At 39.3% G+C, this 72,089-nt stretch overlaps 1 protein-coding gene across 1 annotated transcript; it reads left to right on the top strand.

The window, feature by feature from the left end:
• The first annotated feature begins 62,593 nt into the window (after positions 1 to 62,593).
• LOC111894648 (uncharacterized) lies at positions 62,594 to 70,597 on the top strand. Its single transcript, XM_023890743.3, has 19 exons — positions 62,594 to 62,955; positions 63,334 to 63,441; positions 63,619 to 64,229; positions 64,326 to 64,976; positions 65,664 to 65,859; positions 65,971 to 66,104; positions 66,206 to 66,380; positions 66,474 to 66,527; positions 66,601 to 66,780; positions 67,530 to 67,642; positions 67,734 to 67,892; positions 68,349 to 68,406; positions 68,501 to 68,602; positions 68,684 to 68,817; positions 68,899 to 69,034; positions 69,251 to 69,328; positions 69,543 to 69,659; positions 69,919 to 69,981; positions 70,305 to 70,597. Exons 1-19 carry the CDS (start codon positions 62,809 to 62,811, stop codon positions 70,389 to 70,391), a joined length of 3,303 nt encoding a protein of 1,100 aa, XP_023746511.1. The 5' UTR covers positions 62,594 to 62,808; the 3' UTR covers positions 70,392 to 70,597.
• Positions 70,598 to 72,089: the final 1,492 nt, after the last annotated feature.

Here is a 72,089-nt window from a genome sequence, read left to right as displayed (position 1 = left end):
ACATGCAATCTAGACCCAAATAAACAGTTACCAACTTGAGGTTGACGTGGAAATAATAATTGAAACAATATTGTCAGTAATTACTATAAAGTTAGAAACGATAATTTGTTGAAACGGATATATATATATATATATATATATATATATATATATATATATATATATATATATATATATATATATTTACAGGTTAAAAATTCTTACCACCCTAAGATTTGAGTTTGGCCAAACATAGCAGGATGATAACTGGAGCAGTTTCGTTTTGATGTTCTGAAATGTAAGTTTTTAGCTTCAATGCAAAACTGTCCCACAAAGCAACTGCAATTTTCCTACCACTAAAAATGCATGGTGGTTATCAATGAATGATAAATATAAAAGTGGGAAAGTTAATAATATATAAACATTTGTATGACTACCTTAGATCATGAGTAACCAGATTCATTAACCTTTTTTTGTCTTCCATTCTCAACAATGACTCGCATGGGATCCGTAGACACGACTTGACCAAGAAAATATACGTGCAAATTTAATCTATTAGTATATGATACAAACATGTGTTACATTAAAAAAATGAGGTATAGAAATATGGGAAACTAATAATAAAACAACATACCAAATGCAACGCGAGTGTCAAAATTATTGGCTAGCAAATCCGGGAAACTGAAAAAGTGATAAGGATCTACCCTATCAACAATCTCATTGGATACATGAACTGTTGTGGTTTTCTAGAAATTGAACTTATGTTTCTAAGGAGCAAGCATGTAATCGCCTTCATTTCTACTGATAGCGAAGTTGCTGATCTCCCTGACAACTCATTCGTCAAATAGGGCTTCAAATATAGGAATAAGATTTTTTTACCGTTGCCTGTATTTTAGTGCCATGTAGTTGACAATGAAAGTTTAGTAAGTGTAAACAAAAAACAGATTGTATAGTAAAATGCATAATTCATACTTGTTGGTCAATTAAAATCATATTTAGGTTCCCGACCATTTTAGGGTTGGTTTTATAGGTCTGCTTCCAAAGCTAGACGACCTAACATGTATGTTCCAAGATTCCTTAGATGCATCGATGTCAGCGAGCTTATCAAATATGAGTTGACATGCATTGTTGTTTGCGATGGAATGCTATTCTCTAAAATCAAATGAGAAATAGTTACAGATAATTATGATATAGCATGAAAAATCGTATACCCTATATTTATAGGGAAGTATAAAATTGGTTAATGTTGATATTGCATAAAAATTTTGGAATGTGATATCATTTACATACTTCAAAATATGTCTTAAGTATGATATGATATCAAAAGTAAAATCTTCACTAAATGTCAAATATAATAACACAAATAACTAAAATCATACCTAATTTAAGCATACAATTATCATATTTTGCATTAAAATAAATCATACTAAAAATAAACTAAGAATGGGATGTGAATTTATATAAAAGATAATTATCTAATAAGAAATGTATAAAAACATCCTTAAATAAACAAAATTAAATATTCAGTTTACAATTGTGCATGGGTATTTTTGTCAGTATGTAAATATGTTGATTAACTTTAACTAATATACCATGTTTGTATCGTTGAAGCATGGAAAGAAATTGGATCAGAATAAAATATAAAAAACATAAAAAATTTGCACAAATACATTAAAATCAGGGATTAAATTGAAATATATATTTGATAGAAGTAATATGTTCAGAAGAATGATCCATAGTACCTTGAAATAAAAAAAAAATTGTAATGTTATTTCAATTTAATTCCTAATTTTCATGTATATATAGGTTCAATTTAAAAGTACAATGTTATTTCACGCATTGACATATTCCAGCAAACGAAAAAAACAACAACAAATAAATGGTTGGCAAAGTGATAAGTTCGTTACGAACAAGAATTTTTTTAATTTAATCTTTTAGTAATACACGAATTGATAGCAATGTAATTTGAAAGTGCATTGCTATAAGTTATAAAATTGTTTTTTAACAAATAACAACAATATTCAAATATGGTTCCTGTTTTTTCAAAAGTAATAAAAGTAAATAGCAATGTACTTTGAAAGTACATTGCTATAAGTTGTAGAGCTGTTTTTTCTTTTTCTTTTTTTTTTTCTTTTTTTTGTAAAATTGTAAAGCTTTTTTCTTAAGTTACATAATTTATAGCAATGTACTTTCAAAGTACATTGCTATATAGTAACCTGGTGTTTTTTTTTTCAAAATTAACAAAATTTGTCCCTATTAACTTATTAAAAGTAAACAACAATGTATATTGATGTCATTTATAAAACTTTTAATAACAACATATTTGAAGTTTTACGATAAGGGTAAAATGGTCATTTAGTGAAGAAAACACATGTCATGAAACAGAAAATTATATGACTAATTTACCCCTTTCACACGTGAAACAGAAGGTGATTGTCGTTATTAGTAAAAAAATTGGAAAAAATGAACTTTAACATCAATTTTTTAGATTTATTTTAAAAAGATAGATGCTTTGAAATATGAAATCCACAGCTAATAAAAAATGACAACTTACAACAGAATCCATTGCTTCGATCTAGATCTTCATCAAGACAATATATTCTTCAACTATGATTCCAAATCAATTCTATAATGATGAAGACCTACAAAAAAAATATGGTGATGAAATAACCAAAAACCCTTATCAAAACCTGCAACTTTTATTAATCACATGCCTATAGTTGTGAAAACCTATAGAAACTCAGCCATAGATAAAAAGAATCGTCTGCCCTTATTTATCTACCGATAAATATACATTGTTTAGGCTATTCATAAGATTTGAAACCTAAATTTGCAAAAAGAGCAATATAATTAAAATATACCCTAAATACTATTTTTTATGCATAAATATATAAACATGGTTTTAAGAAGAAAGGGTGTTACCAATCTTGTAGGTAAGAATTGTATTATCTGAATTGTGGGTATTGCAATGAGCCACCAAAGAACAAATCCATAGATAATGATTGGGTTTCTAAGAGGAACCTAAAGGCAAAATTTAAAGAAAAAGTATTGAGTTCAATTATTAAGAACACGATGTAAAGGCTAAGAACTTGAATGAATCTTCATGAACCAAGGAGTGGATGCCATTCATCTTTGTCCCAATATGTGGGAGTGAATTGACCCATTGTTCGCTTCACCTAAAAATAAAGAATTCAAAAATCAGTAAAATGAAGATTTTTTGGAGCTTAAATATTTAGTAAATATATAAAAAGATGATATACTTTGCCTTATATAACCAGTTGATGCCTTATTCCAGCCCATTCATATGTTTTACCATCAAACTATCGAACAGTATGTATTCCTGCCCATATACCTGCAAATTAAATAATTTGCCATTATCAAATTGTGATTAATTAAAATGTTAGTTATAGGTATAACTCAAAAATTAAAGATAAGATTTTTTTTGGGGGGGGGGGGGGGGGGGGGGTGGTGAGAGGGTGTATCATGTTTCTTACGGTGATGTATCTAACTTTAGCTTTAATGTGTTATTACTTATTATTTTTGTAACAACCCGGATTCCCAAGTATTATTTTATTCTCTATTTTTGGGTGATTGTGAGGAGACTCGGCGAGTTGGAGTCCAAACTCGACGAGTAGGATCGCGGTTTTGTACGCAGGTTCGCGTCTGGACTCGGCGAGTCCAAAAGTGGACTCGGCGAGTCCACGCTGTTTAATGAAACCCTAATTCCCCGGGTTTGGAGCCTATTTAAGGGCACTTATAGCCTCCCATTGCGGCTACCAGTCCCTTGAGAGAACCCTAAGAGAGCTAAACCGTTTTGGGAGAGCGGAAGTCACTTTTGGGCCTTCGTATTCCTTGTTTAGCAAGAAGAAGGTGGCAAGAGCAAGGAGGAGGTGAGATTCCAGTAGATCCAGAGTCCATAGGCTTCATTTTGAGGTAATGGTTCGAACCTCCTTCAGATTTAGGGTGGATCTTTAGAGTTAGGGTTTTCTAACCCCTTTGGAGAGTGATTATGTGAAGCAAATGGTCTCTTATCGAGTTTGTGCCTTGGATCTGGACTCAAAGTGGTCCAGAGACCTTAACCCTTGGAGCTTTTTGGGTTATTATGGAGTTATTGTACCTAGGTTGCCATTTTTGGGACCAAATCTCCTTTTGATGCCTTGTAGGGGTTATACAAGCATCAAGTTTCGAACTTTACGTGACATTCATGCTTGGGAAGGCCAGATCTATGGTTTGGGAAAGCAGATCTGACCTCAGAAGGTCAATAGAGTTTGTGCATGGCATGAACTCGCCGAGTTGTTCTTGAGACTCGGCGAGTAGGGTTGGGGTTTCACGTAAATTGTTCAGCGAGTAGACTCGCCGGGTTGAGGGATGACCCAGTGAGTCAGGGAGAGTCAATAGGGAGCTGAGTCAAACCTGAACTCGCCGAGTTGTTCTTGAGACTCGGCGAGTTGAGTCGTGGTGGCCCCGCGATTCATGCCAGGTGGAACTCGTCGAGTTAGGGAAGTACTCGACGTGTCAAGAGAGGATCCTAGGGAGTCAGTGAGCACGTATAGACTCGCCGAGTCGCTCTAGTGCACTCACCGAGTCCGGTCAAAGTTGACTGTTGACCATTGACTAGAGTTGACCAGTGTTGACTTGATAGGGTTAGTCAACCTTAGTCGTGAAAGTGTTAATTAGAGATATATTGTGTTATAGGAGGATTATAGCTTGGGGGATCGAGCGCGAGTGATTTCCGAGATTTGTGAGTTATCGAGATACGCGAGGTGAGTCTTCTCACCATACTTTACCTTGAGTAGGTAACCAGAGTTATGTGACAGAGTATTTGTATGCTATGTATGTGATGTATTGTACTGCATTATTTCTATGTGATTTATGATATGCATGTTTACAGAGTTAGAACCGGAAGGTTCCCAGAGTTAGAACCGGAAGGTTCACAGAGTTAGAACTAGAGGGTTCATAGAGTAGGGTCCACGGACCCACAGAGTTATAGCCTCGAGTGGCTAATATGTGTTATGTGTGGTATTTTGGGGAACTCACTAAGTTCGTGCTTATAGTGTTTTGTGTTATGTGTCTCAGGTTTCTCTCAGGATCACGGGACGGCACCGGCTCGATTGTACACACCAGAGAAAGAGTCATGTTTTGGAGGATCCTGGTTTATTAAGCAAGTGAAAATGGAGTTATGTTTTTGTAATTCGATTATGACTGGAATTTTGAGAAAAGTGTTTTTAAGAATTAACGATAATTTTTAAATGAAAAATTGTTTTGAAATTTACGGTGTTACAAGTTGGTATCAGAGCCTTGGTTTGAGGGATTCGGATGCACCTTCGGGTAAATCTGGACTCAAACTGAGGATTTAAGAAAAAATTTCAAAAGAAATGTGTTTTTATAAAGAGAATAAGAGATTCAAAGAGAAAGCAAAAAGAGCAGTGTGTACAATCAGCCAGAGCCCGAACGGTGATTTCCTAAAACACCCTTATTTTGTGTTATGAGATATTTGTGATATATTTTATGAGATAGTTTGCATGCTAGAGGCAGGCTAGGCAATTCATATTTTAGGACTAGAGTGGCCTGATTTGTGATGCCTTAGCCTTGGGTTGTTGATATATGTGATGTGCTTTTGAGTATGTGCTGAGCGAGAGTGTCCAACAGGAATCTTTAGGGGATTTGAGCAGGGAAGTAATATGGAAGAGGTATCTATATGAGCATATGAGGAGCTTGCCGAGAGGGTAGCCAGATGCCCACGTGGGGCGGAGTTGTTAGAGTTCAGTGATATCCATCATGAATGAGGAAGGTGAGTGGATAATAACCTAAGGAGGTTTTTCGTACTGAAGGGGACACTTCAATGCCCGAATGCTGCTTGCTTCGTGCTTTGTGGAACTCTTGATGATGGGAGTCAGCTACTAAGTGAATATGACGATATTCAGGAGGTAGATGACTGGCATCATTAGGAGCTCTTTAGCAGCTGATGGCAGAGAAGTGTGGGGATCTAGGCAGAGCCTAGGGAGTAACCTTAGCCAGATGAGTGCGCTGGCAGAGTAGAGAATTTCGCTGGGGAGCGAGCACGCGCGATGGGATTGGTGAAAGAGCAGGTCGAGTAGCTACTTAGGAGCTCTGGGATAGTCCGTGTGGAAAGTATGGGTAGATGTGGCAGGTAGTATGGGCCCGTACTACTGAAAGCAGAGGACCCATACTTGATACAGGGAGTATTCTGGAGGTTCTAAGGAGCGGATTGAGGAGTGATGTTATGGTTCAAGTACCATACATCGGAGCGGATTGAGGAGTGATGTTATGGTTCAAGTACCATACATCGGAACGGATTGAGGAGTGATGTTATGGTTTGGGTACCATACATCGGAGCGGATTGAGGAGTGATGTTATGGTTCGGGTACCATACATCGGAGAGGATTGAAGAGTGATGTTATGGTTCGAGTACCATACATCGGAGCGGATTGAGGAGTGATGTTATGGTTCGAGTACCATACATCGGAGCGGATTGAGGAGTGATGTTATGGTTCGGGTACCATACATCGGAGCGGATTGAGGAGTGATGTTATGGTTCGAGTACCATACATCGGAGCGGATTGAGGAGTGATGTTATGGTTCGAGTACCATACATCAGAGTGGATTGAGGAGTAATGTTATGGTTCGAGTACCATACATCGGAGCGGATTGAGGAGTGATGTTATGGTTCGGGTACCATAGATTGGAGCGGATAGAGGAGTGATGTTATGGTTCGGGTACCATACACCGGAGCATATTGAGAAGAAATGTCCCGGAATGAGTACCATGGTTCGTAGTAAATGATGCTTGTGGTTCCCCGGTTATCCGGTCATGATTGAGTTCGAAGAGGCGTCCCTTGAGAGGGAGATCAAGAGCCTCTCAGAGTATTTTAGTAAGGAGTCAGAGAGAGAGGAGAATTTCGGTCTGAGTTGAGCAATCAGTCGATAGAGGAGATGTCACCTTCTATGATCTAGGTGGTACTAATTATGTTCGTGTGCAAAACATGAGAAGCATGATGTTTAAGTTTTGGGTTTGGGGGTAAACCCTGCAGGTTGTCATTGATGATGATCTTCCACCAGAGTATCAGGTAGAATGTGTGCCGCGAGGCAGTGATTTATCATGAACAGATAGTCAGTTGGGACTGAGATAATCGAGGACCACATTACACCTATTTGAGTATAGTAGGGTGTATTGTAGTGGTATTAGTGGGGAGTTCAGTCGAGTTTTAGCAGTGTAGTGGGTTTTCTATCTATGTTGGGTATTGAATATGGGAGTGGGTCCCTGTTCTTGGGATGATCCATGTGTTGGAACATTGGTTGATGAGTTGAGGTGGGGGAGTACGATGATTTTGTGGTCCAGTCTATGAGTCAGTGATGTTTTTGGATAGTTGATTTGTTTGGTATTGGATTGGTACGAGACTTGGGACGACTAGAGGCAGTCGTGGCGAGAAGTTCTTGAGGATTTCATCTGAGGTTCAGAGTATATGAGGTCGATTGATTTCCTTAAAGGGGATTATCGGGCGTTGTGTAGCACTTTCCAGGGGCAGGTGCGATTTTGCTGGTGAAAATAGTTTATGGGATGGTTGCGTGCCAATTGGTGATGGTTTGAACCCTGGGTGGGGAAGAACCAGGTACCGTATGGAAGAAAGCAGATATTTCTCAAGAGCGGCTATAAGTGGGTATAGAGATCTGCGGTAAGAATTCATGAGACCAGAGATATTGGTGATCGAGGAAAAGGGTCAGAGTGAGTTAATGCAGGAAGTACTTGTTTGAGAAGGATGGGTGTCTCCGCGGCGGGTGGTCAATGGTCAGGAATCTGGTGGTGGTCAGAGTCGTTTCAAGTGGAAGACTCGTAATGATGGTATGGGCAGTTGAGAACTTCTGATTTGAATTATGGGTAGAAGATTTCCGAGTAGCCAACTCCCAGGCTGGGATGTGTATTCTTGCTTGGATTTTGAGCAGTAGTGGAAAGGGCTTCGGAGGATCATCAGTGTGTTCTGAAGAGTTAGCGCCTTCCTTGTATTCCAATTGAGTGTTTGGATGTACCGAAGTTGCGCATTGAGTGAAATAGGAAATTATTATTGGATTCAGAGGAAATGTATTATTGTATCTATATGATGCTTGGGGCAGGAGATCAGTGGTTGTGGTAGGATCTTGTGATGTTCTGTTGGGGTGTTCCGAGGTATCCGGGTATGATATCTTGATTTCGGAGTTATTCGTGAATCTTGAGCTGAGACGACTAGTGATGTATCATGTATCCACGGTTCCAGTGGGAGCCCTTCGTGTATTGTCGTCAAGGGGAATTATTTAAGGACATGGATCTCCGTAGTGGTAGGTTCTATGTTATGGCGGTTGCCGCCAGAGTCTGTAATGCATATCGGGGCAAGTGTGTGTGTAACTATCTATGATAGTCTTTGGTGCTTGAGTTAGTGAACATAGTGGGGCATTGTAATGAGAATGAGAGTATAGGGTGAAGCTACGGGGAGCCGTAGTATTCACCAGTCAGAGGGTGTTGTGATGCTACGGGGAGCTGTAGTACTCACAAGTGAGAGAGAGAGAGAGAGTCGTGATGCTACGGGGAGCCGTAGTATTCGCCAGTCAGAGGGAGGGAGTCATGGTACTACGGGGAGACGTAGTACTCACTAGTTAGTTGGCGTTGTGATGCTACGGGGAGCCGTAGTACTCACTAGTCAGAGGCTGTCGTAATGTTGCGGGAAGCCATAGTACCCACTAGATGGCAAGAGAATGTGATGATGGATTGTTCTCCGATCAATGTATGATGTGGAAGAGTTTTGGGCTTGAGTAGACCTAGTATTGAGTTTTTGGAGCCTGGTTGTCGAACCGGGGGCGAGACGGGGGTCTCCGTCTCTGTCGGAAGATTCGACGAAATGCGCAAGGGATATGCACAGCAGACACCAGAGATCAGAGTTGAGACGATCCTCGGTTGGATTGTAATTTTTTTCGCATAAGGAAAAGAGAATTTCGTGACTTGTGTGTCACTGGGACGGGATAGTGGTCACAGGGAGGAAGTTAGTGGGATATTTGGATCATAATATGGGTGACCTTTGGAGGCTCAGCTGTGGAGTCAAAAGTTGACTTGGTGCTCAATCTCGAAGAGGGATATGAAAAATGAGCTAGAGCTTATCATGGGGATGTCTGAGGACACTTCAGAGCGAGCGAATGATTCAGACGCTCGAAGACATGCTTCGGGCATGTGTATTAGATTTCGGAGGGAGTTGTGGCACGTATTTACCCTTGGTTGAGTTTTCCCATATCGACAGCCATCATTCGAGCATTGGTATGCCACCCTTTGAGTTGTTGTATGGGAGGAGGTATCGGACCCCCATTTGCTGGGGAGAGGTCGGGCAACGTGTTATGGGTAGTACGGAGATTGGGCTGTGGATGACTGTGCAGATTCAACAGGTCAGGCGGAGGTTATTGACTGCTCAGAGTCGTCAGAAGAGTTATGCGGACAGGCGCCGGTCCGAGCTCGCGTTCCAGATTAGCGACCTTGTGCTCCTGAAGGTCTCTCCTTGGAAAGGAGTGATTCGATTCAGGAAGAGGGGCAAGTTGGGGCCCCGATATATTGGTCCATTCAGGGTGGTCGCGAGGGTAGGCAGGGTAGCCTATCGTTTGGATTTGCCAGCAGAGTTGGGTCAGATTCACGACACTTTCCACGTGTCGCAGTTGCGAAAGTGCGTAGCCGAAAAGTCAGCAGTAATGCCACTAGAGGATATTAAGGTGGATGCGAGCCTGAATTATGCTAAGAGGCCAGTGGCGGTCAGAGATCGAAAGATTAAAGTTCAGAGGAATAAAGAGGTGTCACTGGTGCAGACCCAGTGGCAGCATCGACAAGGGTCAGAGTTAACTTGGGAGCCAGAGCGTGAGATGCGTGGGCAGCATCCGGAGTTATTTGCAGAGCGAGACTTCGAGGGCGAAATCTAATTCTAGTAGGGGAGAATTGTAACACCCCGGATTCCCAAGTATTATTTTATTCTCTATTTTTGGGTGATCGAGAGGAGACTCGGCGAGTTGAAGTCCAAACTCGCCGAGTAGGATCGCGGTTTTGTACGCGGGTTCGCGTCTGGACTCGGCGATTCCACGCTGTTTAATGAAACCCTAATTCCCCGGGTTTGGAGCCTATTTAAGGGCACTTATAGCCTCCCATTGCGGCTACCAGTCCCTTGAGAGAACCCTAAGAGAGCTAAACCGTTTTGGGAGAGAGGAAGTCACTTTTGGGCCTTTGTATTCCTTGTTTAGCAAGAAGAAGGTGGCAAGAGCAAGGAGGAGGTGAGATTCCAGCAGATCCAGAGTCTAGAGGCTTCATTTTGAGGTAATGGTTCGAACCTCCTTCAGATTTAGGGTGGATCTTTAGAGTTAGGGTTTTCTAACCCCTTTGGAGAGTGATTATATGAAGCAAATGGTCCCTCTTCGAGTTTGTGCCTTGGATCTGGACTCAAAGTGGTCCAGAGACCTTAACCCTTGGAGCTTTTTGGGTTATTATGGAGTTATTGGACCTAGGTTGCCATTTTTGGGACCAAATATCCTTTTGATGCCTCGTGGGGGTTATACAAGCATCAAGTTTCGAACTTTACGTGACATTCATGCTTGGGAAGGCCATATCTATGGTTTGGGAAAGCAGATCTGACCTCAGAAGGTCAATAGAGTTTGTGCATGGCATGAACTCGCCGAGTTGTTCTTGAGACTCGGCGAGTAGGGTTGGGGTTTCACGTAAATTGTTCAGCGAGTAGACTCGCCGGGTTGAGGGATGACCCAGTGAGTCAGGGAGAGTCAATAGGGAGCTGAGCCAATCCTGAACTCGTCGAGTTGTTCTTGAGACTCGGTGAGTTGAGTCGTGGTGGCCCCACGATTCATGCCAGGTGGAACTCTTCGAGTTAGGGAAGTACTCGACGTGTCAAGAGAGGATCCTAGGGAGTCAGTGAACACGTATAGACTCGCCGAGTCGCTCTAGTGCACTCACCGAGTCCGGTCAAAGTTGACCGTTGACCATTGACTAGAGTTGACCAGTGTTGACTTGATAGGGTTAGTCAACCTTAGTCGTGAAAGTGTTTATTAGAGATATATTGTGTTATAGGAGGATTATAGCTTGGGGGATCGAGCGCGAGTGATTTCCGAGATTTGTGAATTATCGAGATACGCGAGGTGAGTCTTCTCACCATACTTTACCTTGAGTAGGTAACCAGAGTTATGTGACAGAGTATTTGTATGCTATGTATGTGATGTATTGTACTGCATTATTTCTATGTGATTTATGTTGTGCATGTTTACAGAGTTAGAACCGGAAGGTTCCCAGAGTTAGAACCGGAAGGTTCACAGAGTTAGAACTAGAGGGTTCATAGAGTAGGGTCCACGGACCCACAGAGTTATAGCCTCGAGTGGCTAATATGTGTTATGTGTGGTATTTTGGGGAACTCACTAAGCTTCGTGCTTATAGTGTTTTGTGTTATGTGTCTCAGGTTTCTCTCAGGATCACGGGACGACACCGGCTCGATTATACACACCAGAGAAAGAGTCATGTTTTGAAGGATCCTGGTTTATTAAGCAAGTGAAAATGGAGTTATGTTTTTGTAATTCGATTATGACTGGAATTTTGAGAAAAGTGTTTTTTAAGAATTAACGATAATTTTTAAATGAAAAATTGTTTTGAAATTCACGGTGTTACAATTTTTGTGGATTTTATCTTCTTGTTGAATTTTATATTGTAATTTGAGGAAAAGTGAGGGCTTTTTAGTAAATATCCAAATGCATATGTTGAACTTTGAGTAATATGAAGATGATAGAAAATAATATATGGTTTTTGTGGTTCCTTACCACACCAATTTCAGGTTAATATATTAAGAATAATGATGTTCACCAACACTCGTAATTTGGCAATATATGGCGAAAAGTGGGTTGAAAAATAAAACCAACACGTCAATTCATACGAGAGAAGCTCAAGTTTTGAAATAAAAATGAGTTAATATTGCAATTTTTCATTCCCTTTCATTATTTAAAAAAAGTAATATGCCTGCCCTTTTTCCAAAAATTGAAAAAAAAAACTCATGGCTAAGGAATGGAAGAAAAGTCTTTTTGTTCAAGAATGAACTTCATTCCAATGGAATGAACCATTTGAAATTCGTTTGAATCGAGTATTAAGAATAAAATCGAGAACAGAATACGTAAAGAAAACATATGTAAATAAATTCTATTTGCCTCAATTATCATGATTGAACACGTACAAATGAACACAAGAGAATAAATCACAAAAGCTCAAAAACTTACTCTCGACTCCTATACTCACCCTATTTATAGGGTAATATAGACACCTACAAAAAAATACATAAGGACTAAACGTTTAAGCTTCGACCACTAAGATTGTCTTATGAAATACATACATTCGAAGTGCATGACATCGACATCGACACTACCCAGGCCTATATGTACTTCGAAACATCACTACATATTTTGACCTTACAATCTCCCCCCTTAGCGAGAAGTGTCGAACTTATGTCATCATCATCTTCACGGACTAGTGAAGTACTAGGTGAACCTCCGTATACCAAATGATTGTCTTTTGGATTTCAGCTTTATCTTCTGCAGTATTCTTACTGCAATTTCGAAGACGAACCAGAAGACTTGTATATTGAGAGTTCATGTACCTCTCCACATCATAAACTTGAAATATTAATTTGGTCATCTTTCCATTATTGTTCTTTCCTAGAAAAACAACTCCCAAAGGCTTGTAAACAATCTCCCCATCATCATAGTCCTTGAGATTAAATGATTTCTTAAAAAAAATATTTTGACCAAAAAATGATCAAAACAAAATTTTCTTAAGAAAAATTGAGTTTACTGCCAAAAACCAGTTACCAAATTAATTTATTAAAAATTTGATATCTTTTGTTCTTGGGCCGTAAACTCGAAGTTTACGGCTTAAAAACCACGACAAACTCATTTCGCGAAAATAGCACATGTATTTTAAAGAACAAATTTCGAAGGCAGTAAACTCCCAGTTCTTGGGCCGTAAACTCCCAGTTCACGGCTTAAGAGGAGTTTACGGCCGATGAACAAATTCTTGAAATAATTGCAGAAATCACACCATTACGACGAATTGACAGATAATACCCCAACAGATGCATATAAATGGACGAATTGCAACAAAATAACAAGGATTGAAAGCCAAAAGGGAGTTTACGGCCCAAGCTTACGGCCGTAAGCTCCGTCGGAGTCGTTTCTTCGATTTCCGGACAAATTACACGGTGAAAATCGTAATAAAATACATATATGTGATCTAGAAGTTATTACCTACGTGATGGTTGAAGCGGTTTTCCAAAAATCACACAAAAAATTTTCGAAGGTTTGAGAGGGTTTGAGTAGGGTTTGCGGTCGGAATCTCGTGAATGAGGAGATTCCGGCAGTGAACTCCTTATTTACCCCTTTTTACCACTAATTACCCTCTTACCTGATAACTACCCAGTATTTTTCAAATTCCAATACAATAAGAAATAAAAAACTTTGTGGATTATTTAGAAATAATTTAAAAAAAAAATAAAAAAATAAAAAATAAAAAATTTAAAAATAAAAGGTTTAATTGCTGAAAAATTAAAATCTAGTAAAAACTATGAAAGTAAAAATAAAATTAAAAATAAAAAATAAAAAATTAAAATTTAAAAATAAAATTAAATTAAATTAAATTTTAAAAGAAAAAAATAAAATTCAAATTAAAAATTTGACAAAACAAAACTTTAACCATTATAACTCCTTTTGTGAAGCCGGGATCAAAGTTGTTGGACAGCCTTATTCCACTTGTCGGTACCCTTATCTTCACATCTTCGTCTGACCGATTGCCAGTATTGTGGTCCACTTAAACACGAAAGATTTGTGACAGTTTTGGACATTTTACCAATGACATGATTCAGGCATATATCTAATTGTAAATTTCTGTTATTATGATAACTCCTAAATCTTAAATAAATTCACCTTATGACCATTTAACTGACTACAACCAGGGATATTGTTGTCTACCTAAATCGAGCAGCGAGATGTACAGACAATCTATATGAGTTCATTTTTAAGTGTACTGGAACGTGTTTCCCGCTTCCTGATATGCCCCAGCCATCAAGAACTTCCAGAGTACTCCTTACACCGGGTGAGCAGACAACCATTCAGAGAGAGGAGAGATTCAGAATTCTATTACTTACTACTTCAGAGGGGTTGAGAAGAAGAAGGTTGCATATGTTGTGTACCAGGTCGAATTAGAAGTCGCGCAAAGGAGACAGCATATGGCTAACAGATAAGAAGTATTTCACATATATAGCCTCCAGAGAAATAGAGTTGCATATGTTGTGTACCAGGTCGGAATAGAAGTCACGCAAAGGAGACAACATATGACTAACAGACGGAAAGAAAGAAAATGATATTCTACAGACCTAATTTATCGGAATTTACCAGTCGCCCCATCCAACCGGAATTAAGGACAAAATCCGCACATCGAGGAAAAGTTAAACCACGGTTCCAAGTACGGGTTCTTTAATGTGACCGATAGATTCCCATGTATATCTACCTGCTCAACCTATCCGAGCATCGTGAAATCAGGTTAAACTGATCTAACTAGGTCAAAATTTGTCAAGTCCTTAAATTCATTAGGTTCAACTCTCCCTAGTCAAGTCCATTTAAAATCTTTCGTGCCTACCAGCACATCGAGCACAGAGCGTAGACGATTCAACTTGGGTACGTTACACCGATTCAAATTGCCCGTTATCACTTGCTAATTTCATTTCCCAAAACATCTCCTGCAAGCACATTCCATTAACACCATAATTTTTTTTATTTTCTGATTTTCTAATGTTTTTGGATTTTTTAAATTAAATTTTTTAATTTTTGTTTTGTTTTTATTTCTCCCCCTAAATTTGTGCATAGGAGAGAAACGAAAATAAATGCGCAAATTTAAACTATCCTAAAACAAAATTTAGTCTTTAAAGCGAATCAACTTAAGAAAAAAACTCCGTAGTATAGAGAAGAAAACTCAAACCATAATTCACCGATTGAATCTGCATCCAGAAGGTCTGAGAACAGCACGCATAATCTCAGAACAGATCCGAAAAATTCTTCATATCATTAAGCACTAACCCCATTTGTGATCTCTTCCTTTCTTCCTTTCCCGCAAAAAGACACATACTCTCAACAAAGGTCTGAATGTTGTACAGTTGAGAGATGTCCCCAATCATATGCCAGGAGCAACTACTACCAACAAACCGAAGTTTGATGATATGCCTCCATAGCTGCTCCAGCACTGAGCGAGATCAGTTGGTCTTTGGAACCCAGTCCATTTTGAAACTGGGTCGACCTTTGTCATCAACGCAAGGTACTTTCTCCCATGACATGTCCTGTTTATCACAAACAGAAGATATAGAAATATCAAAATCGTTAGAAGATTTGGGAGATTGAGCCTTCGGAACCCATCTATATTCAGGTTTAACCCATTTCTTGTTCAATCTGATGGGTGGCTCAGTACTTGCTTTTGATCTTGATGTCGGCCTTTGAGATGACTTTGATTTTGGCTTCACAGGAGCATCTCTTGGATTTGGCTTCTTGGCCGGCATTCCGTTATTTCTCTTAGGATTCGGATTCTTGGCCTTGTAGGTTTGATTCTTCGCCTTTTGCGCGTTCCAGTCACTATTGTCTGAACGTGACCTTGAGGGGTTTCTTTTGAAAAATCTCCCTCTTGGCACGTTATGCCATCCTTGTGCACAATAGGGAACGTATGCGTGATTAGGACAATTTCTAGCAATGTGTCTAGGTGTTCCACAGTGAAAGCATGTCTTTTTCTTCACTGTAAAGTTATTTCTTCCTGCCCCTAGTGGCGTATCCTTGCCTCGTTTCTTGTTGTTCCCACATGCACACTTGCAACAAGCACTCTGTTGCGTTAGAATTGGAGGCCTGTATTTCTCAACGATAGGTTTGTTAGGAGTAACAGAATTCGAAGCAACAGATTCTGAGTTCAAGGTGTCATTGGTTTGTTCAGTAGTGCTCTCCTTGTTCTCATCTTCTGCTACTTTACTTGCACATGAAGTAGAAACATTAGTATTTTCAACATTAATAACTCCTCCTGACATAAATCCAACTGGTTTTCCATATTTAAGATATGCCTCCATGTCAATTTCTTCCTGTGTCATAGGAATGGATGTGTAGTTATGATTGAAAGGAGGAGGAACATTATCATACCCTAGACCCTTGTTTTGATTATCTTTGAATTTTAATTGGGTTTCAAACAAGGACTCGATTGTCTGACTTGACGCAGTATAATTTTTGAAACTGACATCTGTTTTTCCACACTTAATTTTCAATGTGTCAAGTTCTTCAGTTACAGCAGCAAGTTGTCTCTTAATATAGTCATAATTTTCACACTTGTTGCTATACTCTTCCTAAAGCTTCCTAAAGTCCTTGGTTTTTGCTTCTAATTCAACCTTCAGGGGTTTCTGTCCTTTCCTGAGTTGATATCCTTCATATCTCAGTTCCTCGACTTCCCTTTTTAGCAAATCAATTTGTTCCCGAAGAAATTTAATTGTAGTTTCAAAAACTGGAGTACATGTAACTTTAGTGACCGGAATGTTTTCAAAACTCATTGTTTTTCTACACTTGAAAGCATCAAGTTCTTGAATTACATCAGCAAGACTAAGATGATTGAGATCTTTTGTCTTCTTGATGATAGTCACGTACATATCCCACAATTTCGGAAGTGAATTCAATAGCTTTTTGTTTATCTCAGACTTAGTCAAGAAGATCCCAACTATATTCATCTCAGTAGTAAGTGTAATAAATCGCTGCAACTGAGTTTCGAGGGTTTCTCCAGGGATATAATCGAAAATGTTGAAATTTTGTCTTAACATATCCTGACGACTCTCTTTCATGTTTCAACTCCCTCGTAGACCTTAAAATCAATTAAAAGCACAACTAGAAGCTAAAATAAAACTTAACAGTCAAACCCTTTGATTATAAACCTCAAAAGTCAACCTTAAAAGTCAAATTTAAAAAAGTTACACTCAAAAGTCAAACTTGAAAAAGTCAAACCAAAAAAGCTAAATTTGAAAATTTAAAAGTCAAACGAGAAAGTCAAAGTTTAAAGTCAAAGGTCAAAATTGGAAGTCAAAGTCAAAATTTAAGGTCAAAAGTTAAAAAAAATAAAAGTTAAAAAAAATAAAAGTCAAAAATTAAAATATAATTTTATTTATTAATATTTAATTAATTTATTATTGTTATTTTTAATTTTATTATTATTATTTATTTTGGATGAAAAAGAAATTTAAAATTAAAAGGAAATGAGTTTTGGGGTTAAAAGTGTCAAAAATGCGAAACTTGAAGCGAAAAAGACGGCTTATGTTTAAAATTTCGGAGGAATGAAACAAGAAGCTTGTTAGCTGAGATGGTAAGCCGCTGTGTTTGGGAGGTGGAGGTCGCGGTTCGATCCCCAGCACCTCCAAAGTCGCTTCCGATTTTTTTAAATGCAAAGCGAGGTTGGTTCTTGCGAGGCTGCGCTTGCGAGGCCGAGGTGCGAGGCCGAGAACTCAGAAGCCGGAAACGTACGAGACCGAGCCGCAAACTGTTGAACCGTATACTCCGAGCCGCAAACCTCGGGAGCGAGGTTGGTTCTTGCGAGGCCGAGAACTCAGAAGCCGGAAACGTGCGAGACCGAGCCGCAAACTGTTGAACCGTATACTCCGACCCGCAAACCTCGGGCCGTGAACTCCTCGGAAACCCTAGCTGCTGGCCGCCACCCCCTCGCAGTTTACGACCAAAAACAATGATTTTTGCCCTTTTTTGCTCCAAAACTCGATCAAAAACCTTTTTTTATGAAAAACACGAAGAACAAATTCCCCTTAATTTTCAGAGATCTATCCAAAAACGCAAGAATATTTCAAAAATAAGACCAAATAATGCCCCAAATCTGACAAAATTGACTGATACAACTTGGCTCTGATACCAATTGTAAGGTCCAAAATCGGATCTTTTTAGTGATCAAAAGCACATAACAATCACACGAAGCGAAATAATAAACAAAGAAGTAACAAACCAAGCTTGCATACGTTTTATAACCGTAAATGTCTGATACAACTTGGTGGAACCGCAAAATACTAAAGGCATCAACCAACATTATATCTGACACAACCCTATATATATATAGACACCCAAGACCGTGAGGAGTTTACGGCCGTAAGGTGTTTACGGTCGTAAACTCAGTTACAACCGTAAACTGACAAAAAGCTAATTACAAACGTACCCCTATCACTAACTGCAACAACTAGACCAAACCATTATTCTATGCCTTTCACACAACCAAACAAGGAACGGGAAATAAAGCCAAACCAAATATTCTCAGGCTATAGAATCTTAGTTATGTACAACTATGATGCATACACTAAGTAACTACAATAATGATGTCAAATTCACGTAAGCAAAACCCCAGGCTATCAGGCATCACATAATCAGGTGTGACATCCCCAATTTCATGGCCAGAAAAGACCGATTTATTCTTTGTTTTTAAAATCAGAGTAATCGTTTAAAGAAAACTGTTGCGGAATTTGTTCCCAAAAACAAAAATATGATAACCATTTATCCAAACATTTCTCAAAGAGAATGTATTTTCATTAAATAATAAAACCTTGGGATGTCATGTTCGATATAGACCAAAAGAATAAACAATATAAAATAGACCTTACAATAGTTATTTATAACTACTGATCTATTGCTGCCAAAGTTTATTTATCAAGTACTAAATCCATAGTTATCAGGCGCTAACTCCATAGTCACCAAGGTTCACTTAACAAGCGCTAACTCCATAGTCGCCAAGGTTTACTCAACAAGCGCTAACTCCATAGTCGCCAAGGTTTACTCAACAAGCACTAACTCCATAGTCGCCAAGGTTTACTCAACAAGCGCTAACTCCATAGTCGCCAAGGTTTACTCAACAAGCGCTAACTCCATAGTCGCCAAGGTTCATCAAATAGGCACGAAGTCACATCGTCGCCAAGGTTTATACAATAGGTGCTAACTCCATAGTCACCAACTATCCCATCTACCCAAGTTCTACCCAACATTTTCGTAGATATAAATACTTACACAGTTTAAATCATTTAACACTTGTATAAAACATCAACTCCACGCCCATCTCAAATAGACAAATAATGCATAAACACATAGCACGTATTTCATAGCAAATACTTCATATTTATGTGTTAGAAGAAAGTAACTACACCCTCACACATATAAACAACAATATACTTAATACACTCAAACCATACTTGTATTATTATCGTGTTTATGAAAGGTAGTATACACTCACTTGATCAGAAGACGATCAGACAACACTACGGCTTGCAGAAGTAGTATATCTCCGCAGATCTGGAAGATCTTCACAAAAATTGAACTTCTCGCGGGCAGAGCTTCGGCTCGGGAATCACGCTCTTCGGGATTCTCGGGGCTTTGGTGATGGGTTTTATGCATAAGAAACATTCCTATGTGCTCATACAAACCCTAATGCTTGGATCTAGGTTTCACTATTGAACATGCTTTGATTCCAAGACTTACAAACCCTAATCTAGCATATAAACAACATAACTAACATATAGAATCAGATCTAGATGTTTACCTCTTCAATTGTTGGCTTAAATCTTGTATATCTTCTTCTTTTGAGCCTAGAGTCACAAATGCAACTCCTCTAATGGTTCACAAACCCCACAAGCAAGAAGGCAATATGAGAGAGGGAGAGGGAGGCTAGAATTCGGCCTAGGGTACTCTTGGAATCAAGTGGTAGCCGAATTCATGCCCTAGGGGTCATATTTATAGTTACAGATTACTAGGGTTTCACTCTAAACCCTAATGGACAGCTTAACCACAAAGCAGCCCATGGAACCTTCTGGAATAAGGCCCTTGGACGAAAATATGATGGTTACCCATCATAATTTCGTTCCCCCTTAAGCCCATTAGGTTTCCTTAACCTAAAACTCAACTATCACACATTTGACAGTTTATACCCCTTTATTCAATTAATCTCTTTTGACCACTAAATTAATTCTTAATTAATTTATGACCAATACTAATTAAATAAATATGATTTCTCCTTTAATATATTATTCTTATAATATATTAATAAATCATAATACTCTCTCTTTCTCTTTAAATTACCTTGTCAAGTTGCTATGGAGAAGGCAACCCAAAAGGACCATGCACAACCGGGTCAAGTACATACCAAATATAGTTACGGGCTTAGACACTATTCCAACAGTCTCCCACTTGGATAAGTCTAGTAACTATATCTCACATATGACTTCAGAATCCGATTAGAAATCGTAGCTCTTATACTTCGCTGTCAACTCTGATCAACTTGTCCTTTAGATAAGAGATCGTATAATCCTCTTTTCTGGATATTATGCTGGCAATGCTTATTGTCCAGCAGTAGTTCCTTGATTTCTGATTTGTTTGACATAGAATTTAGTTGAACACATCAACTTCATTCTGACCAGGCCCGACACATAAGTCAAACCAAATCATCAAGTGGCCAATATATCACTTTTATCCTCATAGAATAAAAGGAACAGATCAACTTCGACTCATATGCATCTATCATTTGCTAATGGATCACACACAATAATGTGTTTTATAACATCAAGTTACTGATGCGTTTACACATTATCAATGTATAACCAACCAGCAAACAACAACCATATCTCTAAGTTTTAAGACTATATGATGTTATCACTTTGCGATCACTTAAGATAAGACACCACTAAGTGATACAGCAAACTCGGGTTTAATCAAATGCTCAACTCATATTCACAAGCACTCACGAACTTTGCAGCAAACCTTTGCTATGTCCAAAACCTTTCAGACAATCTACAAACAATTCATGACAGTCTTAATTCATATCTACTTCCAAAATATGACCGACTGTGGACCTTTTGAATAATCATATCATTCAGGAAGTCAAAACATGCAAAATGGAAACAATAGATAAATAACCAACATAAGGTAGTAACTTTACTCATAAATAATACAATTTCATTTATTCATCAAATGTCAAGTAAAAACTATCTATTACACATTTCCTATCTAATCCAAACTTATATCATCCTTCAGCCCAATGCTCTTAGCGTGCTGCAAGTGTTTGACCCTACTCAGTCCCTTCGTAAGGGGATCTGCTGGGTTCTCTTCTGATGATACCCTTTTCACAACGAGGAGTCCCTCTTCTACCCGATGTCTGATAAAATGGTATTTTCTGTCAATATGTCGAGATCTGCCATGATCTCTCGGTTCCTTGGTCAAGGCAACCGCACCTTCATTATCACATAAAATTTCCATCGGCTCTTTTATGGATGGCACAACTCCAAGGTCTCCAATGAAGTTTTTCAACCATATAGCCTCCTTTGACGCTTCGCTCGCCGCAATATACTCTGATTCGCACGTTGAATCAGCTACGGTCTCTTGCTTGGAACTTTTCCAAGTCACTGCTCCTCCATTTAGGGTAAAGACCCAGCCCGACTGCGATCGAAAGTTATCCCGATCCGTCTGAAAACTAGCGTCACTGTACCCTCGTACCCTTAAGTCATCACTCCCACCGAGGACTAGAAACCATTCCTTGGTCCTCCAAAGGTACTTAAGAATATTCTTAACTGCAATCCAATGAGCTCTACCAGGGTTCCCTTGATATCTGCTGACCATGCTCAAGGCGAAGGCCACATCAGGGCGAGTACAAGTCATAGCGTACATGATAGAGTCTATTGCGGAAGCGTAAGGTACTCGACTCATATCAGCTATCTCTGTCTCTGTACTCGGGCTCTGAGTCTTACTCAGCTTGGTATTGCTTTGGATTGGCAACTCCCCTTTCTTGGAATTTTCCATACTAAAACGCTTTAGTACCTTTTCCAAGTATGTATCCTGACTGAGTCCTATCAGTCTCTTTTCCCTGTTTCTAACTATTCTTATTCCCAGAATATAAGTAGCCTCTCCGAGGTCCTTCATAGCGAAACATTTCCCAAGCCAGGACTTGACCTCCTGCAAGGTTGGGATATCGTTTCCTATGAGTAGTATGTCGTCGACATACAATACGAGGAAGCTTACTATACTCCCACTGGCTTTGACATACACACAAGATTCATCTTCGCTTCGCAGAAGCCAAACTCTTTAACCTTCTCGTCAAAACAAAGATTCCACCTGCGAGATGCTTGTTTCAATCCATAAATGGATTTCTCAAGCTTGCATACTCTATTTGGATGCTTCGCATCGACAAAACCCTCTGGCTGATTCATATAGACATCCTCAGCCAACTTTCCATTAAGGAAAGCGGTTTTCACGTCCATCTGCCATATTTCATAATCATGAAACGCAGCTATGGCAAGCATCACCCTAATAGACTTTATCTTCGCAACTGGCGAGAAGGTCTCATCATAGTCAACTCCGGGAGTTTGAGTAAAACCCTTCGCAACCAATCGCGCTTTATAAGTATGCACTTTCCCATCCATGTCCGTCTTCTTCTTGAAGATCCACTTGCACCTGACTGTCTTACGACCCGGTACATTATCAACCAAATTCCAAACTTGGTTGTCGTACATGGACTGAATCTCGCTGTCCATAGCCTCTTTCCATTTTGCAGACTCTGGGCCTGCCATGGCTTCCTTATAGCTGCTAGGTTCATCCAAATTTACTAGTGTACTATCACTAATAAATGTATCCCCTTCAGTAGTAATATGAAAACCATAAAACTGGGGTGGAACACTAGCCCTAGTGGAACGTCGAAGAGGTAGGGACTCGTCAATAGGTTCAACAGGAGTTTCCTCCTCAAGTTGAGTGCCAGTGTCCGAGGTTCCTTCATCGCTTTGATCTTGAATCTCTTCAAGTTCAATTTGCCTCCCACTGTCTTCTTGGCTTATTAATTCCCTTTCTCGGAAAACCCCTCTTCTAGCAACGAAGACAACATTGTCACTCGGTCTATAGAAAAGGTAGCCAAAAGACTTCTGCGGATAGCCAATGAAATAACACTTCTCACTACGAGGTTCTAGTTTGTCGTGAGTCTCTTGTCTTACGAAAGCCTCGCAACCCCAAACCTTGATATGTGCCAACGAGGGAGCCTTCCCTGTCCACATCTCGTGAGGAGTCTTGGAAACCTTCTTGGTGGGAACTAAGTTAAGTATGTGGGCGGCAGTCTCTAAGGCATACCCCCAGAAAGCTATTGGTAATGAAGTCTGACTCATCATAGAACGAACCATGTCTAACAAGGTCCGATTACGTCTCTCAGCCACACCATTCAATTGTGGCGTTCTCGGAGGCGTCAATTGCGAAACGATTCCGTATTCTTTTAGATAGTCGTGAAACTCAAGACTTAGGTACTCTCCTCCTCGGTCTGACCGAAGCATCTTGATTTTCCTGCCCAGCTGATTCTCCACTTCATTCTTAAACTCTTTGAATTTTTCAAAGGTTTCCGACTTTTGCTTGATCAAGTAGATATATCCATATCTGCTATAATCATCTGTAAAAGTCACGTAGAAGCGGCAAGCATCCCTTGTGGTGGATCTAAAGGGCCCACACATATCGGTGTGTATGAGATCCAATAAACCCTCACCCCTTTCACAAGTGCCAGTAAAGGGTGACTTGGTCATCTTCCCAAGTAAACAAGACTCACACGTGTCATCGTCCCTAAGGTCGAATGACTCCAACACTCCATCCTTTAGGAGTTGGGCTATGCGTTTCTTGTTGACATGGCCAAGGCGACAATGCCACAAGCATGCTTTGTCTAGACTAGTAGGCGAATCAATATTCAAAACATTATTTCCAAAATTATCAACAATCATCACAGATTCATAAATCTCATAACAAGGTAATGCATTGAAATAAAAGACACCATTCAAATAAACATTAATAGAACCATTATTATTATCAAAAGAATATCTGAAACCTTGTCTAAACAACCCGTGAAAAGAAATAATGTTTCTTGCCATATCTGGCGAATAATAGCAATTCTCTAAATCTATTCCTAACCCATTACTCAACACTAAAGAATAAACACCGACTATGGTCACAGGCGAAGATCTTCTGTTTCCCATAATCAGGTTCATCTTCCCATGCTCCATCTCCCTACTTCTTTTTAGGCCCTGCAAATCAGAACAAATGTGGTAACCACATCCTGTATCAAGAACCCATGAAGTAGCAAATGATGAGTTATTAGATTTAATAGAATACATACCTGCAAATGTGGGCTTGATCTTCCCATCTCTTATGTCCTGCAGATATTGAGGGCAGCTTCGCTTCCAGTGGCCCTTTTGGTGGCAATAGAAGCACTCTGCTTCTTTAGGATCGGAAGAGGGTTTAACGGAGCCAGCTTTGGTCCCACTTGAGGACGAACCATCACGGGGTTTCCCCTTATGGTGGCTCTTACATGGAGCCTTCCTCTTTTTGCCCTTTCCTTGACCTATTGCCATCACAGGAGCGGCCACAGCAGGGGACGGTGCAACGGATTTGTCTTTGAGGTTGCTCTCAGCAGTCCTCAAAAGTCCTTGGAGCTTGCTCAAGGAGACCTCCTCTTTGTTCATATGGTAGGTCATCCTGAACTGATTGTAGCAGGAGGGCAAGGAGTGGAGGATTATGTCGATAGCCAAATCCTCATCAAACTTAACATTAAGTTTGAGAAGACGATCAACATACCTCTGCATTTTCTACAAATGAGAGGTTAGGGATTCTCCACTCCCCATCTTAGCGGTGATCATGTTAGTAATGATCTCATAGCGCTCTTGCCTCGCGCTCTGGTGATACCTGTCCAGCAAATCCTGATGCATTTCATATGGATACATGTCCTCATAGGACTTTTGGAGTTCGAGGTTCATGGTGGCCAACATGATGCAGTGAACTTTCGTGGCATCACGCTCGTGGGCCTCAAAGGCGGCCAGTTCCTCAGGAGTAGCAACATCTGGGATGATCTTCTCAAGCTTTTCATCGAGGACATATTCTTTGTCCTCGTAGCGTGTGATCATGCGAATGTACCTCATCCACTCGTTGAAGTTTGAACCATCAAATGTCACTTTCTGACACAAGTTCATCAACGAGAATGACCCAGAAGCGTTGTTGTTGTTGTTAGCAGACATCTGAAAAAGAAAGGAACAAAGTTTGATTAGAAATGAATCCCTAATTAAACACCCAAATGAGAAATTAGGGCTAGGATCCAACAACATTATTTACAACTTAGAAAGGGATGCCGTACTCTAAAAGTAAATAATTTGAAGGTAAGTGAATGACGATTCACTAATTCTCACCATGAAAAACGAAAAAGCAATTTAGGTTTTAAATGTATTGAAAACTCCTAGATCTTTGAGATTCATTGAACTTTTCAATGGCATGTTTAAATCTCGATATGCATTTCAAATTTGCGACTGGGATGCCGAGGATCACAAACAAATTTGTGAATAACCATGCGAATTAACGTGGTGCACTCAATGTCATGATCACCTAATCAATGTGCCGGTAAACCACACACGCTCCATTGATCTATGACAAACATCGAGTCACCCTTCGCTACCTATGTCATCCCCAAATTGATGTGCCGGTTAACCACACGCGCTCCATCAACGTTTGACAAGGGTACGAAGTGTAATTCCATGGATTAGCATCATTTTCACATTTTACCCTAAAGTAACTAAGAATGGGAATTTGCAAAAAAAAAAAACATGTAGTTACTTTATATTCAACATTATACTTTTAATGAGGAGAGGGTTGCCCTATCCTACCCGTTCGGCTAACGACCCTCCACCAGTCAAGCAAGCGGTAGGTGTGAGTGTACACCCATTAAGCGCCATTTTATAGGCAGCAACCTTATACCCACCTTATAGACCGACTTCGTGAATGAGGGCTACTAACGGTAAGACTAGCATTTAAGTTATACATATATATATATATATATATATATATATATATATATATATATATATATATATATATATATATATATATATATATATATTAATTAAGCTTGTAATATATAATAGTATAAGGTTGAATTTTAAACTTGTAAAATTCTAAGGGTTTGAAATTTAAATTATTCAAAATTAAACTTTTAATTACAAAATTCAAATTTCAAAAACTTGAGGGCAAGTTTTGAACTTTTCAAAAACATAAGGGATCAAATAACAAATAATTCAAATTAACCAATTAATTTCATAATTATATATATTTGACCTAATCTTAATTTTAGTCATTAGATAATTACCAAATAATTTTTAAATAATCCATATTTATCACATAAATAACTAATATTTAAAAAGATTTGAAATTATCTATTCTTTTGGCAAGGATGAACACTTAATATAGATAAAATTCGGATTTTAACTTCATAAAACAATTAAGCATCAAGTCCAAGTCAAAACAGCAGCCAAAAACCCGAAAAACCCTAATTCTGACGAACTGACTCGCCGAGTCAGGCCTGGACTTGCCGAGTAGGGGCCAACTCGCCGAGTCCAGCTAGTGACTCGCCGAGTTGAGTCGGGCAGGGACCAAAAATCGTATTCTCATCAAATAAAGCAGTTAAGCATCACATACAACTGAAACCAATCAAAGCTCTGATACCACTGATGGGTTTTATGCATAAGAAACATTCCTATGTGCTCATACAAACCCTAATGCTTGGATCTAGGTTTCACTATTGAACATGCTTTGATTCCAAGACTTACAAACCCTAATCTAGCATATAAACAACATAACTAACATATAGAATCAGATCTAGATGTTTACCTCTTCAATTGTTGGCTTAAATCTTGTATATCTTCTTCTTTTGAGCCTAGAGTCACAAATGCAACTCCTCTAATGGTTCACAAACCCCACAAGCAAGAAGGCAATATGAGAGAGGGAGAGGGAGGCTAGAATTCGGCCTAGGGTACTCTTGGAATCAAGTGGTAGCCGAATTCATGCCCTAGGGGTCATATTTATAGTTACAAATTACTAGGGTTTCACTCTAAACCCTAATGGACAGCTTAACCACAAAGCAGCCCATGGAACCTTCTAGAATAAGGCCCTTGGACGAAAATATGATGGTTACCCATCATAATTTCGTTTCCCCTTAAGCCCATTAGGTTTCCTTAAACTAAAACTCAACTATCACACATTTGACAGTTTATACCCCTTTATTCAATTAATCTCTTTTGACCACTAAATTAATTCTTAATTAATTTATGACCAATACTAATTAAATAAATATGATTTCTCCTTTAATATATTATTCTTATAATATATTAATAAATCATAATACTCTCTCTTTCTCCTTAAATTACATTGTCAAGTTGCTATGGAGAAGGCAACCCAAAAGGACCATGCACAACCGGGTCAAGTACATACCAAATATAGTTACGGGCTTAGACACTATTCCAACATTTGGATCTTGCTTCGGGACTCGGGATTGAGATCGGGGCTTCGTGTAACACCCAAAGTTTTGAAGACCAAGAAAGGGAAGAAAACCCTAAGTTTAGGGGTCGACTCGGCGAGTCCAAGGAGGGACTCGGCGAGTCGGAGCGGGATCCGGGTCGAGGAGTAAGTGACCGACTCGGCGAGTCAGCCAAGGTGACTCGGCGAGTCTAGTCTGTGCGAGGAAAACCCTAATTCTGGGAGTTGTATCATATATAAAGGGTGTTATGTCCCTCCCTCAGCCCCCATATCACTCCAAAGGACCTGTAAACCCTACAATTCGTGTGAGCTTCCATTATTGAGAGAAATAGCTTTGGAGGAAGGAGACTTTGGAGAGGAAACTTGAAGATCAAGAAGGTTGCTTCAAGGGAGAGGTGAGTGCTCGAGATCTACTTCAGTTGTGTTCATCTTGGAGGTATTAAGCTGCCATTTTCCCTTCTTTGCATCTATATCTATTTTGCCATGAGATTTATTTATCAAGTACTAAATCCATAGTTATCAGGCGCTAACTCCATAGTCGCCAAGGTTTACTCAACAAGCGCTAACTCCATAGTCGCCAAGGTTTACTCAACAAGCGCTAACTCCATAGTCACCAAGGTTTACTCAACAAGCGATAACTCCATAGTCGCCAAGGTTCATCAAATAGGCACGAAGTCACATCGTCGCCAAGGTTTATACAATAGGTGCTAACTCCATAGTCACCAACTATCCCATCTACCCAAGTTCTACCCAACATTTTCGTAGATATAAATACTTACACAGTTTAAATCATTTAACACTTGTATAAAACATCAACTCCACACCCATCTCAAATAGACAAATAATGCATAAACACATAGCACGTATTTCATAGCAAATACTTCATATTTATGTGTTAGAAGAAAGTAACTACACCCTCACACATATAAACAACAATATACTTAATATACTCAAACCATACTTGTATTATTATCGTGTTTATGAAAGGTAGTATACACTCACTTGATCAGAAGATGATCAGACAGCACTACGGCTTGCAGAAGTAGTATATCTGCGCAGATCTGGAAGATCTTCACAAAAATTAAACTTCTCGCGGGTAGAGCTTCGGCTCGGGAATCACGCTCTTCGGGATTCTCGGGGCCTCAGATCTTGCTTCGGGACTCGGGATTGATACCGGGGCTTCGTGTAACACCCAAAGTTTTGAAGACCAGGAAAGGGAAGAAAACCCTAAGTTTAGGGGTCGACTCGGCGAGTCCAAGGAGGGACTCGGCGAGTCGGAGCGGGATCCGGGTCGAGGAGTAAGTGACCGACTCGGCGAGTCGGCCAAGGTGACTCGGCGAGTCTGGTCTGTGCGAGGAAAACCCTAATTCTTGGAGTTGTATCATATATAAAGGGTGTTATGTCCCTCCCTCAGCCCCCATATCACTCCAGAGGACCTGTAAACCCTACAATTTGTGTGAGCTTCCATTATTGAGAGAAATAACTTTGGAGGAAGGAGACTTTGGAGAGGAAACTTGAAGATCAAGAAGGTTGCTTCAACGGAGAGGTGAGTGCTCAAGATCTACTTCAGTTGTGTTCATCTTGGAGGTATTAAGCGGCCACTTTCCCTTCTTTGCATCTATATCTATTTTGCCATGAGATTTATTTATCAAGTACTAAATCCATAGTTATCAAGCGCTAACTCCATAGTCACCAAGGTTCACCTAACAAGCGCTAACTCCATAGTCACCAAGGTTTACTCAACAAGCGCTAACTCCATAGTCGCTAAGGTTTACTCAACAAGCGCTAACTCCATAGTCGCCAAGGTTTACTCAACAAGCGCTAACTCCATAGTCGCCAAGGTTCATCAAATAGGCACGAAGTCACATCGTCGCCAAGGTTTATACAATAGGTGCTAACTCCATAGTCACCAACTATCCCATCTACCCAAGTTCTACCCTAAATTTTCGTAGATATAAATACTTACACAGTTTAAATCATTTAACACTTGTATAAAACATCAACTCCACGCCCATCTCAAATAGACAAATAATGCATAAACACATAGCACGTATTTCATAGCAATTACTTCATATTTATGTGTTAGAAGAAAGTAACTACACCCTCACACATATAAACAACAATATACTTAATACACTCAAACCATACTTGTATTATTATCGTGTTTATGAAAGGTAGTATACACTCACTTGATCAGAAGATGATCAGACATCACTACGGCTTGCAGAAGTAGTATATCTGCGCAGATCTGGAAGATCTTCACAAAAATTAAACTTCTCGCGGGCAGAGCTTCGGCTCGGGAATCACGCTCTTCGGGATTCTCGGGGCCTCGGATCTTGCTTCGGGACTCGGGATTGATACCGGGGCTTCGTGTAACACCCAAAGTTTTGAAGACCAAGAAAGGGAAGAAAACCCTAAGTTTAGGGGTCGACTCGGCGAGTCCAAGGAGGGACTCGGCGAGTTGGAGCGGGATCCGGGTCGAGGAGTAAGTGACCGACTCGGCGAGTCGGCCAAGGTGACTCGGCGAGTCTGGTCTATGCGAGGAAAACCCTAATTCTGGGAGTTGTATCATATATAAAGGGTGTTATGTCCCTCCCTCAGCCCCCATATCACTCCAGAGGACCTGTAAACCCTACAATTCGTGTGAGCTTCCATTATTGAGAGAAATAGCTTTGGAGGAAGGAGACTTTGGAGAGGAAACTTGAAAATCAAGAAGGTTGCTTCAAGGGAGAGGTGAGTGCTCAAGATCTACTTCAGTTGTTTTCATCTTGGAGGTATTAAGCTGCCATTTTCCCTTCTTTGCATCTATATCTATTTTGCCATGAGATTTATTTATCAAGTACTAAATCCATAGTTATCAGGCGCTAACTCCATAGTCACCAAGGTTCACTTAACATGCGCTAACTCCATAGTCGCCAAGGTTTACTCAACAAGCGCTAACTCCATAGTCGCCAAGGTTTACTCAACAAGCGCTAACTCCATAGTCGCCAAGGTTTACTCAACAAGCGCTAACTCCATAGTCGCCAAGGTTCATCAAATAGGCACGAAGTCACATCGTCGCCAAGGTTTATACAATAGGTGCTAACTCCATAGTCACCAACTATCCCATCTACCCAAGTTCTACCCAACATTTTCGTAGATATAAATACTTACACAGTTTAAATCATTTAACACTTGTATAAAACATCAACTCCACGCCCATCTCAAATAGACAAATAATGCATAAACACATAGCACGTATTTCATAGCAAATACTTCATATTTATGTGTTAGAAGAAAGTAACTACACCCTCACACATATAAACAACAATATACTTAATATACTCAAACCATACTTGTATTATTATCGTGTTTATGAAAGGTAGTATACACTCACTTGATCAGAAGATGATCAGACAACACTACGGCTTGCAGAAGTAGTATATCTGCGCAGATCTGGAAGATCTTCACAAAAATTAAACTTCTCGCGGGCAGAGCTTCGGCTCGGGAATCACGCTCTTCGGGATTCTCGGGGCCTCGGATCTTGCTTCGGGACTCGGGATTGATACCGGGGCTTCGTGTAACACCCAAAGTTTTGAAGACCAAGAAAGGGAAGAAAACCCTAAGTTTAGGGGTCGACTCGGCGAGTCCAAGGAGGGACTTGGCGAGTCAGAGCGGGATCCGGGTCGAGGAGTAAGTGACCGACTCGGCGAGTCATCCAAGGTGACTCGGCGAGTCTGGTCTGTGCGAGGAAAACCCTAATTCTGGGAGTTGTATCATATATAAAGGGTGTTATGTCCCTCCCTCAGCCCCCATATCACTCCAGAGGACCTGTAAACCCTACAATTCGTGTGAGATTCCATTATTGAGAGAAATAGCTTTGGAGGAAGGAGACTTTGGAGAGGAAACTTGAAGATCAAGAAGGTTGCTTCAACGGATAGGTGAGTGCTCGAGATCTACTTCAGTTGTGTTAATCTTGGAGGTATTAAGCGGACATTTTCCCTTCTTTGCATCTATATCTATTTTTCCATGAGATTTATTTATCAAGTACTAAATCCATAGTTATCAGGCGCTAACTCCATAGTCACCAAGGTTCACCTAACAAGCGCTAACTCCATAGTCGCCAAGGTTTACTCAACAAGCGCTAACTCCATAGTCGCCAAGGTTTACTCAACAAGCGCTAACTCCATATTCCACGCCCATCTCAAATAGACAAATAATGCATAAACACATAGCACGTATTTCATAGCAAATACTTCATATTTATGTGTTAGAAGAAAGTAACTACACCCTCACACATATAAACAACAATATACTTAATACACTCAAACCATACTTGTATTATTATCGTGTTTATGAAAGGTAGTATACACTCACTTGATCAGAAGATGATCAGACAGCACTACGGCTTGCAGATAAAGGGTGTTATGTCCCTCCCTCAGCCCCCATATCACTCCAGAGGACCAGTAAACCCTACAATTCGTGTGAGCTTCCTTTATTGAGAGAAATAACTTTGGAGGAAGGAGATTTTGGAGAGGAAACTTGAAGATCAAGAAGGTTGCTTCAACGGATAGGTGAGTGCTCGAGATCTACTTCAGTTGTGTTCATCTGGGAGGTATTAAGCTGCCATTTTCCCTTCTTTGCATCTATATCTATTTTGCCATGAGATTTATTTATCAAGTACTAAATCCATAGTTATCAGGCGCTAACTCCATAGTCACCAAGGTTCACCTAACAAGCGCTAACTCCATAGTCGCCAAGGTTTACTCAACAAGCGCTAACTCCATAGTCGCCAAGGTTTACTCAACAAGCGCTAACTCCATATTCCACGCCCATCTCAAATAGACAAATAATGCATAAACACATAGCACGTATTTTATAGCAAATACTTCATATTTATGTGTTAGAAGAAAGTAACTACACCCTCACACATATAAACAACAATATACTTAATACACTCAAACCATACTTGTATTATTATCGTGTTTATGAAAGGTAGTATACACTCACTTGATCAGAAGATGATCAGACAGCACTACGGCTTGCAGAAGTAGTATATCTGCGTAGATCTGGAAGATCTTCACAAAAATTAAACTTCTCGCGGGCAGAGCTTCGGCTCGGGAATCACGCGCTTCGGGATTCTCGGGGCCTCGGATCTTGCTTCGGGACTCGGGATTGATACCGGGGCTTCGTGTAACACCCAAAGTTTTGAAGACCAAGAAAGGGAAGAAAACCCTAAGTTTAGGGGTCGACTCGGCGAGTCCAAGGAGGGACTCGGCGAGTCGGAGCGGGATCCTTGTCGAGGAGTAAGTGACCGACTCGGCGAGTCGGCCAAGGTGACTCGGCGAGTCTGGTCTGTGCGAGGAAAACCCTAATTCTGGGAGTTGTATCATATATAAAGGGTGTTATGTCCCTACCTCAGCCCCCATATCACTCCAGAGGACCTGTAAACCCTACAATTCGTGTGAGCTTCCATTATTGAGAGAAATAGCTTTGGAGGAAGGAGACTTTGGAGAGGAAACTTGAAGATCAAGAAGGTTGCTTCAACGGATAGGTGAGTGCTCGAGATCTACTTCAGTTGTGTTCATCTTGGAGGTATTAAGCTGCCATTTTCCCTTCTTTGCATCTATATCTATTTTGCCATGAGATTTATTTATCAAGTACTAAATCCATAGTTATCAGGCGCTAACTCCATAGTCACCAAGGTTCACCTAACAAGCGCTAACTCCATAGTCGCCAAGGTTTACTCAACAAGCGCTAACTCCATAGTCGCCAAGGTTTACTCAACAAGCGCTAACTCCATATTCCACGCCCATCTCAAATAGACAAATAATGCATAAACACATAGCACGTATTTCATACCAAATACTTCATATTTATGTGTTACAAGAAAGTAACTACACCCTCACACATATAAACAACAATATACTTAATACACTCAAACCATACTTGTATTATTATCGTGTTTATGAAAGGTAGTATACACTCACTTGATCAGAAGATGATCAGACAGCACTACGGCTTGCAGAAGTAGTATATCTGCACAGATCTGGAAGATCTTCACAAAAATTAAACTTCTCGCGGGCAGAGCTTCGGCTCGGGAATCACGCTCTTCGGGATTCTCGGGGCCTCGGATCTTGCTTCGGGACTCGGGATTGATACCGGGGCTTCGTGTAACACCCAAAGTTTTGAAGACCAAGAAAGGGAAGAAAACCCTAAGTTTAGGGGTCGACTCGGCGAGTCCAAGGAGGGACTCGGCGAGTCGGAGCGGGATCCGGGTCGAGGAGTAAGTGACCGACTCGGCGAGTCGGCCAAGGTCACTCGGCGAGTCTGGTTTGTGCGAGGAAAACCCTAATTCTGGGAGTTGTATCATATATAAAGGGTGTTATGTCCCTCCCTCAGCCCCCATATCACTCCAGAGGACCTGTAAACCCTACAATTCGTGTGAGCTTCCATTATTGAGAGAAATAGCTTTGGAGGAAGGAGACATTGGAGAGGAAACTTGAAGATCAAGAAGGTTGCTTCAACGGATAGGTGAGTGCTCGAGATCTACTTCAGTTGTGTTCATCTTGGAGGTATTAAGCTGCCATTTTCCCTTCTTTGCATCTATATCTATTTTGCCATGAGATTTATTTATCAAGTACTAAATCCATAGTTATCAGGCGCTAACTCCATAGTCACCAAGGTTCACCTAACAAGCGCTAACTCCATAGTCGCCAAGGTTTACTCAACAAGCGCTAACTCCATAGTCGCCAAGGTTTACTCAACAAGCGCTAACTCCATATTCCTCGCCCATCTCAAATAGACAAATAATGCATAAACACATAGCACGTATTTCATAGCAAATACTTCATATTTATGTGTTAGAAGAAAGTAACTACACCCTCACACATATAAACAACAATATACTTAATACACTCAAACCATACTTGTATTATTATCGTGTTTATGAAAGGTAGTATACACTCACTTGATCAGAAGATGATCAGACAGCACTACGGCTTGCAGAAGTAGTATATCTGCGCAGATCTGGAAGATCTTCACAAAAATTAAACTTCTCACAGGCAGAGCTTCGGCTCGGGAATCACGCTCTTCGGGATTCTCGGGATTGATACCGGGGCTTCGTGTAACACCCAAAGTTTTGAAGACCAAGAAAGGGAAGAAAACCCTAACTTTAGGGGTCGACTCGGCGAGTCCACGGAGGGACTCGGCGAGTCGGAGCGGGATCCGGGTCGAGGAGTAAGTGACCGACTCGGCGAGTCGGCCAAGGTGACTCGGCGAGTCTGGTCTGTGCGAGGAAAACCCTAATTCTGGGAGTTGTATCATATATAAAGGGTGTTATGTCCCTCCCTCAGCCCCCATATCACTCCAGAGGACCTGTAAACCCTACAATTCGTGTGAGCTTCCATTATTGAGAGAAATAGCTTTGGAGGAAGGAGACTTTGGAGAGGAAACTTGAAGATCAAGAAGGTTGCTTCAACGGATAGTTGAGTGCTCGAGATCTACTTCAGTTGTGTTCATCTTGGAGGTATTAAGCTGCCATTTTCCCTTCTTTGCATCTATATCTATTTTGCCATGAGATTTATTTATCAAGTACTAAATCCATAGTTATCAGGCGCTAACTCCATAGTCACCAAGGTTCACCTAACAAGCGCTAACTCCATAGTCGCCAAGGTTTACTCAACAAGCGCTAACTCCATAGTCGCCAAGGTTTACTCAACAAGCGCTAACTCCATATTCCACGCCCATCTCAAATAGACAAATAATGCATAAACACATAGCACGTATTTCATAGCAAATACTTCATATTTATGTGTTAGAAGAAAGTAACTACACCCTCACACATATAAACAACAATATACTTAATACACTTAAACCATACTTGTATTATTATCGTGTTTATGAAAGGTAGTATACACTCACTTGATCAGAAGATGATCAGACAGCACTACGGCTTGCAGAAGTAGTATATCTGCGCAGATCTGGAAGATCTTCACAAAAATTAAACTTCTCGCGGGCAGAGCTTCGGCTCGGGAATCACGCTCTTCGGGATTCTCGGGGCCTCGGATCTTGCTTCGGGACTCGGGATTGATACCGGGGCTTCGTGTAACACCCAAAGTTTTGAAGACCAAGAAAGGGAAGAAAACCCTAACTTTAGGGGTCGACTCGGCGAGTCCAAGGAGGGACTCGGCGAGTTGGAGCGGGATCCGGGTCGAGGAGTAAGTGACCGACTCGGCGAGTCGGCCAAGGTGACTCGGCGAGTCTGGTCTGTGCGAGGAAAACCCTAATTCTGGGAGTTGTATCATATATAAAGGGTGTTATGTCCCTCCCTCAGCCCCCATATCACTCCAGAGGACCTGTAAACCCTACAATTCGTGTGAGCTTCCATTATTGAGAGAAATAGCTTTGGAGGAAGGAGACTTTGGAGAGGAAACTTGAAGATCAAGAAGGTTGCTTCAAGGGAGAGGTGAGTGCTCAAGATCTACTTCAGTTGTTTTCATCTTGGAGGTATTAAGCTGCCATTTTCCCTTCTTTGCATCTATATCTATTTTGCCATGAGATTTATTTATCAAGTACTAAATCCGTAGTTATCAGGCGCTAACTCCATAGTCACCAAGGTTCACTTAACAAGCGCTAACTCCATAGTCGCCAAGGTTTACTCAACAAGCGCTAACTCCATAGTCGCCAAGGTTTACTCAACAAGCGCTAACTCCATAGTCGCCAAGGTTCATCAAATAGGCATGAAGTCACATCGTCGCCAAGGTTTATACAATAGGTGCGAACTCCATAGTCACCAACTATCCCATCTACCCAAGTTCTACCCAACATTTTCGTAGATATAAATACTTACACAGTTTAAATCATTTAACACTTGTATAAAACATCAACTCCACGCCCATCTCAAATAGACAAATAATGCATAAACACATAACACGTATTTCATAGCAAATACTTCATATTTATGTGTTAGAAGAAAGTAACTACACCCTCATACATATAAACAACAATATACTTAATACACTCAAACCATACTTGTATTATTATCGTGTTTATGAAAGGTAGTATACACTCACTTGATCAGAAGATGATCAGACAGCACTACGGCTTGCAAAAGTAGTATATGTCCGCAGATCTGGAAGATCTTCACAAAAATAGAACTTCTCGCGGGCAGAGCTTCGGCTCGGGAATCACGCTCTTCGGGATTCTCGGGGCTTCGGATCTTGCTTCGGGACTCAGGATTGAGACCGGGGCTTCGGGACACTTCGGGCACGCAAAACGATGCAAAACGGGAGAGAGATGAGAGAAAAGAGCAAATAAGCCAGCTGCCCTCGCATCATATTTATAGGAGGCTGGAGCATCGGAGTACGTGGGGCGTACAGGCGTACGCGTCCGAAACGTCACTGCATGCGTCATCCGAAGAACTCGAGTGCGAAGGTCGTCATGCTTCGTTGTACGCGGGGCGTACTTCGGATGAGTCCGATGACTCGTCTTCGGATAATACCGGGGTTTAAAATTAAATTTAAATAATAAATATTTAATAAACTTCGGAAATTCATATCTTCTTCATACGAACTCCGTTTTCGACCTTCTTTATATCCACGTGTAGGTGAGACTACGCTTTACGACTTTCGTTTAGACTCCGTCGGCTAATTTTGACTTTTATTTTTATTATTTATTTTTAATAGGCCGGGACAGAAAATTTCGTTATAAATTCATAACTTCTTCGTTTAACGTCCGTTCTTGCCTAACTTTTCGTCATTTCGCTACTAACAACGAGATCTTCGATTCTCGTTTAGATCGCTAAGGCTAAATATCACTCTAACATAAATTCACTTTTTACGTCATTCAGCGTTGCGCCGGTTCTGTCGCGAAACTTCAACAAGTCATAACTTCTTCGTTATAACTCGGATTTTGGCGTTCTTTTTATGCACAGAAACCTTGTAACATATACTACAACTTAGTTAGGATTATTCATCCAAAATAATATTCTATCAAAAAGTCATTTTTGACGCTTATCGTCTCTAAATTGACTAGCCCTGATCTACGGGCGTTACATCAGGCAATTCTAACATGCAATTCCTGAAGATCCCTAGCCTAGTACTAGCATGTTGTTCTATCATATCACATAAATCAAATAATACGTAAGGTATTTTGGAGTCTATCCGCAAGCTCCGACTGATCATACAGTTTCACCTTCCTTTATTATTTTGAAAATCATTTTAAAATCTTGTCCTTAATTTGAGACTGGAGACACATGAGTGTTTCCTCCAATTCACTCAAATCTACGCTATGATACCAACAATTTAAAACTTTTTAAAATATTTAGAACCATTAAGTTATTACAATTTGTTTTCAAAATAGTTTAAACATCAGAGTATCCCCATAATCAATTCATGAAAAAATATAAGGAGGTGCACGATCACGCCTTCGTCTTCCCGCGATCATCAGAAGTACTTGAAACATAATCAACAACTGTAAGCCTGAGGCTTAGTGAGTTCCCCCAAAATACCAACACCATACAATCATAATCATATCATATAAACAAATACAACATGTATAATGAGCCATCAGCCTCACTGGACCACCTCGTAGGGCCATCAGTCTATATGGACCGCTCTCCGAGCCATCGGCACGTCTGGACCGCCTCTCAAGGCCTTCAGCCTATCCGGACCGCTTGTTAGGCCTACGAACTAACTAGTATGCCCTAACCGGGTCTGTAGTTTATCTAGTCTGCCCTGGGTATCCTGGCCTACAACATAAAGCAGGACATGCCTCAACCCAATCCCCCAAACCAACAAACATGTGTACATACATATAAACAAATAGTCATACAAATCTAACAGATCACTAATCATGGCAACCATTCTATAACCAGGATACCGATCTAACCGATCACTAACATAGCAACCATCCTATAACCCGGATACTGATCTAACAGATCTCTAACATAGCAACCATCCTATAACCAGGATACTGATCTAATGGATCACTAACATAGAAAACATCCTATAACCAGGATACAAATCATAAAGGGCCGGCCTTGGTGTCTTAGACCATGTTGATATAGTGAGAAGAACTCACCTCACAAGTAGCTCGAAGAGATAAGGTCAAACTCCACCAAATGCAGCTCCAAGTCCAACACCTACATCCACCAATGGTTCACTTTCCATAAATTCCCAAATTACCAAAATACCCCCAGAAGTCAAACTGGTCAAACCTTGGTCAAAGTCAACGTCAACGGTCCATGTTGACCCGAATCGTCGAGTGCACCTAACAAATCGTCGAGTTCCTTAAGAACTCAGACATCACCAAAACCCTAATTGACTCGTCGAGTTTCCAACCAACTCATCGAGTCTTTGCGTGTCCAGATGTCGGGGAAAACCCTAACTGACTCTTCGAGTCCTCTTACTGACTCATCGAGTTCATGAAAAATCAAATAGGGGCAATCTTCATCCGACTCACCGAGTCGGCTATGCGACTCGTCGAGTTCATGCAGTCCATATCTTATCCAGATGTTTTTAAGCCACCCAAAGCTCCATATTGTATATCCAGCTTCCTAAGGCACATATTCCACGTAAAGTTGCAAACTTTACGGGCATGCAAGGTCTTAAAGGCTTAGAACACTAAAACCAAGCCTAGATTGAGGTTTAGGGCATGGTGAGGGGTTCATATGAGATAAAGTTGATAGCTTTATGAGTTTGAGACCTAGAGGAGTCCAAATCTGAAGTTGCAACTTCAGATCATGGCTAATACCCGAAATGACTCCCAATATACTAAAGATGGCCCTAACCCTAAACATGAAGAGATCTAGCTATTGATAAGCCAAGGTAACGACTTGTTGCCTTCAAAACGATGCCAAGATGAAGTAGATTCGGATCCACGAGCTCCTCTTTGCTCCAAGCTTCTTATACTTCACACCTTCTTCACAAAATGCACCAAAACCACTCTTTAAGCCTTACAAACACTCAAGAACAAGGTTAATAGCGATTAGGGTTTCTTCTGGATGTCAAGAGGTGATAAGGGACTGGAGTTAAGGACTTAAGGTCCTTTAAATAGGGTTCAAACCCTAAAAATTAGGGTTTCATCTCCCATCTCCTACTTGTCGAGTTCGGGTCCGTCGACTCATCGAGTAGGTCCAATAATCCACGCGGGCTAACCCACCTCTACACGACGAGTTGGGGCAACCAACTCGTCGAGTAGGTCCATAAACATGTACATAATGCTTTAAAACTCATACTTGGGATTCGGGGTGTTTCATATATATATATATATATATATATATATATATATATATATATATATATATATATATATAAACAAACACACACACACACACACTGCATAATAATAATGAAAGTGTTATTACCAAGGAGATAAAATACTTACTACCTTCTGTAAATATATACACTAAATTAAGATAGTGTTGTCTAAACATAGTTGGTATTGGAAATAGATGACATATATTGTAGTCTAGTCTAGTTTCTAAACCGAGACTTAAAAAGGATACTTAGTTCAATTAAGTTTGGATAATGGGTAACATCGTATTAAGGGTATGTGTGAGATGGAAATGGAGAGTAGAACTCTACTCGATGACATTAATGATTGGTGGGGTATGTTTTACGTACAAGAGTACTATATTAGCATTCTCCCTCCTTTTCTTTTTGGATGAACTTCGTAAATTATCATTTCCATTATGAAATGATCAAACGAGATTCTTGAGTCATTTTTAGATAGCCACATAGGGTGCATCAGATGTTAGAACTCTATTGTAACACCCATAAAAAATCAGGCCAATTTAAAACTTTTTCAAACATCCGAAAGCCATTAGTTATTACAAAGTGTTTTCAAAATAGTTTAATATCAGAGTATCCCAGAAACCATAACTCCAAAACATGAGGATGTGTACAGTCACGCCTTCGCCTTGCCAAGTCATCTGAAGCACCTGAAACAATAAACTGAAACCGTAAGCACAAAGCTTGTGAGTTACCCCCAAAATACCAATACACATACAGTCCACATAACAATATCAGCAATATCATAACATAACAAACTGAACAGCATGCAATGGGTCCACAGCTTTACATACAGGATTACCCCTGGGCTAACAGTGTGAGTCTGGATTGCCTTCTGGGCCCACATCTCACATCTAGATTGCCATTGAGCCCACAATACGAGTCTGGCATGCCCTACCCGGCCCTCAGCTCGTATCTGGAATGCTCCCGAGTCCTCACTATGAGTCTGGCATGCCTTTTCCGTCCCTTAACTCATATTTGGAATACTCATGAGTCCTCAATATGAGTCTGTCATGTCTTGCCAGACCCTCAGCTCATATCTGGAATACTCTAGGGTTTGTTGGCTACCGCACGGAGCAGTACAACCTCAACCCATCCCACATAACATGTTGACATGTAACATAACTAATGCATATACAGATAATCATACATTATCACAGGTAGTCCTACAGGTCTACCCGACTAGCATATCAACTGGCATACATCACTTACTCAAACTCAACATATCAATAACTACTAGGATATCAAATCCAATGGGCCGGCCTTGGTGCCTTAGACCCCTTAGTATAGTGAGGATAACTCACATGGCACGGCTGAAGTCCTATAGATAAAAATCCAGCTGCTGGTTGACAAATTCCCGAACTGTCAACATTAAACAATACCCAATTAATAATTGGGTCCAAGCCCAAGGTCCAAATCACACTACAAAAGCCCAAAAGTCAAATAATGGTCCAAAGCCCAACGTATGACCCAATTTTCCAAATTGGGCCCAGACCTCTACATGGTCTTTCCTTAAGGCCCATTCAATTATTCTAGTCCAAACTCTTGGTATTCCCATGTCCCAATGTCACATAACCATAAAGGTCCATATATGCCTAATTTTCTGAATTGGGCCCAAGTCTCTCACATGGGCCTTACCCTAAAGTCCATCCAATTATTTAGGTTTATTTACTTGTTCTTGGATAACCCTTCAATAGCCCAATCACTAAAGCCCAATAGGAAGGCCCAAGTGAAAATAGGGTTTTCACACGAAATGACAAATAGGGTTAAGTGTTCCTACTTAACCCATTAAGGACTTAATTCATTAAGTCCGGACTTAATCCATTAAGTCCAGTATTGCCTTAGGTTAATTTGCACATGATTATTAATTATTATTTTAAGTTTAATACATAATTCTCGTGCGGTCCCGATCAATCCCAAAATTAGGGTTTCATGGCATTAGGGTTTTCCAAACCCTAAATAGGGTTTCCAACCCAATACTAGCCCATTAGTCACATGGTTGGGCTTTTAGGTCCATTAGGTCTTCATTAGGCCCATTAAGGTCTCATTGGGCCCACTAGGGTTTCTTTGGTCCCATTAGGGTTTAGTAGTCCGTTTGTCAAAACATCCAAACGAGTCCAAAAATGCAATCGAGGCACACCGCCACCCAACACGGGGGCCGGTGGCGGCAGGAGGTGGCAGCCACCACTCTACGGTGGTGGTTTGGGTTTTTCTCTTCATTATTCCACTTTTGTACAATTACAATGTTGAAAACCAAAATAATACACACACACTAACACACACTCACACACACACACCTAAATCCATGGCAAAACACGCACACAGCCACCACCACGCGGCGACTGGTGGTGGCAGAGCAACAAAGGCGGCGGTTACCACCATGGTTGGCAGCCATGGTGGTCTTCCTTGGTTTTCGGCCAACCCAACACCATACACAACCTTGACTGGATCACACCCGAGGATATGCACATACACGAGCCCGAACAGCAACACCACCAGCTACTTAGAGGATCACGACAGTGGCAGTGGCTGAGCTTGGCGGCAGCGGCATCAGTGACTTCATCTTTAACGATTTCGGCGCACAACAACAGCAACCCAGACACCTCCGGTCTTCTCGTCTGACTCACGTCAGCAGTACAGCGGCGGCAGCAAGCTTCGTCGGCAACGAAGGGGAGAAGGTGGCGGCGAAGGCTGAATGGAAGTCTACAAGCGAACGATGGCGGTCACGCACACAGATTCCTCTTCCTGGCGTTAGGGTGAGCACGAGGGGGGTTGCTTCGGTGGTTTGGGCTCCAACTAAGGTGGTGTGCGACTCGACGGATGAAAGTAGCGGCGCCGGAAGTTGAAATAGTGATGGTGGCGGCTGGATGCATCATTAGGTTTAGGGTTTAGAGGGTGACGAGAATGAAGGGTTATAAACCCCGTCCACATACAATCTTTGGACATACTTACGCTTCTAGTCCCTCCTTCTCCTTTTCCTTTCAAAACAAATCCTTAATTTCCCTTTTTAACCCCTTCCTTCAAAACTCTTTACAATTTGAGTCCGAATTTTACCATTTAGCCCTTAGCTTCAAGTATATCTTCATATTAAGTCCCAAGAATTACCCAATAGTCCCTGCCTTCATAATTACTTACGAAACCAATCCGAAACTCACCCTTTTAACCCTCGGAAATCAAAAGTATATCATTTGGCACCCCAAAATCAACACTCCATTAATTATTATCTGATTTTGAACTATAACAACATATAATAATAATAATAGCAATTGCTTCTTAGGGTTCCGGGTTTATCATTTAATTATTTTATTTAAAACGGGATGTTACAACTCTCCCCCACTTAAATTTGATTTCGTCCTCGAAATCGTTTCTTGTCATTCCTTACACGCCAGACAACTTGAACTACATGGTCACAATCCTGTGCATAGTCCCAACCTTCCGAAGGAAATCAAAACCAACCCTAATAGGGTTTTTAAAACCCGAAAATAGACGAATTCCCCGCATTATAATCACATTACTCAATCTGAAATCTGAAGCCTCGAGATGGACTGGCTCCCTGACAGACCTTTCATACTAAATCATTATTGTTGAGCCCAGTCCGCTTGTCTCCTATTTATCTATTCAACTTCTTATGTCTGGGTGTTCCAACATCCAGATACTTCTCATACACATGAAAACCCAATTAGTCAATACCGCCCTAAACATGGAAATTATCTGAGCACTGATCTATCTGAAGCAGTATGCTGCCACATGGCTGCTTTCCAAAATCTACCGAGATCTCTCTGGTCTCAATTCATTCACTAATCATCTGACATACCGGGTTTCGGCCCGGTCGCGAAGGACTCCACCTAGTTGCCTCACCCGACTTTCGAACAAAATCCTTCCGTGGACTATTTTCCACTAGTTATCATGCTACTGCAACTCTAACAACCTCCTAATCCAACCGATCGGATCCATGCGTCGAATCCCGTCGTTACCAAATCCACGACTAAAAGTGATTGCTACATGACCAATGGTAGCCTTACATCCCAAGTAACCTTAAGCAACCCATTGCTTCCTTGATCCCATAACTGTAGTGACGTTCCTACAGTCTTATCACTAGCTTAACCAGGTCTAATCCCTCTGGGGAAACCCATAAACCAATCCGTGGATTTCCATATCCTCACTACTACACCCGAACTGGTGGTTACTACTGTCCCTTCTGCGTCCTAGCTACACGCTCATACTATCTACCAACCTAGAGAATGTTGTGGCTACACCCACATACTTACATCACTCTAGCACTATTTGCTAACCTTGTGAATGCTACGACTACCCCCACAGTCTTACAACACTTTCCATACTACCTGATCGTTAGTGAATGCTACGGCTACCCCCGCAGTCTTACAACACTTCCCATACTAACTGATCGCTAGTGAATGCTACGGCTACCCCGCAGTCTTACAACACTTCCCATACTAACTTATCTCTAGTGAATGCTACGGCTACCTCCGCAATCTTATAACACTTTCCCTACTAACTGGTCGCTAGTGAATGCTACGGCTACCTCCACAATCTTACAACACTTCCCATACTAACTGATCGCTAGTGAATGTTACGACTACCCCCGCAGTCTTACAACACTTCCCATACTAATTGGTCGCTAGTGAATGCTACGGCTACCCCCGTAGTCTTACAAGACTTTCCATACTAACTAATCGCTAGTGAATGCCATGGCTACCCCCACAGTCTTACAACACTTTCCATACTGGTCGAACACGCGCTCGACCTAACACACCACGTAACTTAATTCATGGCTAGAATCCCAACCTGATTTCCCCAAGTTCTGCTATCAAGCACCGAGAAGACACGATTCACATGCTGGGGAGTTTTACCGAACTCCCAACTCACACAACACTCAAACCAAGTAGCCACCAGGGTTGTCTTCCTTCCTGAAAACGATGCGAAACTTATCCCAGTTTCAAAACCGATCTTGCTTCTGTGTTCCGGGACGATTCTCCCCCACTTAGATTCAACAAAGTCTTCACAATACATGAAAATTTGAGAATTCCCAATCCTTCTCACTTTCCAATGATCAATCTGATAACAACCAGACCTTTCCAGTTAGTACTCCTTTACTAGCCAACCCCAAATGATCACACGCTTCTAATAATTAGATGAACACTTCCTGAATCCCGGGAAACCAACAGTCCCTAAAGCTCGAATGATCCCACACCCAAATCTTGAAGTCCAAAAATGGATGCTCCAACAAATGTCTCAACAACAAGCTACTTCCCTTGGCGCTTTCCCCCGTCAGTCAATAACGGTTACTAAAACCACTAAATCCTGACAATGTTGAATAACCATCCTGTGGGACCCTGTCCCCAGACCTCCCATATAATACCCTTCTTCCCAAAGTGTTCCAACAATCCTCCCGCTCTCGGCTCTAGATGTGGCATCCCCATTTTCATGGCCAGAAAAGATCGATTTGTTTATGCTTTGTTTTTAAAATCAGAGTAATCGTTTATGGAAAACAGTTGCGGAATTTGTTCCCAAAACAAAGTATGATAAGAATCTATCAAAACTTTTCTTGAAGAAATGTATTTTCATTAAATAACCAAAACTCAGGATGTCATGTTCCGATACATACCAAAAGCATAAACAATATAAAATAGACCTTACAACAGTTATTTATAAGTACTGATCTATCATCCAAAATCTCTCGTCATGTCAACCAATTTATGCTCTTGTGCCACTACCTGTGATACAAAGAAAATTGAGTGGGTCAGGCTTGGGAGCCTGGTAATCATATAGGGTTTTCAACCCACAATAATATAATTATTATATTCAATTATCAAACAATCAACCCAATTACCCATCCCCATTATCTTCTTTACTCTTAAGGTTTTATCCTAAGAATCAACTATCCTTCATTCATTCATTCCTAAGGATTAACCTAAGGGATTGGCACGAAGTCCATTGCTACCAAAGTTTATCTATCAGGTACTAAGTCCATAGTTACCGACATTTATCTCTCAGGTACTAAATCCATAGCTATTAGGCGCTAACTCCATAGTCACCAAGGTTCACTTAACAGACGCTAACTCCATAGTCACCAAGGTTCACTTAACAGGCGCTAACTCCATAGTCACCAAGGTTTATACAATATGCGCTAACTCCATAGTCACCAAGGTTTATACAATAGGCGCTAACTCCATAGTCACCAAGGTTTATACAATAGGCGCTAACTCCATAGTCACCAACTATCCCATCTACCCATGTTCTACCCAACATTTTTGTAAATATAAATACTTACATAGTTTAAATCATTTAACACCTGTATAAAACATCAATTCCACGCCCATCTCAAATAGATAGACATATATAACACATAGCACATATTTCATGGCAAACACTTCATATATATGTGTTAGAAGAAAATAACTACACACTCACACAAAACATATACTTAATACATTCAAACAATACTTGTATTAAAATCGTGTTTGTGAAAGGGACTATACACTTAATTGATCAGAAGATGATCGGACAACACTACGGCTCTAAGAGTAGTATTCTTCGGTGAAGCCGGGATCACTTCACATACCGGACTTCTCGCGGGCAGAGCTTCGGCTCGAAAACTCTTTTCTTCTCGGGATCTTCAGACTTCAGGACTTGCTTTGGGTCTCGGGATGATACCTGGGCTTTGGGGTTACCTCTTTGCATGTAAATCGAGGTAATACGGGTGAGAGAATGGTGAATTAGCAACCTTGGCCGGCTGCCCCTTCAAATATATTTATAGGGCAAAATTTTCATTTTCCATGTCATGGACAGTGTTTCCACGTCATGGGCTTGATCATCACTGCACGCGTCATCGCAAGTTGGGTCTGGAAGACTCCAGGAGGTGTCAGAAGACATGCCACGTCGTGACCACTGATTTCACGTCATGGTCTCTAACGGTCTTGGGGTTTCGCGCCCCGAACTTCAGAAATCCATAACTTTCGCATACGAACTCCGTTTTCGACGTTCTTTATATCGACGCGTAGGTAAAAACAATATCTACAACTTTCATTTAGACTTTGTTGGCTAATTTTGAATTTATTTTTATTATATTATTTTTATATTATTTTTAGTAGGCCGGGACAAGAAAACTCCGTTAGAAAATCATAACTCCTTCATCTGACGTCTATTTTCGTCTGTCTTTTCACCGTTGGACTACTATCGACGAGATATTCAATTCTCGTTTATATTGTTTCAGCTAAATGTGGCTCGATCTCATATTCGAACTTCGGGCTGTACACTGCTAAGCCGAAACTTCGAAAAGTCATAACTTCCTCATATGAAGTCAGATTTGGGCGTTCTTTTTATGCACGCTCTTGGTTTAACATATTCTACGACTTTCATTTAGATTGCTAAGGCCAAATATCACTCTAACGTAAATTCACTATTTACGTCGTGCTGTGTTGTGCCGGTTCTGTCGCGAAACTTCGACAGGTCATAACTTCTTCGTTATAACTCGGATTTCGGCGTTCTTTATATATACGGAATCCTTGTAACATATACTATAACTTAGTTAAGATTAATCCTTCTAAATAATTTTCCATCAAAAAGTCATTTTTGATGCTTATCGTCTCTAAATTGACTAGCTCGGATCTACGGGCGTTACACTAGAGATCATATCATTCAGGGCCTCGCACCCTGACTCACTCACCAGTTCAATCATCCATAACTAAACTGCAGTAGCTGAAATAACCTTTTCCCTAAACCGGGCCACAACTACTCCCAAGACAGTCTCCAATCCCCAGAAATGCCATAGATCGCACAATCAATCCTTACCGCCAGATGCAAGAGATCAAAGGTGAATTAGACCTTAGCTCCTATGGGTCAGAACGGTAATCGTGTACGCTTCACAAGATACTCATGCCACATCGACCCCACCCGCACTCACCAGCGCTGAAATACTTTCGACAATCCCTGTGACTAACTGACCCGAGCTGGAACACAACCTGATCCTGGGGTCCCAAGTCTGCTCACTCCTTCGAGCTCGAAAACTGAAAGGGCACAATCCTTGCGCTATAAAACAATATTCCAATCCACCAATTAACCATTCTACTTCCAGCTACAAAACCCCAACTGAACATAATCATCACTCCTTTCCGGAGTCCTCGCGACTCACATTCCAGCCTCGAGCAAAACCCCTGAAGCCTCAAACTAGAAACTCATGTGCTAGCCTCTCCCGCTCAACCCGCAGAATGTAACGAGTACAAAACATCTCCCTGATCCCAAGTAACTGCAACCCTCTGCTCATTAGAATATGTCCCAGTAACAACTCCCGGTACTGGAAAGCTCGCCTAACTCCTCCCCCTACCATCGTTACAGCTGCTATAGCTACCACGACAACCGTCTCGGCAATGGCTGCATAGCGTTCATCGAAATTCTCAACCAAGCGGTCTTAATAGACCCAAACATCTCCGACAACTGTCCCCAGACAACCCCGATCACCTCCTCTCGGATGATCTCATTGACACGGTCCTCTGACAATGCTGACCTATCCTGGCTACTAGCTCCTGATACTAACCTGGATCCGGTCTCAAGACGTCTCATAACCATTATTCTGGTAAGACACCAAAAAGATCTCTGATGATCCATGATATGACAGGGGACCAACTCCCTACCCAACCCTAGGGGTTGTGACTTCCTTGCTACGCGTATGGGTCCTGTGCTTTCAGTAGTACGGGCCCATACTACCTTCCACACCTACCCATATTTGTCTTAAGTATCACCACAACACCCTAACAATATACATAAATAATGCGAGTGCTCAATCATCACTCCTATAGGGATGCTAACATCACATAACTGGCCTCCCAGTCTCTCCAACTCACCTATCAATGAAACTTCCACCAACCCTGTAGCACTAGTGTATGTTAGCCATACATAACGTTGGACCCTATAGACTTTCGAATATTGATATGTGCATATTTAGTTCATATTAAGTGTATATTTTTATTCATTTATTAGCTAAATTATTGCATTTCATGGACAAAAGGTACTTAAAAGTGTTTGAATTATGTTTTCAGTCCAAAAATGAAGCTCGGAAGCAAAAGGAAGCAGGAGAAGCAGTTGAAAGCTCGAGAATGGAACGAAGAAGAAAAACACTAAAAATAATACCTACTCGGCGAGTAGGGTCGACTACTCGGCGAGTCCACACGAATATTCGAGAAGATAACGACTCGGGGACCCAGAGACTTATCGCATACGGGGATTGAGAGATGGACTCGACGAGTCGGCACCTGACTCGACGAGTCGATTCGTATATATAAAGATAACTTCTCAGAATGATGGGGAGAATTCTGGAACGATTCAGAGGAGTTCAGCTGCGATTAAAGAGTCAGAAAAACCCTAGAGGACGAAGTTATAAGCTAGAATTCAATTCCGAAGAAGATTTGAGGCAAATTTCATCATTCTACTTAATCTTTTGTTTTTCATTATGGTTAAACAATTAGAATCTGTTTGTTTGCTGTTATTTACTTCAATTATGAGCTAAAACTCTTAGACTTCTGTTTGGGGATACGAAATTGATACTATGGTTTGATTATTGGTAGGATTAATTCTAAGTTGGTGATTTTTGTTATTTTAGCTTGCTAAAGAACCTTGTGTGTGAATGATAATTAATTTTCTGTTAATAGGAAGGTAATTGACTAGCATGAACATCTATTAATTATCAACCTCATATGCTATGTGATCACTTTGTTATATGTCTAGGATTAATGAACATGAAACTAGAGTTAATAAGAAAATTAAGTAAATTCATGTGTGAGCTTGTGTGATGACCATCAACAAGAAGTTAATTAAAAGATCAAATTAGTTAACTATTGCAAGTCTAAATTAACCCGAATAATTAATCTAGTGAATTTAATTAAATTAGACAACTGGCCACTGTTTAAGTTAGTTTATTTGCTAAGGATTAGTGTAGTGAATGCGAATCTAATCACTTGAATCGGTAACCAACAAAAGAGTTAATCCACTGCACCATTACCTTGAAATCAACCATAGGATCAATTGAGTTGAACTAAACAGAAGTTCCTTCCCATTATTGAATCTATTTAATTCTTTGTTTTTCTAAGTTTTAGATTAAGTAATAGTTAGTAAGTTTCTAGTCTTGTAAAAATAGAGAAAAAACCCCTACTTATTATTTAATTTAGATAGAATTAGTTTTTAGTTTTAATTTGTCGTTCCCTGTGTTCGATACCCTACTTATTTAATTATACCACAATTGATAGGTTCACTGCCTTTGTTTATTTTATAATTAAAAGTATGTTTAAAACTAAGTGAGTTTGCACACATCAAGTTTTTGGTGTCGTTGCCGGGGAACGGTTCTAAAATTAACGTTAAATTCTAATTTAATCGATCCTTTGTGTGGGATTTATCTTACACAAAGTTAATTAAAAGGTAATTCAGTAAGTAGTATAAGTTTTAATAAAAATCCATTTTTAAAGTTACTAGAAATTTTTTTCTTTTTTTTGCCTTGAACTCGCCGACTGCACTCGTGCCGACTCGGCGAGTACATCGTTGTTATAGTTTTATTTTTTTATTTTATTTTTGTTCGTTTTACGCGTTTTCTTTTTTGTTTACAGTTCTTTCATGACCCGAGGATCTGATACACCTCTGGTCCCTCCTCTTGAAGATCCGGAATCTGCACTAAGGAAGAACAAAGGCAAAACCGTTGGAGAATCCGCTTCTTCAAAGAACTCGCCACTCAAAAACCTCAAATCCATTTTCAGCAAGAAGAGGAGCAGCAAATCAGGAGCGTCCAGTGCCTCTTTGACAATCGGAGACCCAATTCAAGAAGACACCGAGTACGAGACCGAGGAAGAAGAAGAACCCACATACGAGCACGAATCTGAGTTTGAAGACGATTTAGCTATCACTATGGCTAATATCGATGAAGTCCCCATGGGGGAATGGAAGTAGAGAATGCGCGATGACACCGGCTCGGGACTTGTACAGCCCGCAATTCCCGCAACCGCTACTTTCGAACTAAAAGTCCATATTCTCGCTCAACTCAAGGAGATTCCTTTTTATGGGAAGGATCACGAAGACGCCTACAAGCACTTGGACGAAGTGAATGACGTGGCTGACTACTTCAATGTACCGAATGTTCCACGCGAGACCCAGCTTCTCCGCATGCTTCCAGTCACGTTCAAAGGTGCTGCAAAGGATTGGCTAAAGTCACTTCCTCCCGGATCGGTCACCACATGGGCCAAGATGAAGGAAGAATTCATTGATCACTTTTGCCCACCCTCCAAAATAGCCAAACTAAAGAAAGCCATTGCCAACTTTGAGCAACAACCCGGAGAATCTCTTTATGAAGCTTGGGAAAGATACAAGAGCTTGCTTAGAAATTGTCCACACCACGACCTCAATAGCCAACAAGAGGTTTCCATTTTCTATGATGGAGTCAATGTCACCACAAGACAATTGCTCGATTCACAAGGCCCGCTCACGAAGAAGGCGCCCCCGGTAATCAAGGAGTTAATTGAAGAATTCTCTAAGCATTCTAGAGAATACCACAATCCAAGAAACAAAGTAAGTCGGGGGGTAGTGAATTCGGCTAATGATAGCATGGCGGCGGTGATAGCTAAGCTCGATAGTCTAGATAGAAGAATGACAAAAATGGATCAAACAATCCACGCTATTCAGGTTGGATGTGAGAATTGTAGAGGGCCCCATCTCACAAAGGATTGTGATTTGGATGAAAATGGAAACAAGAAGGCTCAAGTATTCTACTCAAGTGGCGATAGATACGACGAGAATTGGCGGAAACCGAAGAAGGAATGGCTCCCATACGAAGAATACAAGAAGGCTAAGGAGGAGAAATACAAGCAGAAAGAGAGGGGATTTTATCAAAAGGAAGAACCGGTAATGGAAAAGAAAGTTGATTTAGAAGAATTGTTCACTAAATTCATAGCCGCGTCCGAAAAAAGACACAATGATCACGATGCTGCAATACACGAGACCAGAAATATGCTAAGGAATCAGCAAGCATCCATTCTCAACATTGAGAAATAGTTGGGACAGCTTGCACACCAAGTGAACGAAAGAAGACCGGGTCAACTTCCAAGTAACACCGAAACCAATCCGAGAATGGAGAATGTGAGTGTAGTGACTTCCAGCAATGAAGAAATTTTCACACATGCACAGAGGATCTCCAATAGGAAGACAGAAAAGGCAAAAGAGTCGGCCCCAACTAAGCCCGACCAGACTCGCCGAGTCCCTCTAATGGACTCGATGAGTCCATGCATAAATGACAAAACTGTCATTCCCTTAAAGCCATATAATCCCCCTTTGCCATTCCCAATCAAAGCCATGCCTGTGGAAAAAGTTGAAGCTTATAGAGCCTTTATGAAGCATGTTAAAGCCTTACAAGTCAATGTGCCATTTGTAGAAACGATGCTCGAAACACCCAAGTACTTCAACTTACTAAAAGGTCTCTTTGCTGCTAGGAAAGACTTGGTTGAAGTCGTGGAGATAATATTGAGTGAGCTACCCGAAAAGAAGGGCGATCCGGGGAGTATCATAATTTCGTGCCAATTTGGAAATACATTTGTCACTTAAGCGTTGACCGACTCGGGTGCAAGCATCCATCTGATGCCTTTCTTTTTCTTTAAGAATCTGAATTTATCGGAGCCAAGGCCGGTAAACATGAAGATCCATTTGGCAGACAAGACAACAATTCATCCAAGAGGCGTTTGTGAGGATCTTCTTATTAAAGTTGACAAGTTCATATTTCCAGTAGACTTTGTGGTGCTTGATATGGAAGAAGACCCCAAAATTCCGATTATTTTGGGGAGGTCATTTTTAAACACCGCTTGTGCTTTAATTGATGTATGTGAGTCTACACTAACGTTGAGGGTAGGTGACGAGTCCGCAATATTTAGAGCCTTACTAGAAGTCAAGCAAGAAGAAGAAGGAAAAGAAGAGGTCTCATTTATCGATATGGATGATAAGATACTACAAAAAGAACTTGCACTTTTGCAAGAAGAAGATCCAAACAAAATTTTGCCACCTTCTGGAGAGGATGGAGATGTTAACAAGGACTTGGAGGAGATAGAAAAGCTACTGGAAGGAGCCGACTCGGAAAACACAGTGGAAATGTTGAAATACGATCTGACTCACCGAGTCACTTTACTGGACTCGACGAGTCCAGTCGAAATTGCCAACAACTTGGACGACTTAGATCTGCTTGTTGCTAGTTCTCTGCATAAGCTGGACTTGGATATTTTTCATCATTCTTTAGAAGAACAAACAACAGAAGGAGAAATGGACATGGAAGTTCAACACGTCCATATAGCATGTCTTGATGCAATTCCGCTTGAAGATGGAGTAAGCACAGAAAAAGAGGAGAAGGCAAATGATAGGAGAGTTGATGCTGAACAACCTTTCAATACCAAACCTAGAGCACGAACTTTCACAAACTTTGAAGTAATTAAGTTTAAGGAAAAGGAGGTGCGAGAGAAGGTGAAAAAGAATGGGGTGAAGAAGAAAAAGAGGAGAAGGGAAGCCCAAGCAGCTGAAGATGATGCTGTAAAAAAGAATAGAGAGGAATTAAAACGGGCTTACAAAAAGAAGATTCATGCTTACAAGACAAAGTACAAACCACAAAAGATTAGGCGTGCATTCCCGATGTTGGAAGATGACGAGACGTAGATGGGAAGGAGTCCAACTAACGACTCCTTAAAAAGAAGCGTTTGGCGGGAGGCAACCCGTTATTTAGAGTTTGCTTTCTTTTATATTTTTATGTTTTTTTTTTAATTTTCGTTTTTTAGAATTCTAATCTTCCAATTCGTCGGACATGTCTGCTTGAGAGTGCGTATGGACTAAGTGTGGGGTGGAATAAATTTTCTTTTCTAAATAAATGGCAAATTTTTGTAATTTTTAAATTGTGTGCAAGAGACTTGCCGAGTCCGACCATGACTCGACGAGTCCATTCAGATTTCAGAAGAAAAATAACATCGCGACTAGACTCGCCGAGTCTGACCCTGACTCGACGAGTCTGTTTTATTTACAGAAAAAAAATAGAAATTACTTTTACAACAGGTAACTAGGGTTTTAACCCTAATGAAATCAGTTTTTTTTCACACTTCACTCGCCGTGCGCCTCCCTCCCAACTCTTTCTCTCAAGCATTCATCATCTTCTTCAATTGTTCTTCAAGTTTTTCAATTTCTATCACAAAAGGTACTGAATTTCTTCCTAATTTCTGTTAAAGCAATGATTTTTAGATGATCTATGGTAGTAATTTCATAGAATACCCGATTTTGAAGTATAGTGAATTTTTAGGGTTTTGATTTTACATCAATTATGTTGTTTTGGATGATTATTCTTGCCCTAATACCTTATAGACATGTCCCTGGACAAAACCCTTGAAGTAATTTTGAGATTTAGTGGTTGGATTTTGACCGACTCGCCGACTGACTCGCGCAGTTCTTGCGACTCGACTCGCCGAGTCGTTCATGGACTCGACGAGTCGAGTCAGGTACCCAGGTGTGACTTATTTTAATGATTTTCTGTGTTTTTCTGGGTTTTGTGATCTTTGTGTTGCAGGACAATGTTTCACAGAAGTCAAGGTTCCAGTGGACGCCAAGGAGATTTTCCTTGGTTAAATTTCCCTCGAATCAAATCCGCTTCAACCATGACGAGATGGAAGAAGAAATTAGTTGAATTCAGAAAGAAAGAAATCTACGTGCCCAACAGAATTGATTGGGGTTGGTTGCAAAGTGTGCGTTATGAAGAGGAGTTGGCTCCTTATCTTTTAAAGGAGTTTACTTACGAAGGGGAGACGATGGTTTGCGATGGGTGGAGCCGGGTCTTTCGTATTCAAGAGCCGGTGTACCGGGAGCTTTGCTTGGAATTTTTCTCCACAGTATCTTTTCATGGAGGAGATGACTGCTATCACCGGACGAGTGTCGGTTTCTGCTTTGGGGGCGAGTTTCATCAGTGCTCCGTTGTTGATCTTGCTTGTCGGATGGGTATTTATGACCGGCCGGTGGTCTCGACCGCTATTTTCCACGCCTTTATGGAACGCTCTCACAAAGTGTTCCCCGATGGTGTGACGAGCACGGGATGGTGGAACACGATTGCTAACAAAGTGTACATTCCGAAGTCAACCCAGGAGGGAAGCATTCGGTCGCCTACTCACCGTCTTATTCATCGCCTTATCTCCACTACCATTAACCAGCGAAAGGATGATGACAAAGTTTCTAACCTTGATGTCTTTTACTTATGGAGCATTATCACACTGGTCAATTTTTGCAATATTCCTTGGTGTTTAGCTTCATATTTGGCGGAGGGTGCGGTCAAAGATCGCAAGACATCGAAGATTAATGGTGGTATGTTTGTCACACGGCTCGCCAATTCGTTTGGGTTGATGACCCGCGGTGCATGGAATTTGATGATAGTGATTCCTACCCCTCCATTCAATCCCATTCTTTTTAGGAGGGCTAGGATCATTGAGGACTATGGTGGAGGTCATTATACTATTCCGCATGATGATCCTGTTGTTGGTCCCGAGGCGCCGGGAAAGAGGGTCCGATCGAGGCATGAGCGAGATGTAGAGGAGGAACCGCCGGTGATTCAGGTGGACAATGATGAAGTACCAATGGATTGGTACAATGTTGAGATGAGGCGGTTGCAAGATCAAATGGCGCGGGGTATCAACTTTAGCAATCAATCCCACGTTCGACTTTTTGACCACTTCAATATTCTGCATATTGATGGTGGTAACTTTCCATATATTCCGTCTTGGGAAGAGGTGATCAATGCGAGAAGGAGCGGCGCTAGTGGAAGTGGAGCGGCGCATGATCATGACGATGAGGAGGAGGATTAGTTTCTTTATGTTTTTATTGAACAAATTTTATTTTGTTTTTTTCTTATTTGGTGTGTTTGGGATTTGTTAAGACTTTTACTGTTATGCTTGATGTTTGATTGCCTTGATGATTTCCAGAATTGGATTAGGGATGCTTGCATAGAAGGGTTTAGAGTTGTAGAGTCAAGAGAGTTATAGAAAGTGAAAGAGAGAGTCAAGAAAGGGCGGCGTTAGAGTCAAAGTGTCGACTCCGGTCCTAAGGGACATGAGCAAATGAGTCTAGAAGTTATGAGATATTTTTAAGATTGGTTAGAGGCTAGAACCAATGCAGAATGCCATTTTTTTCGTCCAACGATCTACTCGTCGAGTGCACTAAACTGACTCGACGAGTCGCCCTGTATTCTCACATATTCGAACCTGTCCGCGCTTATACTCGACGAGTCTCATATATGACTCGACGAGTCATTCATTTTTATACCAAAATGACTGCTGATTTGATGCTGCTGAGTGTGCCACTTGACCATTTATTCTTCCATGACAATTTTTGAAGATTTTACACTGTTTTCCCTGCCTATTTGGAGCTGCCACACGAGATTTGATACCCAAGTCATGGATGAATTGTTCCCATGTCTAAAGTCAAGTGAAGATGGAGCTGAAAGAAGAGTATCAACCTATCGACTGCTACCCCAGGGGTGTTTGTTCCAATTCCCTCTATATTTGCATTTTTATACTATGCAATGAGGGCATTGCATAAAATAAGTGTGGGGTAGGGGGTTGGTCACATATTAGAAAATTTAGAATCTTAATTTAGGCTAATTTTTAAAAAAAATTGTTGCATACCAAAACTATTACTTAGGAATTAATTTAGAAAATTTTGGTAAAAGCAAATTAGGATTTCATGTTAGAATTGTGTTGATAATTGCATGAAAACCCAAATGTTTAGTTGAGCCTATACACGTTCTAGTACATTTGTGGCTTCCTTATTCCAGTGAAATCATGGGACAAAAACACGACCTTGCTTAGCCCGAGGGATGCAATATGTTTAGCATCGTATACCAGAAATGTATCGAGAAAAATTATTATCGTCAGCCAATAAAGGTTGAGGTTGAGCGCCCCTGCTTAAGCATGTAGGTTTTTGAGTGAAAAAAAAAGATAGGTACATGTAAAAAAAAAGAGAGAATTGCAAGAAAAGTTTGAAGAATTTTGGAGCAAATAAAGTGAAGATCAAAAGATCAAAATTCCAAGAAGTTCAAAAAGTTGAAGATACCAAAAATCAAACAATAAAAGTGGTGAATTCAAAGAGATCAAAGATCAAATTATCAAGGAAGTGAAGAATTCAAAAGAGCTCCATAGTGGTATCATAAATTGTAATTCTAGATTATGTATGCTTGGGTTGCTCAAATAAAAATACCTTGAGGGTAAGAGGTTTTCTGAGGATGGATTCGGAGGGATGCATAAAATGAACATAGTTCGGGGTGAGTGGGCGAATGTTATGAGGATTGTGAGTATTTGGAGTATGGGGGTTATTAGGAACAAATTTAGACACAAATGTATGCGTTGCGGTCTTGGCATAATGGTTGGGTTAGACTAGAGTTGTTATATATGATTCTAATGTCTTAAAATTCAGTTTTGCTTGGGGGCAAGCAAAAGTCAAGTGTGGGGTATTTTGATATGTTCATATTTAGTTCATATTAAGTGTAGATTTTTATTCATTTATTAGCTAAATTATTGCATTTCATGGACAAAAGGTACTTAAAAGTGTTTGAATTATGTTTTCAGTCCAAAAATGAAGCTCGGAAGCAAAAGGAAGCAGGAGAAGCGGTTGAAAGCTCGAGAATGGAACAAAGAAGAAAAACACTAAAAATAATACCTACTCGGCGAGTAGGGTCGACTACTCGGCGAGTCCACACAAATATTTGAGAAGATAACGACTCGGGGACCCAGAGACTTATCGCATACGGGGACTAAGAGATGGACTCGACGAGTCGGCACCTGACTCGGTGAGTCGATTCGTATATATAAAGATAACTTCTCAGAACGATGGGGGAGAATTTTGGAACGATTCAGAGGAGTTCAGCTGCGATTAAAGAGTCAGAAAAACCCTAGAGGACGAAGTTATAAGCTAGAATTCAATTCCGAAGAAGATTTGAGGCAAATTTCATCATTCTACTTAATCTTTTGTTTTTCATTATGGTTAAACAATTAGAATCTGTTTGTTTGCTGTTATTTACTTCAATTATGAGCTAAAACTCTTAGACTTCTATTTGGGGATACGAAATTGATACTATGGTTTGATTATTGGTAGGATTAATTCTAAGTTGGTGATTTTTGTTATTTTAGCTTGCTAAAGAACCTTGTGTGTGAATGATAATTAATTTTCTGTTAATAGGAAGGTAATTGACTAGCATGAACATCTATTAATTATCAACCTCATATGCTATGTGATCACTTTGTTATATGTCTAGGATTAATGAACATGAAACTAGAGTTAATAAGAAAATTAAGTAAATTCATGTGTGAGCTTGTGTGATGACCATCAACAAGAAGTTAATTAAAAGATCAAATTAGTTAACTATTGCAAGTCTAAATTAACCCGAATAATTAATCTAGTGAATTTAATTAAATTAGACAACTGGCCACTGTTTAAGTTAGTTTATTTGCTAAGGATTAGTGTAGTGAATGCGAATCTAATCACTTGAATCGGTAACCAACAAAAGAGTTAATCCACTGCACCATTACCTTGAAATCAACCATAGGATCAATTGAGTTGAACTAAACAGAAGTTCCTTCCCATTATTGAATCTAGTTAATTCTTTGTTTTTCTAAGTTTTAGATTAAGTAATAGTTAGTAAGTTTCTAGTCTTGTAAAAATAAAGAAAAAACCCCTACTTATTATTTAATTTATATAGAATTAGTTTTTAGTTTTAATTTGCCGTTCCCTGTGTTCGATACCCTACTTATTTAACTATACCACAATTGATAGGTTCACTGCCTTTGTGTGTTATTTTATAATTAAAAGTAGGTTTAAAAATAAGTGAGTTTGCACACATCAAATATCTAATCCTACTCTAAGCCCCCAATCAGACAAGAACAGAACATAAGGCCAAATCAAACATTCTCAGGCTATAAGATCTTAATTATGTATAATCGTAACACATACACTAAACAACTACAATAATGATGTCAATCTCATATAAAGGAAACTCTAGGCTAGCAGGCATCATGTAATCAGACAATTTTATCATACAATTCCTGAAGATCCCTAGCCTAGTACTAGCATGCTGTTCTAACATATCACAATATCAATTAACCGTATGGTGTTTTGGGGTCTACTTACTGGCTCCGGCTGATCGTACACTCTACATCCTCATTTTCTTATTTTGAAAACATTAAAAAAATCATTTAAAAATCCTTCCTTGATTTGAGACTGGATTCACACGAGTGTTCCTCCAATTCACTCAAACCAAGGCTCTGATACCAACTTGTAACACCCATAAAAAATCAGGCCAATATAAAACTTTTTCAAACATCCAAGCCATTAGTTATTACAAAGTGTTTTCAAAATAGTTTAATATCAGAGTATCCCAAAAACCATAAGTCGAAAACACGAGGATGTGTACGGTCACGCCTTCGCCTAGCCAAGTCATCTGAAGCACCTAAAACAATAAACTGAAACAGTAAGCACAAAGCTTGTGAGTTACCCCCAAAATACCGATACACATACAGTCCACATAACAATATCAGCAATATCATAACATAACAAACTGAACAACATGCAATGGGTCAACAACTTTACAGACTGGATTACCCCTGGGCCCACAGTGTGAGTCTGGATTGCCTTTCGGGCCCACAACTCATATATGGATTGCAACTGAGCCCACAGTACGAGTCTGGCATGTCCTACCTGACCCTCAACTCGTATCTGGAATGCTCCCGAGTCCTCAGTATGAGTCTGGCATGCCTTGCCCTACCCTCAACTCTTATCTGGAATACTCCCGAGTCCTCAATATGAGTCTGGCATGCTTTGCCCGGCCCTCAGTTCATATCTGGAATACTCTAGGGTTTGTTTGCTACCGCACGGAGCAGTACAACCTCAACCCATCCCACATAATATGTCGACATGTAACATAACTAATGCACATACAGATAATCATACATTATCACAGGTAGTCCTACAAGTCTACCCGACTAGCATATCAACTGGCATACATCACTAACTCAAACTCAACATATCAATAACTACTAGGATATCAAATCCAATGGGCTAGCCTTGGTGCCTTAGACCCCTTAGTATAGTGAGGATAACTCACCTGGCACGACTGAAGTCCCGTAGATAAAACTCCAGCTGCTGGTTGACAAATTCCCGAACTGTCAACATCAAACAATACCCAATTAATAATTGGGTTCCAAGCCCAAGGTCCAACTCACACTACAAAAGCCCAAAAGTCAAATAATGGGCCAAAGCCCAACATATGGTCCAATTTTCTAAACTAGGCCCAGACCTCTACATGGGTTTTCCTTAAGGCCCATTCAATTATTCTAGTCCAAACTCTTGGTATTCCTATGGCCCAATGTCACATAATCATAAAGGCCCAGATATGGCCCATCTATGGCCCGATTTTCCAAATTAGGCCCAAGTCTCTAACATGGGCCTTACCCTAAAGTCCATCCAATTATTTAGGTCCATTTACTTGTTCTTGGATAGCCCTTCAATAGCCCAATCACCAAAGCCCAATAGGAAGACCCAACTCGAGGCCCAAGTGAAAATAGGGTTTTCACATGAAATGACAAATAGGGTTAAGTGCTCCTACTTAACCCATTAAGGACTTAATCCATTAAGTCCAATATTGCCTTAAGTTCATTTGCACATGATTATTAATTATTATTTTAAGTTTAATACATAATTCCAGTGCGGTCCCAATCAATCCCAAAATTAGGGTTTCATGGCATTAGGGTTTTCCAAACCCTAATTAGGGTTTCCAACCCAATACTAGCCCATTAGTCACATGGTTGGGCTTTTAGGTCCATTAGGTCTTCATTGGGCCTATTAAGGTCTCAATGGGCCCACTAGGGTTTCTTTGGGCTCATTAGGGTTTAGTAGTCCCTTTGTCCAAAACATCCAAACGAGTCCAAAAATGCAATCGAGGCACACCGCCACCCAACACGACGGCCGGTGGCGGTAGGAAGTGGCAGCCACCACTCTACGGTGGTGGTTTGGGTTTTCCTCTTCACTATTCCACTTTTGTTATAATTACAATGCTGAAAACCAAAAATAATACACACACACACACACTCACACACACACACCTAAATCCATTGCAAAACACGCACACAACCACCACCACGCGGCGAATGGTGGTGGCTCAATCATTTATACTCAAAATATTTTAACGTACTGAGATTTTCAACAAATAAAGATCTTATAAATTTTAAAAGCATAAAGCTTTTTTTTCGGTTCTGAAAAATAGGGGATGTCACACTTACTGACTTGAAATGATTTTGTAATGTTATCTTTTGTAGCCCTTAACCACTATTTACAAATTTCCGAAAAGCAAACAACTTCAAACCTGCATGTTGTAGATTTGCTCACTCTAATTTGAAAGCCCTCAATAACTCATTTGAATCATAAAGTAAGCTCAAGCTCTTCTTTGGTTTTGAACATTTGAAATAACTTAACATACGAATAATGATTGTGAGCTACAAAACATTTATGTTTTTTATATGATAATTCGGACAATGGTATGGGTTCATTCATCCCCAAATGAGTGGTTTTTGTTTATTCGGAAACTAAACATAATAAGGGTACTTTTCCTGTCGGGTTTGTCAGGGTTCGGTTTCCTTCTCTTTATATTCAGTCTTATCCTTAACAAATTTAATGAAGCTCTGGAATTGTTCCAATGGGTCTCCAAATGAAACTATATTACCATCATCAACTAACAACATTAGTATTGCATGTTCAATTGCAGATTCATCACATCAAATGTTGGACCGATATCAACAATAACCTTACCTTTATACCTAACATAACCTCCTTTTTACATGCCCATCGTAAAAAGAAACATGATTCAATATCATAAATAATAAATTACAAATTTGGTTCTATTGCGACCATAACGATTTTCCCATGGAAATCGATTAATATCACTTTCCATAACATAATCAATAACAAATAATTGTATGGTGTTAGGAGGCATAATACTAACAAAAATAAGAAAATATTGGACATCGCTACCATAAAAAATCTGCAAAAATATGTTGGATCCATATCATTGAAAAGATAGACGTATTGGATTAGTATGTAACATGAACTTTGAAGCAACCATCATAATTAACCAAGAAAAGTTGATATCAGTGCTTAAATCTACACCAAAACATGTGTAGTTTGGAGCAATATATTGCATAGATCTATTGATTCACACCAATTGTCTTCCACTAGAAACATATACTCTAAAAAATTCCTTATACAAACTCATTTTTTTAGTATCCAAAAGTTATATTTGGTTTATGCAGCGACAATGACAATAAAATTACCCTAATATTACAGTTTGGAATGACCGTGCATTACGAATAAGGGATCCGAAATGCATTTTTCAGTCCAAAATGTATGGATGTCACATTCTGGATGATTTTTTTTACCAATAATTGCCAACTCCAAAATGACCATAACAACTTTAAAATACGTTATTCCGGACTAAATGGTTATTATTCAAAAACTTAAGAAAAATGATTATTTTTCTATTTTAAATTATCTAATTTCATCAAAATTAATTGCGATAACTCTTAAAGATAAAATCACATATTAAAAAATTATCTAATTTCATTAAAATTAACTGTGATAACTCTTAAAGAAAAAAACACATATTAAAATTGGATCCTATAGAACTTATTTGATACATATGAAATACACCAAATTAGTGCAAGAATGCATAATTGTTATTCCTCGTTTTAGACTTTTAGCAAAGACTTGTACAAAAATTAGCCCTCGTACAGTCGTACAATTTAAGTCATAAATAACCGTCAAGTTACCATAGCATTTTAAATTGTTACCCATTAGCCCTTGTACTATAAAGGTTTTAATTTGGCCACAAAAGAAGTTCAAACTTCGTCTCATCCCGATTTTCTCATTTTCAAAATCTCAGATCCACACACCCTCTATTTCTCCTGAATCATGGTCGTCATCTCCGTCTCTACCCTCTCCCCCAATGATTTCTGATTTCCTCGTAAAACCCTAGCATTTCAATCCCTTTGATCCTCTGCAAACCAACTCAAATTTTGATATAATCATACTTACAATCAGAAGCGAAGATGTATATGGCGTACGGATGGCCTCAGGTGATCCCTCTGGAATCAGGGCTATGTCCAACTTCGCAGCAGATCATATACCTTAAAGTTGTTGATCGTTTATTGCTAGTTGTTTGCCCTTCTCATTTTGAGCTGTGGAGCTCTTCGCAGGTCTAATTCTCTCTCTATCCTTACAAATTGTTAGTATGTATATGCACAAATTTTGAAATTACATCATTAGTTCGCAATTTGAGTTGTGCTCAATCGGTTTTTTACTAGATTGATGCACTTGATATAGGAAATTGATGATTATGATCATGAATTTTGCTGACAGTGGTGTACGGAACTGTAGTCGAGTTCCTATTAAAAAGGAATGGAGTACTAAAATCAACGAGTGGATGCAATGCTTTATTAGGCCACATATTTAAGTAGTTTTCCAATTGCTTTAACTGAAAATACAGTTAAAATTTTAGCGAAATTTATGCATTTGGTTTAAGAAATTAATAATCATGAGCATTAATTTTTGGTTTTGATCTATATCTGGTGCAGCATAGGGTGAGATTAGGGAAGTACAAGCGAGATCCGGATTCAATAGCAAGAGAGGGGGAAAATGTGCAGGCTATCTGGAGCCCTGATACCAAATTAATTGCTGTTCTTGTAAGTATGGGATTGGCTAAATGGCTTCTTGTCCTTGTTGGTGTTTTTATATAACTTTGTGAGCATCATATTTGGATCGTTTTGTTGCTCGTAAAGTAAAATCTCTTTGCTATGCTTAGAATCATGATATCAAGTGTAGAATAATGTAACTTTTTATATTGTTTCCTTTGTTTGCAGACATCTTCATTTTATCTTCACATATATAAAGTCCAGTTTATGGAGAAAAAAATACACATAGGAGGAAAACAACCATCCAGTCTATCTCTTGCGAATATTTCTCTACTTATGAATGAGGAAGTCCCCTTTTCAGAAAAGGACCTGATGATGAGCAATATCATTTGTGACAGCAAAAACTTGTTGGTTGGACTTTCAAATGGAAGTTTGTATAATATGTCTTGGAAGGGTGAGTTTTATGGAGCCTTGGATCTTGACTTCCATTTGAACACTGGAAATGGCCATACAAAATTGTCTAATGGTGTTGTATCATCCAGTCATTCTCTGTCTAGAAAATCAGCCATCACTTATTTGGAGTTTTCATTGCCACTAAGGCTGTTATTTGTTCTATTCTCTGATGGACAATTGGTGCTATGTTCCATAAGTAAAAGAGGTCTGAAGCAAGCTGACTCGGTCAAACCCGAGTATCGGTTAGGCTCTGGCGATGCAGTATGTGCTTCCATTTCGCCAGATCAGCAAATCCTTGCTGTTGGCACCAGAAGAGGTGTCATAGAGTTGTATGAAATTAGCGAACCCATTTCACTTATTCGTTCTGTCTCCTTACATGATTGGGGGTAAGTTTGTAAATTGTAATTATATCATGGAATTCATCTTTGAAGTTTGTACTTTGTAATGATGAATGACTGTTTTACCCATGTTTGTTTCTGTAGATATTCAATGGATGATACCGGTGCGGTTAGTTCTATTTCATGGACACCTGATAGTTCTGCTTTTGCAGTTGGATGGAAATTAAGAGGACTTACAGTTTGGTCTATTTCTGGTTGTCGTTTGATGTCTACAATCCGTCAAATTGGTTTAAATTCCGTGTCATCTCCAGGGGTAAAGCAAAACCCAGATGGAAATTATGAACCTTTAATGAGTGGGACCTCATTTATGCAGTGGGATGAATATGGGTATAGACTTTATGCTGTTGAAGAAGGTTCTTCAGAGAGAATACTTGCGTTTTCTTTTGGGAAATGTTGCCTTAACAGAGGGGTTTCGGGTAAAACCCATGTTAGACAAGTTATCTATGGTGAAGATCGGTTACTTGTTGTCCAAGATACAGATGAACTCAAGTTAATGCATCTTAATCTTCCAGTTTCTTATATTTCACAAAATTGGCCTGTTCTTCATGTGGCAGCCAGTGAGGATGGGATGTATTTGGCAGTTGCTGGTCTTCATGGGTTGATTTTATATGACATTCGATTAAATAGATGGAGATTTTTTGGGGATGTGACTCAAGAACAAAAGATTCAATGTACAGGCTTGTTATGGATGGGGAAGATTGTTGTTGTTTGCAACTACATCGAGCAATCAGACATGTGAGCAATTTATGCACAATGAGATTCTTAGGGGCTGTTTCTTGTTGACTTAATGGGTTAAGGACTTAATCTGGACAACTATACATGGATGTTTCTTTTTTACTTAATCTGGACAGAATGGCTTAATGGTTTAAGCCAAAAAAATCTGGTGTAATACATACATATGCTATTTGTTACATTTTTCCCTTTTATCCCCACCCCTTTCTTATGGATTCAGACTTAAGATTGAACGAAATTTGCATAATAAGTATAGTACATATATATAAATATGTGACTAATAAAACTATTTTGTTGAATTTTACATGTTAAAAACACGTGAAAATCCAGTGACCACTTTAAGCAGTATTTCATAAATTGATGACATTAATTTAGATCCATTTTGTTTTTGATGTTTATTGAAATATATATTTCGAGATTTAAAGCTTTTCTTTTATTAAAAAAAAATGTATTCTTAAAATAAAAAATATAATACTTTCACATGTAATAATACTATAAGGGTTTACATTTTTTTAGGTTCAGATTCAGATAGTTTATTCAGTCCAGAAAAAAAGTCTTTATACAACACTATATCCAGATAGACATCATCATCCATTGAGCCACTTTATCCATACTAGACCTAATGAGAAAGAAAAAAAACTACTCCATGTTTAATTGGTAAATAACAAGTACTTATCAACTTTTTTGCAGGTATGAGTTGCTATTCTACCCAAGATATCATCTTGATCAGAGCTCACTTCTTTATCAAAAACCATTGCTTGCAAAACCCTTGGTGATGGATGTCTATAATGACTATTTACTTGTGACTTACCACCCATTTGATGTCCATATATTCCATGTGAAGTTATCTGGTGACTTGACTCCTTCCAGTACCCCTATTTTACAGGTAAATGGATTATGTTTGTGAACTGATTTTATTTGGCACACCATTGATTGAGGGTTACTTTAGTCTTTATAAGTTTCTTCCTGTATTTTTAAGTGATAAAATGACAAACAGCTTTCTACAGTACGAGAGTTATCCATCATGACTGCGAAGTGCCACCCTGCTGCAATGCGTTTTATACCCGATCAACCAGATACTGATGCCTCCATTAAAGACGCTTCATCATCATCAGAAAAAGAACCCATTAGGTTTTGCTTCTAACCAATTAAACCATATAAATGGTAATTCTGTGCAAAATTATTTATTGTTTTCCTTTTTTTTTTTTTTTTTTTTTTTTTTTTCGTTTTAGATGTTTGATACTAAGGGCGAATGGGGAACTGTCATTACTTGATCTAATTGATGGTCGTGAAATGGAGCTTACAGAGTCTATAGAACTGTTTTGGGTTACATGTGGAAGATCAGTGGATAAAACAAATTTGATTGAAGAAGTTTCATGGTTAGACTATGGCCATCGTGGAATGCAGGTGATAGATAATTTTCAAATCTTACAAAATTCTATTAATTTACCACTTTGTCCTTATCTTATATATGACTGATGACATGATTTCTGGTTACAGGTTTGGTATCCATCTTCAGGTGTGGACCCCTATAAACAGGAAGAATTCTTACAGGTAAGCACAGATTAATGATTTTCCTCCTTTTTTTTTTTGACAGAATATAGTCGTAATGTAATAATATTTGTAGCTGGATCCTGAGCTTGAATTTGATCGTGAAGTGTATCCACTTGGTTTGCTTCCAAATGCGGGAATTGTAGTTGGAATTACCCAGAGACTATCGTTTTCAGCATGCACTGAGTTTCCATGTTTTGAGCCATCTCCTCAAGCACAAACTATACTACATTGCCTGCTTCGCCACCTTCTTCAGGTGCTTTCAAATTTTATCCTTGTTGCTAAATGCTAACTAATATATAATAATATGAAGAAGGATCAATTGAGAACGCATTTTTTTCCTAAGAACTGCGAGGACTAATCTGATCCATTGATTTGATGGTTGGTTAGTTTAATTTTTTCTTTTTCCATCAAAACTTATTTGACATATAAGCTAGACTTTGTTTTTTTTGGAAAAAACTAAATACATCAAAATTTGTACTTTTGTCTACAAATAGAGACCAATCTTGACATATTTTCATTTTTTTCTCTGAAATCTGTTATTTGAATTATAATGTTTGCTATGATCATTCAACAACTTATGCTACTGTATCATAACGCTCATTATTATTCATGATTCAAATTATCGGAATTATAAAATTGTCAAGATTGGGTTTAATTGTAGGGAATAAAAAAAATACGAATTTTGGTTTATTTATTTATATTTTTAATAAAAATAAAGTCTACCAGATAAGTTTTGTTGGAAAAAAAAACACGCTCACCAACCACAAGTTGACATGTTGCATTGGGATGATTAATTACGTAAAAAAATTACAATCAAAGCATGTGACATCTGACAACCATGCCCTTGTTGAATCAATGGTCCATACTAGTACTCACGGAAAAATGGGTTTTCCATGGATCTTAAGCCTCTATAGTATTACTAAAATGGATCGCACTACTGTAAAAATAATGGTAAAGTTGTTTAAAACTGGCTTATAAATTGTTGGTCTTGTTCTTGTTCAGAGAGATAAAAGTGAAGAAGCTTTACAACTGGCTCGATTATCAGAGGAGAAGCCTCATTTTTCACATTGCTTAGAGTGGCTTCTTTTTACTGTTTTTGAAGCTGAAATTTCCAGGTAATTCTAGCATTTTTTCTTTTCTAAATGTTTTTTTTTTCTTATTTTATTTTAAAGTATCTCACAAATTATACTGAAACTTTGTTGACAGCCAAAATGCAAACAGAAATCAAAGCCCTTCTCTTTTGGAGAAAACTTGTGATTTAATAAAGAAATTTCCAGAATATTTTGATGTTGTTGTTAGTGTGGCAAGAAAGACTGATGGTCGACATTGGGCAGACTTGTTTTCTGCTGCTGGTAGATCAACCGAGTAAGTTTTTTTTTTTTTTCAACTTTACTTGTGGATTTACCTTTTAATTAATAGGTCAAGATTCAGGAAATATCAACATACTTTATTCATTTTTATCAATTTAGACAATGTACCTGATTCTTTACCCACACTAGCAATATATTTACATTTATTTACCATAGTAACAACTTGCTTACATATATTTTTTTTTACCAATATGTATCTTATAATTCCTTACTTATAAAATCGATGTACTTACATTTCCTATATTGGTAGATATAGAGAATGTAAGTACATTGCTATAATAGGTGAAAAATAAAGTACATTGCTATTATCAACAAAGAAATATAAGTACATTGTTATTACAGGTAAAAAATAAAGTACATTTCTTATATTGCTAGATAGGGTAAACTCCATTGCTATTCTCTACAATTTGCCTTAATTAATATGTTGTTTGTTGCTTATGCTTTAATCCAGGTTGTTTGAAGAATGTTTCCAAAGGAGATGGTATCAAACGGCAGCTTGCTATATACTTGTATGTGATTAGGTTTGACTAGTGTTTGACTTCTGTAGTTAATAAAGCTTTAGATTTGATGTTTTTTTTTGTTGACTTGTGTGGGTGAATGAAGGTTATTGCAAAGCTCGAAGGAGCACCTGTGAGTCAATACTGTGCTCTACGGTTGTTACAGGCAACACTGGATGAATCTTTATACGAACTTGCTGGGGAGTTGGTATGTACATGTGTCAAGGGTAATAAGGGCAATACTTAAATGTGGCAGGGGTAATGACGGTATATTTTTTTTGTTACCCAGGTGAGATTTCTGTTGAGATCTGGAAGGGAATATGAACCTACAACACCAACAGATTCGGATAAATTATCTCCAAGATTTCTTGGATTATTTCTTTTTCCTTCTAGTTATAGGAAACAGTCTACAGAGGCAAGAAGGTAATTGTTCTTTAGTTTGCATGTGATTCACATTGCTATAAATGATAGTAATTGATTTTTTTTTGTTTTTGGACGAAATAGCCCTTCATTCAAAGAGCAGAATGCACATGTTGCTTCTGTCAAGAATATCCTAGAAAGTCATGCTAGCTACTTGATGTCTGGGAAAGAACTCTCCAAGCTTGTTGCTTTTGTGAAAGGCACCCAGTTTGATCTAGTGGTAAGAGAAGCTCTTTGATAATCAATAATAGACATTGTACTTTATTTGTGACTTACATATTGTTTATTATGAATAAGGAAATGTAAGTATGATGCTATTTTGTGTAAAGAATTGTTAATACGTTGCTGTTATGAGTAAAAAAGTAAAGTCTCTTGCCGATATATGTTGCTATTTTCTGCAATTTGCTTGTTATGTAATCATAAATTCTACTGACAGGAATATTTACAACGGGAAAAATATGGAAGTGCTCGTTTGGAGAATTTTGCTTCTGGACTTGAATTGATAAGCCGGAAGGTATTCCTTTTGTTACATAAACTTCTTAAGACTGACTCATAATAAAAAAATCAGTTGATTTAAGTTATGGGGTGGGGTAGTTAGGTAATTTGACATTTAAATCGAATTTTTATTTGATGACTTTGACCCTAAGAGCCTGTTTGTTATGTAGTGCATGGACTTGCTCTTATATCATTTTATTTTTGCATTTACAAAATCTGTTTATTATTTTCAGCTTCAAATGGGAACCTTGCAAAGTCGGTTGGATGCAGAATTCCTGTTGTCTCATATGTGCTCAGTCAAATTTAAAGAGTGGATTGTAGTTTTGGCGACTCTTTTAAGGCGATCTGAGGTAAGATATTAGTGTGAATGTATTTGCTAGTCCTATATCATATATGCAAAACAGAAGCTAAAGAATGCTCTCAGTTATTATAGAACTCACAGTTGAGTAATTCTACATTTATCTCAGTAATCAGTTTTTCTACAACTCCTTATCTACTTGTCCAAATCTTTGTTTACTTCACCCTAAATAATCAGAAAATCAGATTCATGTAAATCAGTATTGTTTTTAGAATACATATGTATGTTTTATGTGATTTTGGTATATATAGGTTCTCATTGATTTATTTCGCCATGATATGCGACTCTGGAAAGCATATAGTGCAACACTGGAGGTATACGTCCCCTAAAATTTCAGTTCAGTTATGTTTAACCCAAACTTTGGGTTAAACGCAAGAAATAGCAACATACTTCCATTGATTTGTTTATTTATTATAGCATTCTATTTTCATTTCTTTCTGTTATAATTTTTTTTTTTTTTGAAAAATACAATGCTATGAGTGGGTAGATTTTGCAATGTATAATGATGTCCTAATAAGAAAAAACTAATTTCCGTAACACATAATAATAAACAAATAAATGAAAGTTGGTTGCTATTTTGTCCTTAATCTTTGGAAAAAGACAAACCACTAATATTGTGTGACGTTACGTGTGTCAGTCGCATCCATCGTTTTCTGAATACCATGATTTGCTGGGAAGCTTGGGAGAGAAACTTTCATCCAATGAAATTACAGAAGAGACCTGATGAGAACACAAATAAATCAAACTAGGTTGTATCATTTTGTATTTGCGGTTCAATTTATTATTGGTTTTCTGATTATGAGAAAAGTTGCTTTTACACTTACATATTTTACATGTAGTTTTCTTTTTTGGACGATTATCTAATGTATATAAGATGTTTTTCTCAAGAAACGGTAGCTTTTGGATAACAGAAGTCATATTTCTATTCTATCTATAATTCTATATGCTTATGCTTGCTAATGGGTGGATTTTGGTTATAGTTGAATGAATGGGCCAAACAGGTTGAAGTAAAATGTGTTTTTGATCCATATAGCTTCTTAAATTAGTTTGATTAAATAATTAGATTATTTTATAGTTCTTACAAAGCATACTCAAAAGGTGGATAGAAACTGTTTTTGAGTCGACTCATTTCGATTTGTACCTAAAATCTACAGGTTGAAGTAAAATGTGTTTTTGATCCATATAGCTTCTTAAATTAGTTTGATTAAATAATTAGATTATTTTATAGTTCTTACAAAGCATACTCAAAAGGTGGATAGAAACTGTTTTTGAGTCGACTCATTTCGATTTGTACCTAAAATCTACCTATTTGAGTTGGTTTCGTTAGTTACTTAGATCAGTCGGTATGCTCTTTTTTTGGGTCTATCGTATAGAGGTTGTTTGTCTAAAGCATGTTAGGGCATGAGAGTCGACATACCCAATAACTAAAGAAAAGAAAAGAAGAACATTGAACGTGTATTGCATAAACTCGCAATTTATTGAAGAAACTAAACTCAAAACTCCAACTCAATTTTGTTTACAATAAGGATTCCTGAAAATATAGACTTTCCTTATAGCTCAAGTTGTTCTAGAATAATTTGGACACCACTCCAAGACTTGGACAACACCCCAAGAAATTGATGATCTGGACTAGAACATGCTATCAAGCCTTATCTGTCTCAACTATTCACCAACAACCACCTCTGAATTTCTGAGTTGAGGGTAATTCTTGCACACCAAGTAACGATCTCATCTCTACGAACTTTATCCGAGCTAAGACCTTTGTAAGTGGATTTGCTTGTTGCTTGTCTCCTGAAACATGTTCAACAATCACTTGCTCGTTTTCCACACGTTCTCGAAAGAAGTGGAATCGAGTGTGAATGTGTTTGCTTCTTCCATGAAAGACAATATTTTTTGACAGTGCAATGCTGATTTGTTGTCTATACGAATCAACACCTTCTGTTTCTACATTCCTGTTAGCTCAGCTAACAACTCTCTATGTTGTGAGATCGATGGATCTTACCACATACCGACTATGCTTGCTTTGTCTTTGCAAACATTTTTATATGTTGGTGCTCAATTAAAAGACATATTGCCCATAGGTCATGCATATGGCCTTTATAAATTTTATATGTGGGTTGTGTGATGTTTACATTATTGTTAATAGAATTTTAATGATGTTTAAGTCATGGAAAAAAGTGATAATTTTGTAGTTACGTTGTGTTTTTTCTTACAGTCTATTCATTGACATGGCAATGATGCAAATCTTTTTTACTTATGCTCCATGCGTGCTCTTGTTTCTTATAGGCATTAAACAACTCTATCATTTTCATCAAATGAGTGTCCGTTCATCTTTCATGCTTTATGTCAAAAAAATTGTATTGTTTTTCCTTCCATAAACACCGAGGACATGCTTGATTTGCAGTCATGACTGAATCCAATG

The sequence above is a fragment of the Lactuca sativa genome, chromosome 7, assembly GCF_002870075.4.
Source record: "Lactuca sativa cultivar Salinas chromosome 7, Lsat_Salinas_v11, whole genome shotgun sequence".
In the NCBI taxonomy this organism is placed as follows: domain Eukaryota; kingdom Viridiplantae; phylum Streptophyta; class Magnoliopsida; order Asterales; family Asteraceae; genus Lactuca; species Lactuca sativa.
The sequence above is the reverse complement of the archived record's forward strand: the minus strand, read 5'-3'. Positions and strand labels throughout refer to the sequence as shown.

Bases quoted from the DNA above. Each gene is read 5' to 3' on its own strand.
- LOC111894648 (XM_023890743.3), top strand. From the start codon at position 62,809: ATGTATATGGCGTACGGATGGCCTCAGGTGATCCCTCTGGAATCAGGG. The intron at 66,381-66,473 runs GTGATAGATAAT...TTCTGGTTACAG, and splicing joins ATGGCCATCGTGGAATGCAG to GTTTGGTATCCATCTTCAGG. The intron at 67,643-67,733 runs GTAATTCTAGCA...CTTTGTTGACAG, and splicing joins TTTGAAGCTGAAATTTCCAG to CCAAAATGCAAACAGAAATC.